This window comes from Miscanthus floridulus, chromosome 2 (assembly GCF_019320115.1).
Source record: "Miscanthus floridulus cultivar M001 chromosome 2, ASM1932011v1, whole genome shotgun sequence".
NCBI lineage: Eukaryota > Viridiplantae > Streptophyta > Magnoliopsida > Poales > Poaceae > Miscanthus > Miscanthus floridulus.
The window spans coordinates 24,903,218-24,974,682 of record NC_089581.1 but is presented as its reverse complement, the minus strand read 5'-3'; the positions used below and the strand labels follow the sequence as shown (position 1 = coordinate 24,974,682).

The 71,465-nt window shown below is 44.4% G+C and overlaps 3 protein-coding genes and 3 pseudogenes across 7 annotated transcripts; 2 read left to right on the top strand and 4 right to left on the bottom strand.

Moving 5' to 3' along the window:
• Window positions 1-20,758: 20,758 nt before the first annotated feature.
• LOC136520213 (putative disease resistance protein RGA3) lies at window positions 20,759-26,050 on the bottom strand (annotated as a pseudogene).
• A 611-nt stretch (window positions 26,051-26,661) lies between these two features.
• Window positions 26,662-34,304, bottom strand: LOC136520196 (uncharacterized). Of its 2 annotated transcripts, XM_066513654.1 has the most exons (7): window positions 31,079-34,304; window positions 30,645-30,982; window positions 30,213-30,311; window positions 29,828-30,115; window positions 28,520-29,233; window positions 27,886-27,991; window positions 26,662-27,051 (listed from the first exon to the last, which is right to left on the bottom strand). In XM_066513654.1, exons 1-7 carry the CDS (start codon window positions 34,200-34,202, stop codon window positions 27,023-27,025), a joined length of 4,698 nt encoding a protein of 1,565 aa, XP_066369751.1. In that variant the 5' UTR covers window positions 34,203-34,304; the 3' UTR covers window positions 26,662-27,022. The 2 variants fall into 2 exon arrangements, with proteins under 2 accessions (XP_066369751.1, XP_066369746.1); XM_066513649.1 differs by having other exon boundaries at window positions 30,645-34,304.
• Window positions 34,305-36,917: 2,613 nt separating this feature from the next.
• Window positions 36,918-40,851, top strand: LOC136538250 (succinate dehydrogenase subunit 5, mitochondrial-like). The gene is made up of 4 exons (XM_066530238.1): window positions 36,918-37,204; window positions 38,573-38,877; window positions 38,958-39,143; window positions 40,497-40,851. Exons 1-4 carry the CDS (start codon window positions 37,063-37,065, stop codon window positions 40,650-40,652), a joined length of 789 nt encoding a protein of 262 aa, XP_066386335.1. The 5' UTR covers window positions 36,918-37,062; the 3' UTR covers window positions 40,653-40,851.
• Window positions 40,852-42,189: 1,338 nt separating this feature from the next.
• On the bottom strand, window positions 42,190-49,503 carry LOC136520173 (probable acylpyruvase FAHD2, mitochondrial). 4 transcript variants are annotated; one of them, XM_066513620.1, is made up of 8 exons: window positions 49,304-49,503; window positions 48,915-49,089; window positions 48,134-48,186; window positions 47,629-47,691; window positions 47,327-47,377; window positions 43,230-43,347; window positions 43,018-43,149; window positions 42,190-42,555 (listed from the first exon to the last, which is right to left on the bottom strand). In XM_066513620.1, exons 1-7 carry the CDS (start codon window positions 49,412-49,414, stop codon window positions 43,034-43,036), a joined length of 687 nt encoding a protein of 228 aa, XP_066369717.1. In that variant the 5' UTR covers window positions 49,415-49,503; the 3' UTR covers window positions 42,190-42,555; window positions 43,018-43,033. The 4 variants fall into 4 exon arrangements, with proteins under 4 accessions (XP_066369717.1, XP_066369724.1, XP_066369710.1 ...); XM_066513627.1 differs by having other exon boundaries at window positions 43,099-43,149; XM_066513613.1 differs by having other exon boundaries at window positions 43,012-43,149; window positions 49,304-49,502.
• Window positions 49,504-54,971: 5,468 nt separating this feature from the next.
• LOC136520166 (polygalacturonate 4-alpha-galacturonosyltransferase-like) lies at window positions 54,972-59,838 on the top strand (annotated as a pseudogene).
• Window positions 59,839-61,556: 1,718 nt separating this feature from the next.
• On the bottom strand, window positions 61,557-62,589 carry LOC136536229 (nicotianamine synthase 9-like; annotated as a pseudogene).
• Window positions 62,590-71,465: the final 8,876 nt, after the last annotated feature.

Here is a 71,465-nt window from a genome sequence, read left to right as displayed (position 1 = left end):
CTTGTGGCTCACGTCTACCTGGCCTGGTTCTTCATTCTGATGAGTGCGAAGGAAGATAAGTGCCTACAATACTGTTGATGTCTCCGTAGAATGTCAGATTGATTACAGAATGTTGCCCTGCGTAGGATATGGGCTATAATACAGTGGTTTTGACTTATTAGCCTCTCCCAGCCTTGCTCCTCATGCCTTATGGTTTCTATGAGTCTTCATCGGAGGGACGAGGGGTCAGGGTCTAGAGTAACGCCGTGGTTAAGGCCTTCTAACTTGGCGGACCTGAGGGGTCGGGAAGCGGGCGTCGCTCCCTCGGGTCCATAGCATGGTGACGGAATATCCGTCGTTCGTGGAGATAGCAAATCCTTTTCTGGAGCATAGCGGTTGTCGTATATCTTCGTTGGGTTCCGTGTCCCAGGGCTGAAGGCGGCGCCTACAACTCTACAGGGCGAGGAACACGCACCTGTACAACCTTTTGGGCTCTGCGGTGCTCGAAAGGGTCTAAAGCACCTGTCCCGTCATCCCCTGGCAGTACATTTCCTGCCAGGGCGCAGGGTATGGTCCTTGGAGCCATGGTTGACCCGAACGTCTTGTCTTGCCCTATACCTACTATCTTGAGGGAACGGGGAGAAATCGTCAGGTAAGATGAATCCAGTCTTTAGATATGGAGCAGGGTGAGGCTCGTTCCTTGCCGTTGGGCAAAATGGATTCCAATCCCTATCTCCTGGGCGAGACCGACCCTACCCCTCCAGGGTCGAGCGAGGCAGAATCTATCCCTCAGCCCTCGGGCGAGACCAAGCCCGCCCTAAAGGCGTCGGGTGAGACGGAGACTAGCCCTCGGCCCTCAGGCGAGGCGGAACCAAACTCTTGTCATTCGAACAAGGGATGAAACGGCGCTCTTATGCGTCTAGAAGTTTTTAGCGTTCGGTGGTTATTGGTTCCACCTTCTGGGGTATCCCGGTATTAGGACCCCGACAATCAGCATCTATAAAAATAAATAAATAGACATGGATAAACATTATTTTTTGCTGCGGACATGACTATGGCCATTACCTATTTTGTTGCAGACATGAAGACTATAGCTGTAATTTCTTAGTGGACTTAGACATTCCACTTGAACTGAAAGCTGAGATGAAAGCTAATACAAGACGGAGACCTAGTCCTAAGAAGAAAACCCAGTGCTCCTTCTGTTGTTCCTAAAATTAAAAATTCCAAACCCATGAGAATCTAGTCTACGTATTCCAGAAAAAAGGGCTAATATGAGCCAACAAAGTCTAACAACTCCAAAATGAATCAATTTGCACATCTCCTGATTTCTAAAGCCTGGTTGTCAATGGTTAATTGGAAAAGAAAAACAAGAATTGGCAATTGCACAAAACAGCTAGTTACATATATAAATGACATGCATGTTAATGGGTTAAGCCTGCTTCTCGAGCAGTTTTTAGTCAGCGCCGATTCTACAAGGAATTGAAGTTACTTGAATACACTTCATGCAGCCACGTTTATAACCTCAGGAAATATACATAAGTTGCTATTTGATGTATCCGCACATGCTTGTATCTGTATGGCAACTATGAAAGAGAGGGTCCATGAGTTATGATCCCAACAAAGATGCTCTTATGAAAAAAATAAGGACCTATTCAGAATGATAAGCACTTAAAAACATGAGCACCATAGTTATTATTAATTATAGGAGAAGTTGTAGGAGCATCAGAAATTTAGAATGGGGAGCAGAGGTGGAACTGAATGCTGGACAAAATGTCAAGATGCAAATACACTATAGCAGCAAGAATAAAAGAGGCATTAATCTACCTTTCAAGCAGAACCCCTCCTCCTTTGTGTGCACGTTTCACTATTGTAGCCTCCTGCACTGCTATCAAAACTAAGCATAAGCACTGGGATGCACCAAAACAACAAACATAACCAAAGAGGAATGGACTACACTGTAATGGCTTGGTGGGTGAGGCAACGAAGCAAACACATGGCATGCACAGCGTCACGATACGTGCGGCCGCACAAATGGCATTAGGAGGACCCCAAATCGAATGGCTACATGCTCATGGACACTCATATGTGGCTCAGAGACAATCTCAGATAAAAAAAGAGCAAGGGATACATCAATCGAAGAAGAAAGCATGGACTGAGGTCTGAGACTGCCACCCACATCGCCCTCACCTCAAGGGGGTGACATGGGCGAACGGGCCAACGAGTCACACCCACCACTGGCCCCCTCGCGCCCCTCTCCCCTACCTCATTGACGCCGGAGAAGGCCATCGGACATTCGTGCAGTTGCCAGTTAGGCAGTGGCAGGGCCTTCTCCTCTGGGTAGATAGAGGTTCGGCTGGATCTGGCACAGGAAGCCACGCATGAAGCTCTGGTAGCGGTGACATGTTGGTGAGGGAGGCACCGCTAGATCTGGTGTAGGCAGCCGCACAGGCGAGCTCCGCTCAGGGTATGGCCCTAGCAAGCATCCCTAGCAGCGGATGGTGTGGGGGTAGTGCTTTGGCGCGGCGGACGGTGGGGACAGCGGTGTCGGGAGCAGCGGGAGCTTGGGGCAGCAGGCATGTTTTTTTTCTTCTTTTTGGGATTTGATTGAGGGGCATTGAAGAGGAATCGGGCGGGTGGGAAGGTTTTTAGGTAGCGACGTTTTTAGCGCGTGACTCAGATATTTCATTCCTGATCATGTCTTCTTTAGGGCGAGATGATATTTTCAGACGCACATTGTACTCTTGGCGAACACTATGCTGACACTTATTAAGTCTACAAAAGTTTCGCCGATAGTTTTTATGTTAGCAGGGAAACGCCGACCGATAACTTGTTGTCCTATAGTCCTTTTACCGACAGATGAATTGACGTTAAAAACTCATAGAATTGCCAACACATAAAGTGTAGCCGAAACCCTCCTTTTGCCAACAGATAAGTGTAGGCAAATGTGTGTCATGGTGTAGTGTAGGCGGGAACCATCGTTTCCTTCCGCTAAAGGTTTCGTCGAATGGAGATACCGATGGGCGAAACACGGGCCGAAAGCGACAAGGCGCCTCTGCGCAAGATGGGCAGAAACCGACGTTTCCTTCCGCCAAGGGTTTCGTCGAACGGAGGTAATGTAGGGCGAAACACAGGCCGAAAGTGATAGGGCGCCTCTACGCAAGATGGGCAGAAACCGACGTTTCCTTCTGCCAAGGGTTTCGCCGAACAGAGGTACTGTTGGGCGAAACACAGGCCGAAAGTGACAGGGCGCCTCTACGCAAGATGGGAGAAAACCGACGTTTCCTTTCGCCAAGGGTTTCGCCGAACGGAGATACCGTCGGGCGAAACATAGGCCGAAAGTGACAGGGCGCCTCTGCGCAAGATGAATGGAAACCGACATTTCCTTCCGCCAAGGGTTTCGCCGAACAAAGGTATCGCCGGACAGAACACGGGCCGAAAGCGACAGGGCGCCTCTGCGCAAGATGGGCAAAAACCGACGTTTCCTTCCGCCAAGGGTTTCGCCGAACGGAGGTACCGCCGGACGGAACATGGGCCGAAAGCGACTTTACGCATCTGGGGGCCCAAGCCATGTGCTATCCCCCAACAACTCAGAACTACGATGATGACTCTGGACCTAGTCTCAGTAGCACCATTCATCACTTGGAAACCACAGAGCCAATGCAAGTATTCGGCAAAGCACAATCTCTTCTTGGGCAACACAGCGATTTTCCACACACTCACAAAATCGATCAGACCGCTGAGGAAACCAAACATCCTGCTCAAAAAATCAGCGTACTGATCCGTTCTGAAGAGCGGAGAGATCTCCCGTGCTCCATGCAATCTGCTATGCTACTTTTTGGTACAAATTAGTAACAGGTTGGGCCGGGGATCACATCACAACATGAAGCGCTACAAAATAAGACTGCAAAGAAGTGGTAAAAATGGTAAAATCCAACCACGAAACATGTGGCTTCTTCAGTCTTGAACACCAATGGACAAGTGTTAGCATCTTCGTCAGCCCGCAACTTCTGGCTCTAGGCTTCTGGCTTTGTTGTGATGCACGAAAGTATGGTCGGTGTCCTCTGTGCGGCAGCTGCCTCGCTTGGCACCAGTTTTGTTGGGACACGGTTGTAAGTCGCGGAGGCCAAGGTTCGCAATAGCAATAAGAACTAATAGTTAACGAATTTTATGAGCAACATGCAGGGAAAGAAGATGGAAGCCTCCGCCCGGTCGGCCGCTCTGGGCGAAGACCCGGAGATGGCGGCGAAGGCATCCGAACGTGGTCGAAGGCGAAGGCTCTTACGACATAAGCGGAGGCCACGGTCTTGGCGACGACGCGATGGTCCTGGCGAAAGGCACCCCGGGCAAAGGAGCACCCGCGGGGTGGAGGTGCTGGGCCGTGGGCCGTTGACGGGCTCACAGTAACAGCCCAACAAGCAGAGGCGGTTGAAGAAGAAGATACCCAAACTATCCCGGGCAACTTGTATTAGCATAGGAATATACTACGGTTGTCAGTGGGTAAAGTTGTAATATGGAGCGATAGCAAACAATGCCCTATAAAGGGGAGCCAAATCCTATAAAGAGGAGGTTGGTGAGAGCATTTATGAAACCCTAACTGAGCCTCGGTCCACCTTCCACTCTTCTTACCTTCGCCCACTCGACCGGGCGAAGATTTCATTGGGTTCCGTCTGCTAGAAACCCCCCGATTTCCAACACGTTTCATCAGTCTGGTGCTGCCTCTCGCAACTTTGGCGCCTGCATCATGCCCCTTTTGCTCGCCTTGCCCCTGACGAACTGGGGCGCCTCATCTGGCCTCTAGTATCTTGCGCGCGACTAGCGGTAGCCCGGAGCAGTGCGTGCCACCAGGAAGCTCCGCTCCGGTGCCTGCCACAAGTCGCATCCGGATCTGGCGCTCCACGCGAGCATTTCTTTCCTGAGATAAATATTTGTACTATTGCTTTGTTAAACAATGTTGACATCAGCTGTAGGACAACACTACTATTGAACATTAGCTGCTGATCAGGGAGAGAAAAAAACAAAAATAACTTACAAATTCGGTCGAGAGCGCGAGTGTATGACAACACTACTAGTCCACCACTACCCGATTTCTTCTCCTCGGATTTCAGGCACCAATGCAACCTGCTTAACGAAAACATGTTTTCTCTGCTCCTACATTTTGACAATATACAAGTGCTTTCAGTGTCAGAATAGCAGATCACTCGTCATCAAGAGAGCAAGGAAATAGTTACTATCAAATTGGCATGTAGGTATATAATACCATTGACGTTCACACATTTCATACCTACCATAACCAAAAGCCACGTTGTTGGGTCGAATGGAGTCTGAACCTTCCTATACCCTTTGCATTATTTTTGTGTTGTTCCTCACCTCTATTCTTCTTCACTCAACTCATTCTCTTCTTCTTCGTCTGAATCTTGTGAGCAAGTAAAGGGCAAATTGAAGATAAACAAGTTTAGATTTGGTAAACAAAATCATTTCATGTTGCCTACTAGTTTAAATTAAAATTATAAAACGATTGAGTAAGTAGAAGATGATCAAAACCGAACCTGTGGACTTGCCCAAGTCGACATCGAAGGAACACGGCTCCTTGTTGTAGTAGATGTGTCGGTCGACCTTATCTTCTGATGATGTCTTTCCATATGCCTTTAGTTGCTGAACGTGCTTGATCTTACCCCACTCGGAGGACTCATCTTGTAATGCTATCAGTTTGAGCAAGCTTGGGCTACAGTCGACGTGCAACTTATTTAGCTTCGTCTCTCTTAAGTATTGTGGGAGTGCTTCAGCACCAAAATCCCACCACCCGAGGCTTTGGAGGGATGGCAAACCATTCAATTCTTTTAGTGCAGGGCAACTGCTAATGTCAATCCATTGCAGGCTTGGGTTGTTGTTGATCCTCTCTATTATTGGGTTGTTGTATGGCCAAAGTTTGACTACTGAAGGTTGTTAGATTGATCTCTAATCCCAAACTGGGCCCAACGGCCTAGTTCGGCCTTTGATCCGTGTCATGATTAGAGGCGTCCAGCCCACTATGGCTGTAGGGCCCCTGTCACACTACGCAATAAATAGAGGTGGGGGCCGACGGCTCAAGTCACGAGGTTCGCCTAAGCCGAGCTCCTCACCAAAATCCCTAATCCGATCTAAAGGACGCGCGGCCAGCGACGGAAAGCCACCAGCTGCGCCGCCTCTGCATCTACACCGAAGGACTACTACGACGACGGACTGTACTGCGCCGCCACTGGTCTTCACCGCCGGTCGGCACCGCTCATCACCGTCACCATCCTCTTCCCCGACCGTCATTGCCCTAGCGCAGACACTGACTCCATGGCGGACGCGAGCGAATCCTCCTCTGTAGTGTCAGGTTCGACACGTTCTTCTATTCCACCCCTCTCTGTATCTCTCATTGCACTAGTAGATGTTTTAGGGCTCATGATTCTATTCAACAGTAAGTAGACATGCTAGTTCTATGCCTAGAGATCCTGTTCTAGGTTTAACAATGGTATCAAAGCCTAACTAGGTATAGATCTAGCCTATTAAATTAGATCTGTTCGGATCTGAGAAAAGAACAGAGGGTTCGATCCGTTTTTTGGATTGAAACCCTAACCCTAATCGGGAAACGAACCCTAACCCGTCGGGGAAGAAGAACAGTGACTCGATCGTACTCTAACCCGTCGGGAAAGATGAACAGTAACCCTAACTCTAACCCTAACCAAACCCTAATCTCGATCCTAACCCCATTCCCAACCCTAAATCGGATAGATCCGAGAAGAGAAGAAAGGAAAATCAAAGAAAAGAAAAAGGGAAGGGGAAGAGGCCTACCTCACCGCCGTACCATGCTGCCACCTCGTCGGCGCGCGAGCGGGTGCTCGGGAAATGGGCGCCGCGACCAGGCCACTCGACGACGGCGCGCTCACCCGTTGGGGAGCGCGTGCGCGTCGGCGAGAATGCCGGCGACGGCGCTGTCATCGTCTCCGAGACAGAGAAGGGGGAGATGAAGGTCGGGTCAGATCTAGGGTTTTGGAGGGGATCAGGGCACCACCGCCTAGACCGCTCAACGGCGGTGTGCTCACCCGCTAGGGAGCGCGCACGCCAGTGAGGGGACCGGTGACGGCGCCATCACCGCTCGCTCTTGCTTCCGCTTGGTTGTTGTTGTTGCTGCGTTGAGGAGAGAAAGGAGAGCGGCGAAGAGAGAGAGAGAGCAAAGAAGAGAATGCCTAGGGTTTCAGGGGCACCCATGGCCGTGGGGTGGTTTTGATCCAGCGACATCGTCGCTCGATTGTCGGATCAACGTGGACGCTCCAGATTCATTGGACCACCGGCCAGCCCAGGCGGGCGCGCGACTTTGCCGACCCAGGCCCCAGGTTGCGGCCTAGGTGCGGGCAGCGCGCGTGCAAGGAAGGCAGGCCGGGCCAATTTCTTGGTTGGGCCAAAGGAATAGTACAGATTTGAGTCATTTTTTGTTTTTTTTTCCAGTAAAAGTTTTATTTCCTGGAAAATAGATAAATGGCTTAAAGAAAATAGAAAAGAGAATTTTCCTGTGGGTAAAATTCACTAAATGGAGATTAATTTTCCACTGTGTATTTAAAGTTGTTATTTTTATTATTAAATTCGAACCAGCGGGAGAATTTAATTTTGAAAAATGGATATGTTTTAGTTGATTATAATATTGTTATTATTCTGACCAACATTGATTAATGGCAATATTGTGATGTTATTTTTGAGTTTTGTCATGCATTAATTCTATTTTTGCCCAACGATGATGTAGAATTAGTGTATAGAACGATTGTATGTTTTAATTTTGACCAACGTTGAAACTAAGGCATGCAATTGTTATTGTTATTATTTATGTTCTCACTCTATATGAATTGTGTTTTCAACCAGATACAACTTAATGGGTTGTATCAAAGAGATCTCCACTTTCAAAGATGATAACTACACGGAGTAGAAGAAAAAGATTGAACTGGTCTTCATCTTGGCTGAGGTGGACTGGGTAGTCACCTCACCTTGTCTCACTGAGCCTGTGGCATCGGTGAGGGACATAAATGAGGCTGATGCTGCTTGGACAACTAGAGAGAGGAATTTTGCATTTCAAAGGATGTCATATGACCTTGAGCATAGAAAGTGGGTCACTGCCAACAAAAAATATATGGTTGTGATAAAGAACACGATTAAACCTGTAATTGTGGGCTCAATCCCAGAGTGTGACACCATCACCGATAGAATAAAGAGTCAGTTCACTGGCTCTTCAAAAATATATGCTACCCGGCTGATAAAGTAGCTGGTGACAGAGAGGTACTCTGGAAATAGTGCCATAAGAGAGCACATACTAAGAATGAGCAATTTGGCATCCAATCTAAAACCAATAGATCTGGCTCTCAAGGATAAGTTCCTTATCCATCTGGTTTTTGCTTCCTTGCCAAAAGAGTTTGACACTTTTGTTGTCAACTATAACATGTAGCACGAGAAATGAGATATATTCTCAATAGAGTACCAAGTAAGTCGGTGTCCAAAACACCGTATGAGTTATGGACAGGAAGAGTACCCTCACTTAACCACTTGCGTGTGTGGGGGAGCCCTGCTGAGGCTAAAGTATTTAACCCGAACATTGAGAAGCTAGAACCAAAAACAGTGAGTTGCCATTTCATTGGCTACCCAGAAAAGTTAAAAGGTTTTTGTTTCTACTGTCCAGATAAATATACAAAGTTTGTGAAAACGAGACACGCTGTCTTCCTAGAGGATGAAATGATGAGGGAGAGCATGGTAGCTCGAGAAATTGACCTTAAAGAGAAGCGGGTGTATGCGCCCACTCCGATAATTCATGAGCCATTTTTCTCACTATCTGCTATCGCTGCACCGATAGTGCAAGATACTGTGGTGCCAGCACCTGTTGTTATCCCGCCTGTGGCAATAATGAATAATGATGAGGGACCTGTTCTTCAGGACCCTATAGAACCAATTGTCACAAATGAGGAGGAGCAACAACAGCCTCAAACAGAAGATGTGCCAAATATAGAGGCCTCTAGAAGGTCTCAAAGAGTTAGAAAATCAGCTATTCCTGCTGATTATGAAGTGTACAACACTGAGGAATTTCAAATGGAGGATGATCCCATCTCATTTGAAGAAGCCATGAGAAGTGATCATTCATCAAAGTGGCTTGAGGCCATGGAAGATAAAATGAAATTTATGAATGCCAATAAAGTTTAGAATTTGGAGATAATTCCTAAAGGAGGCAAAATAGTAGGCTGTAAATGGGTATATAAAACAAAACTTGACTCTCAAGGAAATATAGAGAGATATAAAGTCTGACTTGTGGCAAAAGGCTTTACGCAAAGAGAAGGGATTGATTACAATAAGATATTTTCTCCAGTCTCATGTAAGGATTTCTTCAGAATCATAATGGCATTAGTGGCACATTACGATCTAGAATTACATCAGATGGATGTAAAGACGGTATTTCTCAACAGAGACTTGGAGGAAAATATTTATATGGCACAACCGAAAGGTTTTATCATAAAAGGAAAAGAACGAATGGGATGTCGCCTAAAGAAATTCATTTATGGATTAAAACAAGCTTCAAGACAGTGGTATTTGAAGTTTAATCAGACCATAAAGAATTTTGGATTTAAAGAGAATATAGAGGACAATTGTGTCTATACAAAGTTTAAGAATGGGAAGTTTATCTTCCTTGTCCTGTATGTGGATGATATCTTACTTGCTAGTGGTGATGTCAGTGTACTACTGGAGACAAAGAAGTTTTTATCCTCAAAGTTTGATATGAAAGATCTTGGTGAAGCTTCGTTCGTTCTAGGGATCGAGATTCACCGAGATAGAAGTAAAGGGGTATTAGAACTATCACAAAAGACATACATTGAAAAGATCTTAAAGAAATTCAGTATGCACAAATATAGTTCCTCACCTGCTCCTATAGTCAAGGGCGACATATATGGGGATTTTCAATGCTACAGGAACCAATATGAGATCGATCAAATGAAAGTGGTTCCATATGCTTCAGCTGTCGGAAGCTTGCAATATGCTCAAGTATGCACGCGCCCTGACTTGACATTTGTTACCGGGTTACTTGGCATATTCCAGAGCAATCCTTGAATAGAACACTGGAAATTAGCAAAGAAAGTCTTGCGTTATTTGCAAGGAACAAAAGGCCTCATGATGACGTATAGAAGATCTGATTCACTCCGTATAGTGGGGTATTCAGATTCTGATTATACAGGAGATAATAGAAAATCCATGTCTAGATATGTATTCACTCTCGCAGGAGGAGCTAATTCATGGAAAAGCTCAAAGTAAACTGTCACTACATCGTCCACAATGTATGCCGAGTTTGTAGCGTGTTATGAGGCAACGGGGCAGGTGAACTGGCTAAAGAAGTTCATATCCGGTTTGAAGGTGGTTGACGATATTTATAGACCACTAAAGTTATACTGCGATAATAATCTGGCAGTACAGTATGCTCACAACAATAAGTCAAGTAGTGCTGCCAAACACATTGACATAAATATTATGTTGTGAAAGATAAAGTCCGGGATCAAGTCATAAGTCTTGAGCATATAAGTACAATAAAGATGCTCGTGGATCCACTTACAAAAGGCTTACCACCCAACGTGTTCAGAGAACATGTAGCCGGCATGGGTTTAAGAGAAAGCCTATAATTTCTGGACAAAAGAAGGCCCAAAGATAAGTATCTATTTCAGAACAGAGTAGTGTGTTGTAACTGTTAAATCTATCGGCAATGGACCGTGACGATGAGACATATTTTATGCGCTACTCTGTAATGGAATGAACAAAAGTAAAGAATATGAAAGTGAAAGATGTAAAGAGATCAAGGGGGAGATTGTTAGATTGATCTCTAACCTAACTGGACCCAACGGCCCAGTTGGGCCTTTGATTTGCGCCCTGATCGGGGGCGCCCAGCCCACCATGGCTGGAGGGCCCCTGTCACCCTGCGATATAAAAAGAGGTGGGGGCCGGCGGCTATAATCACGAGGTTGACCTAAGCCGACCTCCCCACCAACAAACCCTAAACCTGATCTTAGTGAGGGGCATAGCCAGTGACGGGGAGTGCATCCACCACTGCACTACGCCGCCGTCAATCTTCACCGCCGGCACCGCATTTCTTTTTATAGCGCAGGGTGACAGGGGCTCTCGAGCCATGGTGGGCTGGGTGCCCCCGATCAGGACGCAAATCAAAGGCCCAACTAAGCCGTTAGGTCCAGTTAAATTAGAGATCAGTCTAACACTTCCGTGCTCCATGCAATCTGTTATGCTACTTGCTAGTACAAATTAGTCACATCACAACATGAAGCGCTGCAAAATAAGACAACAAAGAGGTGGTAAAAATGGTAAAATCCAACCACGAAACGTGTGGCTTCTTCAGTCTTGAACACCAATGGACAAGTGTCAGCATCTCCGGTTCCGGGCTTCCGGCTTCGTTGTGATGCGCGAAAGTACGGTCCGTGTCCTCTGTGCGGCCGCTGCCTCGCTCGGCGCCCGTTTCATCAGTCGGGTGCCGCCTCTCTCGCAGCTTTGGCGCCTGCCTCGTGCCCCTTTTGCTCGCCTTGCCCCTGACGAACTGGGGCGCCTCATCCGGCCTCCAGTAGCCCGCGCGTGACTAGCGGCAGCCCGGTGCAGCGCGCGCCGCCAGAAGGTCCGCTCCGGTGCCTGCCACAAGTCGCATCCGGATCCGCCGCTCCGCGCGAGCATTCCTTTCCTGAGATAAATATTTGTACTGTTGCTTTGTTAAACAATGTTGACATCAGCTGCATGGCAACAACTATTGAACATTAGCTGCTGATCACGGAGAGCAAAAACAAAAAATAACTTAAAATTTGTATGACAACACTACTTGTCCACCACCACCCGACTTCTTCCCCTTCTCGGATTTCAGACCCCAATGCAACCTGCTTAACGGAAGCAGGTCTTCTCTGCTCCTGCATTTTAACAATATATACACAAGTGCCTCTAATGTTATGGTAGCAGATCACTCGTCATCAAGAGAACAAGGAAATAGTCACTATCAAATTGGCATGTAGTAGATATATAAAACCATTGACTTTTAGATATTTCATACCTGCCATAACAAGAAGCGACGTTGTTGGATGGAATGGAGTGCTCTGCAGTAGCAGTCTGAAGCTTCCTCTACCCTTTGCATTATTTCTGTGTCATTCCTCGCTTCTATTCTTCCCCCGCCATATTTTCTTCCTCTTCATCTCAATCCTGTGAGCAAGTGAATGGGCAAAATGAAGATAACCAGGTTTAGATTTGGTAAACAAAAGTCATTTCATGTTGCTTACCAATTTAAAATTAAATTATAAAACGACTGAGTAAGTAGAAGATGATCGAAACCGCACCTGTGGACTTGCCCAAGTCGACTTCGAAGGTATATGGCTCCTTGGTGTAGTAGATGTGTCGGTCAACCTTATCATTTGTTGATGTCTTTCCATATACCTTTAGTTGCTGGACGTGCTTGATCTTTCCCCACTCAGAGGAGTCATCTTGTAATGCTATCAATTTGAGCAAGCTTGGGCTGCAGTCCACACGCAACTTATTTAGCTTTATCTCTCGCAAGTATTGTGGGAGTGCTTCAGCACCCAAATCCCACCACTCAAGGCTTTGGAGAGATGGCAAACTGTTCAATTCCTTTAGTGTTGGGCATTTGCTAATGTCAATTCATTGCAAGCTTGGATTGTTGCTGATCCTCTTTATTCTTCAGTTGTTGTATGACCAAAGCTTGACTAGAGAAGGGAAGCTCTCTACGGAAACCATGTGTAGTATATTTCTCAGGTCCAACTCTCTCAATCGGCATGCATGGTGAGCAAGTCCTGTAGGAAGACATCGCAGTTTACAGTGGTCAATCAGTAGCGCCTCTAAAGCAGGCATCGCTGGAACATGCTGCTCCCACTCCCACTCTGTCCATCCCAACATGCCAATAAAACCAAGTTTTCTGAGCTTAGGAAATGCAGGACCGATACCACCTTTTCTTCTGTTCTCTTGTCAGCTCTGATGTCTCGTCCTTGCCATCGCGAATTTTATTTTAATTTATCGGGGCGCGTCGCCCATGCACGGGAAGATGCACATATCAAGCCAGCAGGCAACCGACCAGGCCACTGGCCTATACTACTAACTAGCAGGGAACCCCGCGCTATGCGCGGGCAATAGTGGAGAAAAAAGATCTGTATTGAGGCTTATAAAAAAAAAAGGAAATAGGTTGGTGCTGTTCATCGACGGGTTAGACACTGTTCATAGTAACCCGTTGCTGTTCGTAAAATCTGGTAAAGCCGTGTTCATAAACCGGTTACTGTTTACTTTAGACCGACGGAACCGTTACTGTTCATCTGCAGTTGACTGTGCCGGTAACAGTGGTTTGTGAGAGAGATCGGAGATCTGAGGTTGCACGCTCTTTATACTATAGTATAGATACTCTAGAGCTTCGCAGTTCATACAGTTTCACAGCTGGCCAAGCATAAATGTACATCTATGGGACGTAATTACCGACCAGGCCGCTCTGCTTTGCTACCGAAAGCGCTGTCAGGAGGGCAGCGCCTAGCCCTAGCCTGGTACTGCTACCACTGCTGCAATGGCTATGCTGCAGAAGCTGAATGCAGCATGCGGGTGCTGCGCCAGCTTGTCAAACCATTGCTGTTTTTTTTAGCCTGGACCATTGCTGATTTGCTATGCCGAACTTGGTAAATGTGGTGGTTGCAACTGCAACGGTTACCACTTTTTTTTTTTACTCTACTTAAAAGAACAAAAAATAACCTAGTAGTATTTTCTATGCATCTAAATATTAGTAGTTTTTATACACTCCCTCCACAAATAAATGCAATTATAACATACTACCAAGTTAAAGTATCCTAAGTTTGACTAACTATATATAAAAAATAAAAATATTTATGATATCAAATAAGTATCATTAGATTTGACATTAGATATATTTTTATAATATACTTATTTGACTTCATAAATATTAATACTTTTATCTATATATTTGGTCAAGCATTCGACACTTTAACTAAGAATGCACATAGAACTGCGTTCTTTTCTAGATAGAGATAGATGTAGTATTTAATTAAATTTAAGATTGTTTGACTCCTAAGAAATATTAGTTTTAGCTATTTTACAACGCAGCGAGTAGAAAAGAGCATCGGTATGTGGTTCATTTTTTTTAAAATTGACTAGGTTGGTAAAAAAATATTAGTAATATCTGTATCTCTAAATAAGTCTATATACAATAAGTTTAACTATTTAACTTATGTATATGTGGGGCCTGTTCGCTTGAACTTATCAGTCGGCTTATCAGCTAGAATCTATAGTATTTTTCTCTCACAACTAATCAGCTTCAGCCGGCTTTAATACCAGTCGAATAGGCCCGTGGTCAAAGTTGAAAATATTTAACTTTTGAATAGCCAATAAGGGAGTGCTCGCTTCCACCATCGTCACTATGAAGTATATAAAAGCACTTTATTTTGGTTGCCTTTGAGTTTTTTTTCGTCACATGCTTTTCAACCGTATGAATTTTATCCGGATACGCGTACGGTCACCTGTCTTGTCGCACCACCTAGATTTATCAAAGTGGCGTCTGATTCTCGAGAAAACATTACGACTATCCATAAACTCGAGGATTGAAAATTTTGGAACACACACTGCAAGTCTCACGCTAATCAGTAATTGCGTCCCATAGATGTGCATTTATGCTTGGCCAGCTGTGGAACTGTGCGAAGTGCGAAGCTCTAGAGTACTAGTAGTATAGGAGTACTATCACTAGCCTGATCGGTTGCCTACCGGCTACTGGCATGATATGTCAGGGGCATCTTCCCGTGCATGGGCGACGCGCCCCGGTCCACATCCCGCATGCTGATTTAGCTTCTGCAGCATAGCCAGTGCAGCAGTGGTAGCAGTACCAGGCTAGGGCTAGGCGCTGCCCTCCTGACAGCGCTTTCGGCAGCAAAGCAGAGCGGCCTGGCTCTGTGGCGCGGCAGACGCTGCCACGTCAGCGGTCAGCGATTCCGGTCGTCGCCACGTCAGACCGCTACCGCGCCACCATGCATGGCGCGGCACAAGCATTTGGCCGCGCTAAGGCCATAGGCGCGGCCTAAAGTGTTAGTTTAAAAAAACTGTCAGTGTTAGATTTAAAATTAAATTCAAAAAAGTGTTAAAATTAAAAAAAAAAATCTGCCATCGCCGTCATCACCAAGGAGGGGAGGAGGAGGAGTCCATGCCCAATACATTGGATGGACGGAGCACGGTGGATCCAAAAGTAATCTAGAAAGGGGAGCTGCCCCAATCCATTAGCTACTTGCGTGCAGCGTGTGTAGTCCTCTAGCACCAACCGCCTTAAATTCCCAAAGGCTGCCATTGTTCTCATCCACTGCGGTAGCCCACGTGCAAAGTAGCCTTTGATATCAAGTTCTTCTATGCAAGTTAGAGGGCAGAGATTAGCCAGCACCTCCCCTGTTCCCTCATGCTCCTCCTCGCTGATGTCGTGTTTAACCTTCTCATTTTTTTGAGCCTGCTGGTCAATATCAATTCTAAGTCTACCAAGTGATGTTTATTGCTAAGCATTGCTTTAGCGGCCATAGAACCAGAAGGTGCCTTCTCCAGACCTCTTATCTCAAGAATTTTGAGCTTCAATAGAGACCCTAGTTCTTCTAAGCTGCACCAGCCATCTGTGCTTTCATTTGAATGTGTTGGAAAACTCACCATGATGACTAAATCTTCCAGCTTTTCGAATCCACGAGGAATTGAAGTGATGCCCGTGCTGCTTAAGTTGAGGAACCTTTTTGTAGCTTTGTAGTGCTATTAGGAAGCTGAGAAACATTTGTACACCCTACAAGGTTAAGTGCTTAAAGAAATTTTAGGTCTCCAATGTCTCGAGGGATTGTGGATATCCTTGTGCCGGAAAGACGCAAGTGCCTTAAATGTTTGAGGTGGCATATAGAGTCTGGCAATGCAACTAGATTTACATTATACAGATATAGTACTCTTAGGCAAGAAAGGTCGTTCAATAAATGTTCTAAGTGAAGCTTGTTTTTGCAAAGTGTCTATTATCGTTACTGTCTTGTTTGAGATACATAGGTGACGAAGCTTTGGAGTGCTATCAAGAGTTTTAGTGACATCCTCTCTCTCACTAATAAGTACTCCTTCGTCTTTTATTATATACTGAGCACAGGAACGAATGACATCATGCATGATGCATGCTGTTTGACCATAGGCTGTTTTGTTTGGTTCTAGAAGATTTCTTGAAAGTAATTCGTTGTAGTATTCTTCCCCCAGATCTTCTAGTGCTTTTGAGCTCATTTTGTTATGTATGTAACCAAGTGCGATCCAAAGTTGGACTATACTTCCCATTCTTATCAATTTATCTTCAGGGAAAAGTGAACAATACACAAAGCACTGCTTCAAGTGTGAAGGCAAGTCTTCATAACTCAAATAGACTGCTCTGTTAATATCTCCGTCTATTCCTTCTGCCGACCAGGAGTAGTTGTTACAAATATCCATCCAAGCGTCTCTTGTTCTGCTTTTGCGGCGTAAGACTCCTCCAAGGACCTTAACTGCTAACGGCAAGCAATCATAACTTTTCACAATTTTTATCCCTATGCCCTTTAATCCATCCACATCGGCTTCGTCACTTTCATTTACAACTACCTATTGGGAGGAAGAAATTCAGCACATGTGTGAGAGAGAGAAAGTAGGTGCCAGAACCGAAATGTTGTCGTGTACTTGTGAGCTAGCTATATGTTCTATTAACTAGAGCAGAGGTTGTAGTGAGGAAAAAAGATAAAATGGGTACATAAGAGCAACCAAATAAAAATTCCTTTGTCGAGTGGATGCTCTATTAAAATAAGCCCATGAGATACGTTATGGTCCGCCAGCTGCTGCTGCTCTGCGCGTGGCTAACAGAGAAGGGGAGGGAGGAAGAGGAAGTGGCGGGGTGGCCGGATCTGCTCCGGCGGGTACCCTGCTCCGGTGGGTGCCCTTCCTTCTTGCCGGTGGTGGCCGGTCGCCATGGGCACCGCCACTGCTGTGCCACTGAGAGAGGCGAGAAGATTGTTACCTTCTTATTCATATTCATAGTAATAGGAATACATGTACACAGTGAAGTAGGGGTACATGTTCTTGAATCCCAGTAATCAAAGATCCTAATACACGATCTACAAAGAGGCAGAGAGAAGGGGAGTGAGAGGTTGCAGACCATCGAAGGCCGTAGTGGTCCAAGCAGTCGGAGTGGTGGAAGCGCCGGTCGGGATCTCGTTCGCTGATGCCATCTGCGCGCCGGCAGCGACGTTCGGTGGAGAGAGGAGTCGGTGCAGTGAAGTGGTGGCGCAGTGGAGACGGTGGCAGATTCCCGTCACTGGCTGCGCCCCTCTCGGATCAGGATGGGGAATATCGGTGGGGAGTGGCGACTCAGGTGAACCTCGTATCAAGAGTCTGCCGGCCCCCACCTTTATTTATAGCGCAGTGTGACGGGGGCCCACCAACCATGTAGGGTTGGGCGCCCCCGATCAGGGCGCGAGAACAAGACCCAAAAGGCCGTTGGGCCTAACTGGTGGGAGATCAAACCTAACATTCTCCCCCTTGATCTCTCATCTTTTCTTCGTTCTTTAATTTCATACTCAAAACTTTCAATTCATATTTTTTTTGCTTCTATCCTATTCCTTTACAGATTAGTGCATAGAGTTGTCTCATCGTCACAGCAATCAGTGCCGTTAGACTAACAGCCACAACACGCCTCTCCGTATTGGAATGAAATTCTCTCTTGGGCCCTTCATATGTTTGGGAATCACAGGCTTTCCCTTAAACCCATATCGGCTACGTGTTCTCTGAACACGTTGGGTGGTAAGCCCTTTGTGAGTGGATCCGCGAGCATTTTGTCTGTATTTATATGCTCAAGATTTATTATATGATCCCAAACTTTATCTTTCACAACATAGTACTTTATGTCAATGTGTTTGGCAGCACCACTTGACCTATTGTTGTGAGCATAATGTACCGCTGGGTTGTTATCACAATACAACCTCATAGGTTCATTTATGTCATCAATCACTTTCAATCCGGGTATAAATTTTTTCAGCCAATTCACTTGCCCCGTTGCCTTATAGCATGCTACAAACTCGGCATACATTGTCGAGAATGTAGTTATGGTTTGTTTGGAGCTTTTCCACGATATAGCCCCTCCTGCGAGAGTAAATACATATCTTGACGTGGATTTTCTTTCATCTCTCGCATAATCAGAATCTAAATACCCCTCTATTTGCAGGGAATTAGATCTTCTATACGTAAGCATGAGGCCTTTCGTACCCTGCAAATAATGCAGGACTTTCTTCACTAATTTCCAATGTTCAATTCCTGGATTCTTTTGATATCTGTCAAGTAATCCGGTAACAAAAGCTAAGTCAGGGCGTGTACACACTTGAGCATATTGTAAACTTCCAACAGCTGAAGCATACGGTACCGCTTTCATTCGGTCAATTTTATATTGGTTCTTGGGACACTGATGTTTCCCAAATCTATCACCCTTGACTATAGGTGCAGGTAAAGGACTACACGCATGCATACTAAATTTCTTCAGGACCTTTTATATGTATGCCTTTTGCGATAATCCTAGAACCCCCTTTCTTCTGTCTCGGTGAATCTCTATTCCCAAAACGAACGAGGCCTCACCGAGATCTTTCATATCAAACTTTGAGGACAAGAATTTCTTCGTTTCCATTAGTAGATTGATATCACTACTAGCAAGCAAGATATCATCCACATACAAAATTAGGAATATGTACTTTCCATTCTTGAACTTTGCATAAACGCAATTGTCTTCAATATTTTCCTTAAACCCAAAACCTTTTATCGTTCTATCAAACTTCAAATATCACTGTCTTGAAGCTTGCTTCAATCCGTAGATTGATTTCTTTAGGCGGCATCCCATATTTCCTTTTTCTTTTACGACAAAACCTTTCGGTTGTGCCATATAAACATTTTCTTCCAAATCTCCGTTAAGGAAAGCCGTCCTTACATTCATTTGATGTAACTCCAAATCATAGTGGGCTACAAGTGCCATTATAATTCTGAAGGAATCTTTACATGAGATTAGAGAAAACATCTCATTGTAATCAATCCCTTCTCTTTGCGTAAAGCCCTTCGCCACAAGTCGCGCTTTAAATCTTTCTACATTCCCTTGGGAGTCATATTTTGTTTTGTAGATCCATTTACAACCTACTGTTTTGGCTCCTTTAGGAATAATTTCTAAGTCCCAAACTTTATTGGTACTCATTGACTTCATTTCATCTTCCATGGCCTTAAGCCACTCTGATGAGTGGTCGCTTCTCATGGCTTCTTCAAATGAGGTGGGATCATCCCCCATCTAAAATTCTTCTGTCTCATAAACTTCGTAGTCATCAATAATAGTTGATCTTCTTATTCTTTGAGACCTTCTAGGTGCCTCTGGCACTTGTTCTACGTTAGGCTGTTGCTGTTCTTCCTCATGTGTGACATTTGGTTCTATAGATTCCTCAAGGATAGGTTCCTCAAGGACAGGGTTCTCATGTTCATTCATTGTCGCCACGGGAGAACTTGCAACAGGTGTTGGCACTATAGTGTCCTGCACTGTCGGTGCAACAGCAGCAGGTAGCGTGAAGAATGGTTCTTCAACCATTGGAGTGGGTACATGTACCCGCTTTTCCTGTAGGCTGATTTCTCGTGCTACCATGCTCCCCCTGGTCATGTTATCCTCTAAGAACACAGCGTGTCTTGTTTCTACAATCTTCGTATGTCTGTTAGGACAATAGAAGTGATATCCTTTCGATCTTTCTGGATAGCCAATAAAATGGCAGCTGACTGTCTTGGAGTCTAACTTTCCTATGTTTAGGTTAAACACTTTTGCCTTAGCCGGATAGCCCCACACACGCAAATGGTTAAGTGAGGGTTCCCTTCCTGTCCATAATTCATACGGTGTTTTAGGCACCGATTTACTTGGTACTCGATTAAGTATGTGAATGGCGGTTTTCAGTGCCTCCATCCATAAACTAATCGGTAATATGGAGTAACTCATCATGCTTCTTACCATATCCATTAAGGTACGGTTACGTCTTTCAGCCACTCCATTCTGCTGAGGCTCCCCCGGTGTGGAGTACTGAGCGACTATACCATTTTCCTGTAGAAACTTTGCAAACGGTCCAGGAATTTGGCCATATGGGGTATGTCGCCTATAGTACTCTCCACCTCGGTCTGATCGTACTATCTTGATTTTCTTATTGTGCTGATTTTCAACTTTAGCTTTAAATATTCTGAATTTATCCAATACTTCCGATCTTTATTTAATTGGATAAATATTGCCATAACGAGAGTAGTCGTCTGTGAATGTTATAAACGAATCATAACCATCCATACTTTTCACAGGAAAAGGACCACATATGTCTGTGTGGATTATTTCTAAAATTCATGTGCTTCGTTTGGCATCTTTCTTAATTTTCTTGACATACTTTCCTTTGATACAATCAATACATTATTCTAAATCTAAAAATTCTAAGTGCGGGAGAATTGATTCCTTAACCAATCGTTCTATTCTCCCTCTCAAAATATGGCCCAAGCGACAATGCCATAATTTCGAAGAGACATGATCAATTCTCTTCGTCTTCTTAGTTACATTCGCAGATGGGGAATCATTCACATTCTCATCGCATACATTGTTCGCATTCTCAGTAAGAGATAATAAATAAAGCTTGTCTTGTCGGAAGGCAAGACCAACACATTTATTATCAATCAGTATCTTACACTTGCCACCACCAAAATAGAAATCAATTCCATCATCATCAAGTTTCGAAACGCTTATCAAATTTCTACGCAAAGAGGGAACATAAAGTACTTCTTTAAGTCTAAGTACAAAACCATTATTCAATTCTAAAGAAAAAACTCCAATGGCTTCAACATTGGCTTGTACTCCATTTGCAACTTTAATCGTTCTTTCTCCTCTTTGCAAGGTTCTTGTCCCACTAAACCCTTGTAAGGAATTTGCAACATGAGTAGTTGCTCCTGAATCAACCCACCAAGTGAATTTATTATAACATAAATACAGGGATTCATCTACAAATGTAATAAATTCATCATCTTTCTTTAGCAGAGATTTCAAGAAGTCTGAACAATCCCTCTTGTAGTGTCCCTTCTTGAAGCAGTGCTTGCACTGATCTTTTTCAGCTCCACCATATTGTTGATTCTCAGAATCCTAGGGCTTCTTTCCCTATGAATTGGAGGAAGAGGCCTTATCCCACTTGGGTTTCCCTTGTGGTTTAGAATTCTTGCCATTAAAATTCTTTCTTTTGTTATCCTTCACAAAATGAGCGGATTCACCCTGTGAGGACTTTATCCTCTCCTCTTCTTGAGCACACATTGAGATGAGTCTTTCTATGCCCCATCTTTCAGGCTGCATATTGTAATTCACAATAAAGGTGTCATATTCTTTTGGCAAAGAAGCAAAAATCAAATGAATCAGGAAATCCTCCTCCTTTAAATTCATTTCCTTTAGCTTAGATGCCGTAGTGTTCATCTTCAAAATGTGCTCCCTTATGCTACCACCAGTGAATTTCTCATTCACAAGCTTCTTAATCAGTGAACTTGCTATGGCCTTGATAGACCCAGTAAACTGACTCTTGATTTTCTTAAGATATTCTATGGCAGTAGCACATTTAGGGATTGAGCCCCTTATCTATTCTTCTATGGTGGCCTTGGCCACCAACAGGCACTTGCGGTTGGAGAGAGTCCATTGCCTATGTTTAAGGTCATATTTTATTCTTATTTCAGCATGATCACGCTTTCGAGCAGCAAAATCAGCGTCAGATTCATTTTCACCTCTCACTGGGTCCTCTGGCTCAGTAGGACACGGTGAGGTGATGGTAAAATCAACCTCTCCCAACGCAAGTTCCAGTTCATACTTCTCCCGCTACACATGGTGATTGCTTCCATTGAGTGTCGGGATGTTTGCAATGTTCATAATGCATTTGCCTCCTGAAATCATACCAGAGTAAGTAAGAAACATTTATACATAAAATTTCATGCTTTAACTCAACGTTGGTCAAATTAAAACTTATAATTCATCCATGCAAACATTTTACATCACCGTTGAACAGAAGTAAAATTAATGTATAATTTCTTATGAATCAAAATTATAATATTGTTATTAACAACATTAGTCAGAAAATAACAACATCATAATCTCATAAAAAATTATCAGAAATTCATCACTTCTCTTAAAATTAAATTATCCTGTTGGTTCAAATTTAATCAAAGAGAACAATAATTATCATGCACAGCGGAAACTTAATAATCTTTCATATTGTTATTTTCCAGAAGCACTAAAAAATTCACTGTTTTCTGAGCAAAATATCATTGGATAAAATTATGTCAAAAACTGCTTCTGGAAAAAACAAAAAAAAATCATCTTCTTCTTCAATTTTGGCCCGAAGGCCCATCTCGCGCCGCGGCCCACGCTCGCTCGCGCGCGCTGCGCAGGCTCCCCGCGCACCAGGCCCTAACCTGGGCCTGGGCAGGTATTTGGCGCGCCCGCCTGGGCCATATTGAGCCCAGCAGCCGCGAGCACATGTGGTCCGTTCATCCCGATCGGACGGTTGTCCGTTTCCATCGGACGGCTGAGACATTTCCAAAACTCTAAGTCATTTTCTTTCCTCCCCCTCGCCTCTCTCAGTGGCACAGTAGTGGCGGTGCCCATGGCGACCGGCCACCACCGGCAAGAAGGAAGGGCACCCACCGGAGCAGGGTACCCGCCGGAGCAGATTCGGCCACCCCGCCACTTCTTCTTCCTCCCTCCCCTTCTCTGTTAGCCACGCGCAGAGCAGCAACAGCTGGCGGCCACCCATGGCGGCCGGAGAAGAGGAAACGGCGGTGCCGCCGCAGAGCTTCTCGCCGGCGCGCGCGTTCGCCCAAGGCTGAACGCGCCGTCGTCGAGTTGGCCTGCGTCGGTGCCCCGACCGGTGGCCGCGTTAGTCGGTCCGGGTTCCAGTCCCGCACGTCGGCGAGGGCTGACGGCTCGTTCTTTGTCCCGCGCGGTGGCGATGCCGCCGGCGGGATGAGGGCCCAGGTAGGACCCCATTCATTCATTCATGTTAGGGTTAGGGTTAGGGTTCGTTCCTGCTCTTTCCGATCTAAAATTGGTTCATTCGTTCGATCTTTCTTTTCAATAAAACCGGCTCCGGTACCATTGTTACCTTCTTATTCATATTCATCAGATCGGAATACATAGTAATAGGAATACATGTACACAGTGAAGTAGGGGTACATGTTCTTGAATCCCAGTAATCAAAGATCCTAATACACGATCTACAAAGAGGCAGAGAGAATGTGAGTGAGAGGTTGCAGACCATCGAAGGCCGTAGTGGTCGAAGCAGTCGGAGTGGTGGAAGCGCCGGTCGGGATCTCGTTCGCTGATTGTCATCTGCGCGCCGGCAGCGACGTTCGGTGGAGAGAGGAGTCAATACAGTGAAGTGGTGGCGCAGTGGAGACGGTGGCGGCTTCCCGTCACTGGCTGCGCCCCTCTCGGATCGGGATAGGGAATATCGGTGGGGAGTGGCGGCTCAGGTGAACCTCGTATCAAGAGCCTGCCGTCCCTCACCTTTATTTATAGCGCAGTGTGACGGGGGCCCACCAACCATGTAGGGTTGGGCGCCCCCCATCAGGGCACGAGAACAAGGCCCAAAAGGCCGTTGGGCCTAACTGGTGGGAGATCAAACCTAACAAATTTAACTGCCAACCCAGATACCGGGTGCCGTGTTGTTGCTAATTTGCTTTTTCTAGTGGCCTTTGCCAATTATAGGGTGTTTGGATTTGAGAATCTACTTCATCGTCAGCTTGATGCAAAGCAATGGAAGAGATGGGCAAGAGCGCGATGCCTATGTGTGCAAGATTTATTGATTAGGAAATGTTGAAACATTTTAGGAGAGATATCCGCGTGCTATTGGGCCCAGGCGCGGTGGCTTTTGTGGTGCTAGCGGCAGTATTTTACATTGACGGAGGATAGGAGAGAGAAATCAGAAGAATGGATTTTCATGCGCGTGCTGCAGTACAGAACCGGTAAAGGACCGAGACAAGAGGAAATGCTGAAAAGGAGGCTCATATGTTCATACTAGTTTTTAAGTCGGCTACTCAAAGCCCACTTAATCACATGGTTCCTCTGAAATAATGCGCATAGTACTGGGAGCTTTGTTCATAGCACTCATGATGTTCTCAAGGAAGGACCAAAACATCCCCTCTTCTTAGACAACTTGACGTATTTTACGTAGTAGGGTTCCATTATATGCCTTTTTTTGCCGCTGTTTTCTAAGACTTTTGGATATTTTGCTCACAATAAATATACAAAAAAATAAAAGTCAAATATTTGTAACAAGATAAAATATAACATATATTTACCAGCTAGTATTATACGTGGCGTTATTAAATTATACTTCCTTAGATCACAAACATAACTAGGATTTTACCAAGTCAAAATTTTAAAATTTTGACTAATAATACCTATAAAATATGTTATCTTAAATAAAAATAATATCCTTCATAATGAATATAAGCATGCGAATGTTGTGTCTAGTTAGTCTATGCAAAGTTTTAGATATTAATGGTGAAAGTTAAGAAATCTTTATTAAGGTCAAATCTAGATGGAGTTCTATTTGTAGTTGAGGACATATATCACAAGTATTTGTTTTCTTTATTACACTATTACTAATGCGCAAATAAATAATGTGATTAAAAAAATTACTAACCTGATTTTTTAGTAAAATCCAAGCATCTTCTGTTTGCAGCTTGTCAACTTGATGGAGATGTTGGGAATTCATTCCACGACCAACTCCATCGTTTCTTGTGGTCACCAACACACGACTGCCAGGAGCACCATAACTGAGTGGCACTCTAAGCAAGTCGTTTCACACCTTCTCGCTCCACACATCATCCATCACCAACAGAAACTTCTTTTGCTGGACCGTGTCCTTCAAAGCACGCTCAAGCAGATCCTTGTTTCCCGCAAAAGCTTTCATGGTTGGTGCCAAAAGAAGCTAGAACACTTCGTAGGGCATTGATGTCATCGACCTCCTTGTTAACGCTCAACCATATCCTTTGATCGAAGCTCTCCTCCACCTTGCTATCATTGAAAACCATCCTAGCAAGGGTGGTTTTTCCTATCCCACCCATGCCAGTGATAGCAACAGCAACAACAACGTTGTTGCCCTTGGATTCAGCCGGACTACCCACCTTCTTGATTAGTAGATCAACGATTTTCTTTGTATCCTCCATGATCTTGTCACCAACAACATCGGACTGGAGAATAAGCGATCCAGTCTTATCAGACAAAGAATTCGGAGCTTTATTGATGGAATAACCTGAGGAGTTGATTTCTTGCGTGATGAATCCGAAGCGGGAGCTCCTCTTCTCAAGGTCGATCCAGTCGCTGGTTGAGGGCTTGGATCTTCCTTCCAATTTCATGCGCGACAACAGGGTTGCGGAAGCAATAGAACGTCTTGGAGATGTTCCAGCATCCTGAAGTGCTTTTCGGAGCGGAAACTGATGACGAGGGATCTTCTTCTTCTCCACCCTCCATGATCTGGCAGAGATCAAGGATGTCATCGGCGTCGTACATGACATCCTTGAGCTCCCTCACCCACCGCTCCACAGCAGAGTCGCGGATGCGGCTCCTCTCGGCGTCAGCCAGGATGCTGCTCAGGTCACCGAGCGTCGCCTCGAGCTTGGTGATCTCGCCCGGCACGCCTAGGAGCATCTCCACCTCGTCCTTGGCCATGCCCGTCAGGATGTCCACCAGCTTCGACGCAAACGTGTCCAGCACCGCCGCCATCAGCAAGGAATTGGGTGGCTAAAGTAAACGAACAGGAAGCGGTTCCAAAATGTGTGTGTGCTTCTGCTCCATGCTGCTCGTGGGATGCTTGTTGGCTTGGTGAAAAATTGCAAATATATTCGACCAACGCGTGTCACAGTTTTATTCGTAACTTGAATTAGTGGAAGCAGGAAGAATAATTCCGCCATAGCCGCTTGCAAGGAATATTTTGTTAGTGGAAGTCGGAACAATATGGTGCCCATTTCATAGAATAAAGAGGGTTCTAAGCTTTACTTTACCGAGTGGCCTGGACCGAAGCCCTACCAAAAACTGCACAGCAAGCTTTAGAGAGAGGCAGGCCCCAAGTTTATCGCGTTTTTAGGGTATTTTTAGGAGCAGCTCTCACCTTTTCTTTTTCGATTTCGAATCACAGTGGGTCTGTGGTGTTGATTTGCGAGATCGGAAGCATCTTTTTCAAGACACAGAATCCACTGTAGCCTATTCGATATTCTTTCATCCTGAACCAGGAACACAAAAGAAGCATCTTTACTTTGCCTCTTATGCGTATTGTGGACTACGACAACGCGATGACGTTAACCTCCATGACATGCGAACGGGCACCCGCCGCGGGCACGCTCAGGTCGATCTTGCTGCTTGCTGGGGCTATGGTGCCTAGCACCACTAACGTGGTGAGCGTAATCAGAAGCTTGCATGCAAATGCTGAAATGCCTATAGCGTCGTACAGCCGCCATGACATGCAAACGGAGCAAGAACATCAAGGCCGAACGCCCGAATGCGAGGCTAAACCCAGGAGACAACCGACACACATATGGTCACCGCACACAAACAAAACAATAGAGGCTGAACCCAGGAGACCTGACGATGTAAAAGTCACAAGTTACAGAATATGGTCTGATCTGGCCATTATCCCAATCTTCAGCAACTGCAGGGATCTGAGCTGCATGCTAACTCACTGTAATCCGCAAACTCAAGTTAACACCACATCAAGGTCACAGCAATGTTAGATGGTATATCAGTGGCTGGGATCGCATCTGGTACTAGAACTCTAACGACACAGGGCAGAAATTCGACATAGACATGAGTCAGAATCGATCTCTCCAAAAAGGAAGACTAGGGGTTCCTACAAGCATTTATGTTCCATCATCAGAACTTGCTCCACTCATCAGCCACAGCCAGTCATATCCCCACCAGAGTCAGTCAAGGAAGTCGTTTGTAGGGAAACGGTCCTGCAAACAAGGCAACCAAAACACCAGAGGAACAAGTCAGATGGGGGGACAAAACAAGCGAAAGCTGCCATGTGCTGTAACGGGTTAGTTTCAGCGTGTCAATTGCAGCAGCCTGTGCACTGCACAAACATCAGCTAGGTGATTCAGATTGCAACACAAAACAGTGATCAGTTGCAGCAGCTTGTGTGATGTGTGCAAACGTCAGCTACCCTCAGGTGATTCAGTTGGAACACAAAACAGTGGTCAAGTTAGGGCCCGTTTGGCGTGGCTTCCAGGTGCTCCGGCTCCGGCTCCTCCAAATGGGGCCTTAATTTTGGATCATATTGCCCAAAAGAGAAGGGTCCAAACCCACAATAGTAAAACGTATGCAGACCTGTTGTGCCATTCTTGTGTGCATGGTAAATAGCATATGCAGTAACAAGAAAAGGACACTATAAGAGAGCTAGTTTCAGCATGTCAGTTGCAGCAGCTTGTGTGATGTGCAAACGTCAGCTACCCTCAGATCATTCAAAATGCAAAACAAAACGGTGACAGACTTAATGTTGGATCAAATTATATATGTAAAGAAAACTTAGTGTTGGTTCATGTTGCGCCAAAAGAGAGGGGCTCAGAACCAGCAATGGCAATGCGATGCTTAAACAGGAAATGCAGTACCTACTACCAAGAAAAGGACACTATAAGAGAGTAAACTGAATGTAGGTGCCCTTTTTTCTTCCTTTTCCTTAACTGCTAGGCTGTAAGTCATATTTATTTGAACATTTAAACAGAACAAACCCTCAACGATGTAAGGCATATTCATATGAACATTTGATACAAAAATAAACAAGTACATACCTAATTCTTTGGAAGACGATCGCTTGGATGATGAAATTTGATGCTGCAGAACATTCTGTGACTTCGTGGCAAAATCATGTCCATAGTCAGTACCATCAATTACTCCCTGAAACAACACAGCTCCACAGTTCAAATACCAGAAAGGAGAAATAAACCATGTATAGTTGAAATCAGTCAAATCACAATGTGAAAATCTGTGAACACCTAATCCCCCGCTCGAACATGCAGGAGAGCTGCATATCATTTCATTAAGAAGAAAGTATATAATGGAGACAAAGGAGATCTCCCACTCCAAACAGAAACACCTTGAAGCCATTTAGGAATAACATTTCTTTGCATAAACATCAGATCAGGAATAACAAGCACAGATCACAATGCTTAAAAAACAAGCATGCACACTCTTTCTTATCTACATAACAGATAATCAAATCATCATTGTTACTGTAGTTTGAAACCAACTAAAGAATCTTGGAATGCCACAGGTAATTTGAAAAGGTGTGTTCAGTTACTAGCTTGTGCCTTTTCCAGTGATTAAGAAGTAAGGTAGTGAATAGCAACAGGTACTACTAATTAAAGAGAAGACAAGAAAAAGAACTACCACTGAATGAACTAACCATCAATAATAAATACATACCGCTCTGCTTGGGCACCGATCTTTCGGGTGATAAAATTCACAAGCTGATCCAAATTGGCATGTCCCAGTTTTCATGTAGAATGGGCATTCTGCGGGATGCCACCCACTTGAAAGTTCTTTTGGATGATTGAATATACATGCTGATTCAAATTTACATTTCCCAAATTGCATGTAGTACCGGCAATCTGGTTGACCAGGCCTCTCAGGATATTTTTGTTGCTGGTACATCTGATCTTTTAGTGTGGTTCTAGCTGCTGGGTTGTGTTCGTTTGCAGCAACTGACCTTTTTGAACTTGCTGGACCCTGCAAGCTTGGGGTTATATCCTTCGGGTGATGAAACTTACAGTTTGCACCAAATTTACAGGACCCGGTTTTCACATAGAAGGGGCACTCAGGTTCACCAGGTCTGTCAGGATAAACCATCAGTTCTCCTGATAGTGATGGCTCTTTTTTTGGATGGTATCTACTTGATTTTTCTTTTGGATGGTATCTACTTTGGAATTTGTCTTTTGGATGGTAGGTACTTGGAAATTTGTCTTTTGGATGGTAATATTGGCACGATGATCCAAACCTACAATTACCAAATCTCAGAAGGAAAGGGCATACAGGCCTCTCAGGATAGTCCCCATGTTCCTGCTTGCACAAAGGCCCATCTGAGCTATCCGCCGAGCAGCAGCCATCAGAATCATCTGAAGCAGATGCCCAATCAGGATCCTACTTGAAGCAAATGAGAAAAGTTATTAAGAATGCATTACTATGGCCACAGTATGCATAGTACATGTGGAATTCCAAAATTGCAAAAGTGACAAATCTGCTTTACTTGAATGAAAAGGACGCTTGTCTAATAAAATCAAATAGTAGCATGCAAAATTCCCTAACACTTCGGCTCAGCTGCCACAGGCTAGTCATATCAGAATGCCTTTTCACATAAAGGTCCAGGTCTATAGGTTCAACTTAAGCATCTACTAGATTCAACAAATATTGGAAGAAACTAATGCCAAATATTTATTCAATCAACAATATGAAAATACATCTGAGCAGTGTCACATGGTTTTTGAGGTCATATGGCTTGGGTTTGGGTTGATAACATCTGAAAGGAACAAAAAAAGAATAAAAACGAAATTGCAGTCCCAATGAAGATTGGAAAAGCATTCATCCATATACAAGCAGATATGCTACAAGAAAATAAACATAGGGTTTCTTTTCTAAAAAATATGTTGCAGAATTCCAAGATGTGAACAAATGAATATTTACATATACAGTTACATAAATGTACAATATTCAAATAGACAGCATGTATGGATGTACCTTTTTTATCCTCATTTCCTTTTCTTCTGTACAAGGGGGCACATTCTGAGGAGGTAAAAGCATCCGAAGTATGTTTGGAGGAAGGATCTCAGATCCAGACGATATGTCATCCATGGTTCCATGTTCAGGTGACTTCTTTGAGTGTGGTGAAGATTGCAAGTTAGTATCATCCCATCCCGTTGCCGTGTGGAGTTGAACATCAAGCACTTGCTCTGGATGGTTATAACAACATTTCTTTCCATATCCACATGTACCATTACGCATGTAATAGGTACACTTCCTTGCTCCCTGATCAAAGAACGAAATTTGGCTCAGCAACTTTAAATGCGAAGCATAAGTTTATGAACCAGCTTAGATGAATAGAAGGAAACAGGAAAATGCATACTTCTCGAATGGGGAGGCCAACACGGTTCAGTTCCAGAAATTCAACTTCATGATTTCTTTGTTCAGAAGGGAAACTTGAAACTTCCAGTTTTGCTTTGAGCTGTAGTGATGAAAACAAGTTTCAATATGAAATAAGGACGAAAGTTATGCCAGATAATAATAAGATCCACAAATGAAAAATAAAACACTAAACAGGTATACCACAACTTTCTAAAGTGCATATCACACATACTGGAAATACAGCAAGTCAGCACTGAAATCTTTATAGCATGCACTTCAAATTTAGATGGATAAAATGCATTGTGAAGGAAAAGATGCATGCACACATGTAAAACAAATCAAATGGAGTGTGGTTGATTGTATATCATTAACCAGATGAAAGAAGGCTGATACTGAAAAGCCAACAGAGTTAAGAAATTAATGCCAATTTTACCCGTGGATGATTGAAGTGGCATGATGACCCATATGAGCAGCTCCCGGTTGACATGTAAAAACGGCAGTTCTGTTTACCAGGCCTCTGTGGGTATCCTTCAGAGAGACCAATCTTCTCTCTGTGCACCTCTTGATCTTCCACAGCATTATCATCTGTGATTGTTCTCAGTTGATCACTGGTGTGTTGCTCCACTGCCTCATCTTGATCTTGTACAAAAACACCATCTTCAACTTGCTCTGCCACCATGATGTCCTCCTCTCGTGATTCTTCCACAGCAATGCCAACCTTGGCTGCACCCAAGGTGCTACCAACACCTTGCTCCACCACCTCTGGATCAACTGTAGCATTATTATTATCTGTGGTTGTTCTCAGTTGATCACTGGTGCACTGTGGTTCCACATTACCCTCATCTAGTACAGAAAGGCCATCCATACCTTGGTCTGGAACCACCATGTTCTCCTCTTGTGACTCCACACCACTGCCATCCTTAGCTGCACCTTGTTTGTCAATGGCATCTTCTTGATACACCTTTTTATCTTCCACAGAATTCTCACCGTCGGTCGCTCTTAATTCGTCACCTGCAGATTGTTCCATTTCCTTGTCTTGATCTTCAACAGTAATGCCATCTGAGGCCACACCCTTTTCAACAATGGCGCCTTCTTGCTCCACCACCTCTAGCAATTCTGCAGCATTATCTTCCATGGTTGTTCTCAATTGATCACTGGTGCATTGTACCACCACATTACCCTCATCTAGTACAGAAAGGTCATCCACACCTTGATCTGGATCCACAACGTTCTCCTCTTGTGGCTCCACACCACTGTCTTCCTTAGCTGTACCTTGTCTGTTAATGGCATCTTCTTGATCCACCTTCTTGTTATCTTCCACAGCATTCTCACCCTCGGTTATGCTTGATTCGTCACCTGCAGATTGTTCCACTTCCTTGTCTTGATCTTCAACAGTAATGCCACCAGCAGTCATACCCTTTTCAAAAGTGACACCTTCTTGCTCCACCAACTCTTGGAATTCTGCAGCATTATCCTCCATGGTTGCTCTCAGCTGATCATTGGTGCATTGCTCCACCGCATTACCCTCATCTCCTACAGACATGGCATCCCCACCTTGCTCTGCACCCACCACGCCCTCCTCTTGTGCCTCCACACAACTGTCATCATTGATCACACCTTGTATGTTGATCACATCTTCTGGATCCACATTCTCATTATCTTCCAGACCATTCTCATCCTTGGTTGACCTTGATTCATCACCAGCAGATTGCTCTACTTCCTTCTCTTGGTCTTCACTAGCAATACGATCTGTGGTCACAGCCCTTTCAACAATGTCACCTTCTTGCCCCACCGCCTTTTGATTTTCTGCCGCATGGTCATCCAGGGTTGATCTCAGTTGATCACTTGTGTATAGTTCCACAATATTATCCTCATCTGATAGAGAGATGCCATCCTCACCTTGCTCTACAGCCACTACGTTGTTCTCTAGTAACTCCGCACCACTGCCATCCTTGGTCACACCGTATTCGTCTACGACATCTTCTTGGTCCACCACCTTATCCTTAACTTCCACAGAATTTTCATCCCTGGTTGCTCTTGATTCATCACCATCAGATTCCTTCATTTCCTTCTCTTGATCTTCAACAGCAATATCATCTGTTGTTGCGTCCATATCAAAAATGGCACCTTCCTGCTTCACCACCCCTTGACCTTCTGAAGCATTATCATCCATGGTTGTTCTCGGTCGACCACTGGTACATTGCTCCACCACCTTATGTTGATCTTGCACAGAAATGCCATCCTCGCCATGCTCCGCCACCACCACATTCTCCTCTTGTGGTTCCACAGTAATGCAATCTTTAGCTGCATCCAGTACACCAACAGAAACTTCTTGCTCCACCGCCTTCTCCTTTTCTTCCACAACACTGCCATCCTTGGCTGCTGTTGATCCATGATTGGTGCATTGTTCTACAGCTTCCACAGCAGTGTAACACTCAGTTTCCCCTTCTAGCTCCACCACCTCTTGATCTTGTATGGCTGTTCTCAATTGATCACCGGTGGACTGCTCCACTACTTTATGTTGATCTTGTAAAGAAACGACATCCTCATTTTGCTCTGCCACCACCAAATCATCATCCTCTTGTGATTCCACAGGAGCACCATCCTTGGCTGCATCCAGTAGTACACCAACAGCACCTTCTTCCACACCCTTCTCTTCTTCAACAATATCGCCATCCTTCACTGTTTTTGACCCATCATAGCAGCATTGTTCTACAGCTTCCACAGCAGTGTAACACTCAGTTTCCCCTTCTAGCTCTACCACCTCTTGATCTTGTACAGCATTATCATCTGTGGCTGTTCTCAATTGATCACTGGTAGACTGCTCGACTACTTTATGTTGATCTTGTAAAGAAACGATATCCTCATTTTGCTCTGCCACCACCAAATCATCATCCTCTTGTGATTCCACAGGAGCACCATCCTTGGCTGCATCCAGTAGTAGACCAACAGCACCTTCTTCTTCCACACCCTTCTCTTCTTCAACAATATCCCCATCCTTTCCTGCTTTTGACCCATCATCGCTGCATTGTTCTACAGCTTCCAAAGCAGTGTACCACTCAGTTGCCCCTTCTTGCTCCACCACCACCTCTTGATCTTGTGCAGCATTACCATCTGTGGTTGTTGTCAATTTATCACCAGCGCACTGCTCCACCACCTCATGTTGATCTTGTACAGAAATGACATCCACGCCTTGCTCTTCCACCACAGCATTCGCCTCCTCTTGCAATCCTACAGAAACACCATCTTCAGCTGCATCCAGTATGCCACCAGCACACTCTTGCTTGATCACCCTCGCAGCATTGCTAGCCTTGACTGCCCTTGTTTCATCACCAGCACATTGCTCTACTGCAGAGTAGTTACTCTCATCTTCCACCACAGCAGCAAAATCCTCGGTGGCCCCTTGTTGCTCCACCACCACCTCCTGATCTTGGGCCACGGCTGCCCCCAACTCATCACCAGGGCACTGCTCCCCCTCCTCCACCTGACCACGCGTCGGGAAACAATTTCTGTTCGCAGAGCGCCCATCAACAGCAAGACCTTCCTTCTCCCGACAGTCTTCAGCTGTATTCCACCCTTCCTCGGCCGGTACCAACCCTAGCTCCTCCTCCTCCACACCTGCGCCACGCCCAGCAACCTGATCGTCCCCGTGCTGCCGCTGGAGTGCAGCCAGCGAGGGCATGTGGAGGCTGCTGCCGCCCGAGGCCGCGTCGGAGGCAGGGGGGCCGTCGGCGGAGGGAGCGGGCCCCGCCCCCGCGTCGAGTAGGAGCCCGAGGCCCACATTGGAAGCCGGCGGCTTGGGACTGGAGAAGCGGCCGATGGCGGCGGAGAGGGTGGCGGGGAGAGGAATGGAAGCGAACAGCCTCCTCCCGAGGCCACCGCCGGTAGCGGGCTTGGACTTGGAGTTGGAGGTGGGCTTCGGCGAGCAAGGTGGCGGATCGGCGGCCGCCAGGGCGTCCTTGAACTCGTCCTCGTCTTCCACCCCAGCCATGGCGGCGGTGGCGGTGGCGCGGGGTGGAGGAGGGGAAGGAGGAGAAACCCTAAACCCTCGATCAGTCTGGATGCTCCTCCCAACCACTCCGCTCACCTCGTCCTTCTGTCACCCACTCACGCTTTCGCTTCGCCTGTCCTCGTGCTTGGTTGGTTGGAGACCTGTGCATCGCAGTCGTGGCCTCGCGGGAGACTGGGAGGATGGGCCCCGTGGGCCGTGGTTGTTTCTGTTCCAGGGATTTGTGTACACGTCCATTGGTATGGAATAGAATGTTGATTACTACGAGATAGGAGTATTGGCTTTGGAAACGCATGCATGCATCACAGCATCAGCTGGGAATCCGGGTCATTTTGTTTTGTTGTTGTTGTTTAATGCACCGGGATTTGGTAGTACCTGGGGTATGCAGTGCCAGGATAGAAAGTCCTGGTTTGTTTTGGGCGCTTGGCCTAGAAAGTAGCAGCGGCTGCTGTTTCCCCTGCCAATCTCCTCACATATTACTGTACCACCAGCAGATCAAGCACAGCTGAACTTGACTTGCACGTTGGTTTGATACTAAATACTCCTTCCACCCCGAAAAAAATGTCATTATGGAATTTATGTTGGTCAAACTTTTTTAAGTTTGACTATTTATAAAAAAAATAATAGCAACATTTGTACATCTAAATAAGTTTATTATAAAAATAAATTTAATGATTTATGTAATTATACTAATTGTACCATAAATTTTAATATTTTTGTATATACGTTTGGTCAAAGTTGAAAATGTTTCTTCGTCTCGTGAAGTGAGAATGACATTGTTTATGGGACATAGGGAGTACTCTGGCACACTCCTAGTAAGGGCAGTCTCAATGAAAGAAACTAGGAGTTTCTATAACATAGGATACCGCACCAAAAAAGTACTACTTTTCAACCCATGGTTTCTATGAGTAATAATTATTTTCTCTTTCTATCTCCCAACTCTATCTTCTTTCTCCAATGGGAGTGCAACACGAGCTCCCTAGAAACTGGTGGTTTCTCCCCAATGGCGATTTCATGGTTTCTTGGTGCATTGGGTCAAGAGTAGACCTGATTTCTTCATGAAGAAACCATTTCTATGATTTTTGCTCTCTTTCTTTATTAATTACGTTGCCATGTCAGCGTTTTGCCTACGTGGCAAGTCGTTTAATGAGGATAGAAACCATCATCAATGCACCATTGGGACTGCCCTAAGACATTTCAATCCTAAACGGTGGAAGAAAGTTCATTATACTACTTCACTAGGGAATTCAACTTAAATTGAGATGAGATGCTGTCGGATGCTTCCACGACCATTGGAATCACAAAGTCTTGTAGAGATGCAAGCAGGCTCGCGGGCAAATCCAGCCTCTTGCATAGTCTCGGATGGAACCTTGTTGCATTGGTTATCCCTTGGAAAGAGTCAAAGAATGGGTTACTTATATTGGTGGATGGTTTGCCATATAATATCTAACTACATTATAGGATGATATATATGTAAAAGACTAAAACTCTTGTGGTGCATGACCTAGGATGACACCAATCCCGGATAGTGGCCTCAAGGAAGGGATAAAGGAGATCTCGCCTATCGACAGAGCTAGATGAAATTGGAGATATGGGACATTCAAGTGAAGGTACAAGTACAACCTAAGCAAAGATTATCGACAAATAGAATAGAAAGTAGAGAAGAAATTGGCAATCATATCAAGTTGCTTGAAGAGTTTTACCGTCAGCCCTAGCATAAATTAGAAAAAGAAGTGCAAATTTATAGCAACAAGGCAAGAAGGATGACATGACATCTAAGAAAGGAGAAGAGATCTTGCAGATAACAGAGTAATGATCAAACAATGGAGAAACTAGGTGTTTGTTTTGAGAAACGAACCTATCCGTCTTCTTTTCTCACGTTTTGAATTTGTTACATAGATGGGATGAGTCGACCTATCATCTTTGACATGCACATAATTAGTGTAAGTATAAGGAGGCGAACAAGTTAACAAAGCGCGAATGGGGTGATGAGACTATATGAGTAGAGAATCATGGAAGATGTCTTTAGAATAACGCGACTGCTTTGTTAACTTTTTGCGAATGGGGTGTAGTAGTTTTTTTTGTTGTTGTTGAAAGGTTCGTATAGCTTATTAGCTGCAAGTACATTCGCAAAAAGGTTCAAAACTAGTTTAGGAGTCATGGGCCCGGTTCGCTTTGTAGAAAAGTTAGGCTGATAAGTACTGTTCGCTAATTTGTTGTGAGAGAAAAATACTCTACCATGGCTGACGACCATGGCTAATAAGTTGAAGCGAACAGGACCATGATTGCATATGCAATCTTTTTACAGTTAGCTTGAAAGAAATAGTGGATCAAGTAAATTACCGAAAAAGGACCGTGGTGGAGTCCGAGAAAATTTTAGGATCAGATTCAACATTCTTATAAGCTTTGTAAGTATAATGTACCGAATAATCCGTGATGCCCACTTGATACAAAAAGTGTATGGGGATGTCCGGAGGGGGGGGGGGGGGGGGGGGGTATTATCTTGATGACGTACACAAATTGTTATTCTGGCGGATCAAAGTCTTCGAGAAATCATGTGCGGGCACACCCGTATGCGACGCGAGCAAGGAGCAAGAGCGGTACACCGCGCTGACCGCACGACACGCCTCGGCGCACCGCGTCGCATCGAACCCGGCACGGCTCGCCCTACCCCCACGTCCGGCTCGGGCGCTCGGCCGTTCCATTCCCCTCCCATTCTTCTCCTACGCTCGCTCCCCACACCACCGAAACTGCCCCGCCTCCGCCGTCGCCGCCCGAGCCCGCTCGTCCTCCCCGCGCCGCCTCGGGGACGCCCCGGTCGGAGATCTCCCTGACCACGGCGATGGCCGCCGCTGCCGCCCTCCGCTCCTCCGCCGCACGCCGGCTCCTGCGCCTCGCCCCGGCAGCCTCGTCGGCCCTGTCCGCTGCTTCCCGGCCCACCGCCGGGGTCGCGCCGCTCTCGCGCCCCATCGCCGCGCTCTCAGGTACTCCTCCCCACGTCTCTTTGACTACCTGTTGATTTTACCGCACGTGGGTGCCTGGATCAGACTGATCTCTTTTATCGGGTGCTTCCGGGTTGATTCCTGGTTAGGATCCTCCTGGTCTAGATATGGTTGCGCTAATTACTAGGGAGATTAGAACTCTAGGTTGATGCTAGTGGGGACATTTATTGCAATGCCAGAAGCTATTACTCCGTAGGCAAGGGTGTTATTATGCGAGAGTTTATGATTGACTGGAAGTTGACATACTCTAGCTCAGAGTATATATCAACATGAAGACAGAGAGTTGCCTGGACGTGAAATGTGTGGTCCTAGAGTGTTTCTTTCTAGGCTAATGTCTAATCAAACTTTTTAATGAACTCACTTTCTTATTTATATATACAACACGAGTGATGTTGCTTGAAAGCTAGAACATCGGTTGCTTGACAGCGAGGCCTTTGCTTCTGAAGCAACTAGACAAAAGGTTGACTGGCCTTTGTTTGAGTACACGGGCTTCAGGACATCAGCAACAAAAAAAAATCATTATTTATGTTTTTTCACGCATGGGTTCAGGGGCGGCATGGGATTGTTACTGTTTAGGGTTGGCCCATCCTATGCTGATGGCTGCAAGGACAGTTGGTTTTGAGAGAAGGTGGATGGGAATAAGGGACATGGTTTTGAGAGAGAAGGTGGATGGGAATAAGGGACATGGTTTTGAGAGAGTATGGAAGGGAATAAGGGGCATCTTGTGTTGTTGCACACCACATTTGGGCGGTGCTTTTATGTAACCCAACTGTTGGGCGTACCCAGTGCAGAGAGCTCCCGCTCTGTGCGGGGTCTGGGGAAGGGTGTTAGTGGCGAGCCTTACCCTCGCCTGTGCAATGCGAGGAGACCGCGACTCGAATCCGGGACCTTCTGGTCACAGGCGGTAAGACTCTACCGCTTGCACCAAGCTCGCCCTTCTGTTCTATTCCAATATATTGTGTTCTTAACCATGAACGTAGGGGTACAGTCATTAACTAAAAGGGGATACAAAAGTTGCCTTTTTCCTGTTTTCCATATTAGTTTGCAAAGAAAATACCTGGTTGGTTAATACTAATCTTTCACTCTAATTTAACATGTGTTGGATTCTGTGAGAGAAATGGTTAAAGGGGATTTAAAGTGATTATACTTTATTTAACGAGATAGAATTATTTTATGTGAAATCCTTGGAGTTGTGAAATTTTTCCTTTGATTTGTGTTTATATATTTGGGAAAAGAAGCTAGAAGAGTCAATGATGCCTTATTTTTTCATTTTGATGTGATTCTGATATTGCAGTTCACTTAAAACTCCTCATTCTTAATTAGATTGTCCATGTTATGTTATAAACTCAGGTGGCAACAATCATATCTCATGGAAACTGAGACGCTTCTTCAGTTCAAATGAAAAGCACTTGCCTGCAATATCTGATCCAGAGATAGAATCTGCATTTAAGGATTTGTTGGCTGCTAGTTGGAATGAACTTCCAGATTCTCTCGTAGCAGAAGCAAAGAAAGCAGTATCTAAAGCCACCGATGATAATGCTGGTCAAGAGGCTTTGAAAAATGTATTTCGTGCAGCTGAGGCGTGTGAAGAATTTAGTGGAACCTTGGTTACCCTAAGAATGGCTCTTGATGATCTTTGTGGCCTGACTGGTGAAGTCAGTACTTGTTATCTCTGTTTCCTCATGTATTTTTTGGGGGTGCTTATATCAGTCTGATCAAGACAAAACTTTTGCAGAATGTGGGTCCCTTGCCTGGTTATATTGAAGATGCTGTTAAAGCTGCATATAATTGCTACATGACATATCTGGAGTCCTTTGGCCCTGAGGAAAATTATCTAAGAAAGAAGGTGGAGACTGAGTTGGGGACAAAAATGATACACCTCAAAATGAGATGCAGTGGCATAGGTTCTGAGTGGGGAAAGGTATTCTTATGAATTTTACTTGTCCGGTTGTCCCTGTGGTACAGTTTTACTTCAGTGTTGTCTTATGCTGGTAGAAAATTAGAAATATGTTCCTTGATACTTTTGTGATTCTTGATGTTTGTAAAAGTTTCTCTGCTTCTAACTGTGCCATAGTTCCTTTTAAGATTATGTTCAGTTTTTGTTCCATATGAAGTGTTAGTGCATTTTTAATATAATGTTATCATGTTTATTGCTTGACTGATTTTTGTATTGTTGATTGAATTTCCCATGCTTGGTCCTTTGCCTATCTGAAGAAAATCTATTAAAAACTTGAATCTGTATTTTCTGCAACCATCCATCCATCCATTATTTTGATATTTTCCATACCAGGTGGACGCCCATGATTTCTATAAACTGGTGTTAATTGTTCAGTTGCCAGTGGGATCCTAAACCATATTGATTGTATTTCACTTGGTACAAAAAAAATTGGGGTAACTTGAAGGGGGTAATATGTACTTCAGGCTTCTCAAATAGTTTCATATCTTCTTTTTTACCATATGATTTTTTTAATTTTAAGCAAATTATGCATAGCAACTGACCATAGCTGGCTGGCTTGCTGTAAGTGTTCATGCACTGAGTGTCATAGCAAGATCTGGCAAGGATTGTTAAATTAGTTTGTCATGTATGTCATAGAACTCATGGTACCGGAATTGCATCCAATTTCACTTTGCGTGAAATCTGAAGTACCAAATATAGCTCCCCTTCTGTCTGTGGCGAGTTGACAGCAACCAGTTGTTTTGTTACCACCACGGACAAGCTCCTCTCTGCGGGTAGGATTTTGAGAAAAAGTGTATCGAACATTTTGGAATTGGTGATATGTGAGTTAGACTTTGCTTTATTGGTTCAGGGTAATTTTGTTATTTTCAAATTGGTAAATGTTTTCCCATTTCTCCTACTTTCACCATAAACTAGCAAAACAAACATGCATTCGGGCTGATTCCTGGCCAATATTGTCTGGTCTTCCTCCATGATCTTTTGCTCACGGCATTACTAGCAGGCAAGCGGCTTTATAAGAATCACATGGTTGTGCTTTTTCAAACACCTCGTGCACATAATGATAGTGTACCATTTATGGGGAAAGGATGTTCTGGTCCCATGTCGTTATTGCTATGAAAATGTACCTTCTCTTTTTTTTTTCATCGGATTATTTTCTGATGATGAAAATGAATTATGTCCTGCTCAACCTCATAGCATGTATGGAATTATGTTCTCAGTTCGATACACATCGAGCCTGCTTGTTGTGTCAGGACTGAAGCTAGTGAAATAGCATATATATTTAGGACTCCTTACTCATAATTACTGTTCTACATGCAGATCTCCCTGATTGGCACCTCAGGGATCTCAGGTTCCTATGTTGAGCTAAGGGATGATGGGAAGTCTGCAGATCAGAACCATGGAAATCATCGATGGGCTGATGAAATCTGTAGACCAGAATTTCTTTCTGCATTTTCCTTTCTCCTTTGTAGCTAGCATGGCAATAACAATGTGATCATCAAATAGCTGTGCATTTGAAGTAACTCCAGATACTCCCGTCTTTGTGTCTGTAATAAGAACGTGTTTCATGTGCGTGAAACCTGTCAATTCTGTTAATTTTTTACATGCACCTGACTTCTTGTTCAACTGGTGGGAATATTTTGTTCATGATCATATGCCTTCGCTTGCAACTCAACTTACTTAAGCATTGCAAAAAATACAGTGACCTTACATTTTTTATGCAAGGGTTTAACAATCTCAATATGTGATTGCTATTCACTAAGTAGTGGATTGTAGCATGTTAAATCATCACTTAAAATACAAAATGTGTTATATATAATTAAAATGGTGTGAAAAAAAGAGATTTAATGTTTACTTATTGTAATAATAATCTGAGTTTCATTTGACCTTTTGTTTAAATCCCAAGATCCACAATAAATGTTAGACGTAATAAAGGATTAACTAAATATTGACTAAATATTTATTCAGCTAAAATAAATCTACTTGTTATGAGGTTGAGAAAGATGAAAAAACAAGCCATATGAAGTTGCAACGTACACGGGCTCGTCAGGTCAGACCATGAAATGTGTGGCGCATATAAGGGAGACAACTATGCTATCCTTCCCTCTGTCCCAAATTATCTGTCACTTTTGGTTTCCGTGCCACAAGTTTAACTCGATTTATAGAAAATACATGCAACATTTGTATCTCCAAGTAAATTTCTTAAAAACTAGATTCAAATATCTTTTCAATAATATCAATTATGTACCATAAATATTAATATTTTTTAATATATATTTTGTCAAAGTTATTTCTCGGGAAGCGAAAACGACATATTTTGGGACGGAGGGAGTAGACAATTAGACAGATTGTTTGCCATATACAAAAAAAATTGCTCATTTTAATACTAGGTTTAGATATAGATTGTACCCCCCCTGCCATGAAATAGTGCGTTATTACTTCTAAGATGCATTTTATGTGGTGCCCATATTCATATTTGGCAAAGTTTATTAAAAAGAAACTATAATTTGATGATAAACTCCTTAATTGGGTTTATTCTATGGGTACATATGTCATTTGAGTGTTCTTCTAAGTTGTCCTAAAATTTCTAGAATGTGTTTTATTACATAAACAAAGGGAGTACTCCCTCCGTTTTTTTTTAAGTGCCACATTTGGTTTGTCCTAAGTCAAACATTGCAATCTTTGACCAACCATTTTTAAAAATCCTTATAGTTTCACAATATATGAATTATATATTATGATAATATTTCTCATAATAAATCTAAAAATACAAATCTTATTGCATGAAACTATATAATTTTTTTAATCAATGGTCAAAGATACACATGTTTGACTTAGGACAAACCAAATGTGACACTCAAAAAAAAGGGAGGGAGTATGTCATAAATATTAGGGAAATTATTTGTTCATCGACAAGGAGCCTTCTCACAGTAAGTGACAAGGCTGGTGGCATATAAAGGGAGAGCTAATAAGTGGCCTGAAATTATTTGCTACGGTTTATAAAACCCTTAAAAAGAAAAGCTCACTGATTTCTATTTTACACAATGTATCACCAGTACAAGCATACAACATTGGCCAGCTGGTATTTTGCTTACAGCCATCTACCTACGTATCTCCTCACAAACATCTACAACATGAGGCCGAAGCAATCCAAGAGGAACGCGTGACACGAGCAGCAATCTTCAAGCGGTTGGCCTGCAATAGCAGCATTTGATTTGATCTGAGCCATCATCTGCCAGCTACATGACCTTCTCTGACTTTGTGACTGATGGGGCTCATGATGTTTGAGGTAATGGCGATGCTGCTCGTGACCACTGCCAGAATGATCATCGTTGCCGCCAATGCCTTGTCCTTGCACTTCGTTATTCCATGAACATCCCTGCAGAAAAACCGAGTGTTAGATTCTAAGCTAACATAGCATTAGTTAACAATAGCATTTTTTTTTCAATCAGGGTAACAATAGTTCATATAGCACAGCTTCTAACTAAGGAGTAGTTCATATACTTCAGGTTTTGATTGCTATGTATCTGTGAGAATGTGGAGTAGGACAACGTAGCTTTGGCACAGTTTTGGCACATTGGCGCTATACCCTATACATATACACCACCTGGCTGTCCACTTGGAGTACATTTTCAAGAATTTCCTCGAACATGAATATGATGCCCTTTCTGATTATATTGACCTTGCTACGGGCAAACAGGGTTGCTTTTACAAAATCAATTGTCTGATACTATTTTTAGTCACACAACAAATAAAAGCATGCTGCCTTACAATCTTATGTATTGTATTAGAAAAATCAGTTCCGGTTCATATGTTTGCAATACTTGTTGATTACCATTACTTTCTTGCTTATTGCATCATGCGGAAAATGACCGATTGCGCCTCTGAACATTAAACTCGACATCAATTAGGTCAGTTATACCAGCTTTGATCTTCTGACCAACTCGGACAGGACCCACACCCTCAGGAGTACCTGTAGAGGAACTAATGAATAACCCACAGAAAGACCTCAGATGCACAAAAACAAGCTGAGCATAGAGAAAATGTCACTACCTGTTAGTATCACATCACCCTCCATTAATGTCATGATGGAACTGATATAGCTGATCAGAAAAGGAATCTTGAATATCATGTCACTTGTGGATCCTTTCTGTCTTAGTTCATCATCTACCTGGATACAGTTGGTAGTCTGTAACAACCCAAAAATCTATACACCAAAAATACCAACTACAAAATTTTTCTCAAAACTCCCATATGATGATGATGAGTGACACTGTAGGAGCCAACCCTAGGTGTTGCATTAGAAGTAACCCAATTAGACAATTTCATGAGCATGGCATGTCATTTGTTATCATGTGTATTTAATTATTAACAAATGAAACATGGCATATATTGTCAACTCACATGGTGATTTGGATTTTCAGTTGCTTTAATGTAATGCTTGAAAACTCCTTTAAGGAAACACTCCATAAAGAAATTATTATTCAAACCTAAGGATAAATGATTAAAAAGGAAAGAAGAAGGCCTCGCAGGCCGACACGGCCTGCTCAGCCCGCAAGCCAGCCCTGCAACGCGCGCAGGCCAACTCACGCGACCGTGCGACCGGCCCATGAGCAGCCCAGCGCGTCGCCCACGCCCGCGCCCCTGTCCGCCTCGCTCGCAGCCACTGCCCGCTGGACCCCGTCTGTCAGCCACCCCGCCTACAGTGTCGTCTTCCTCACCCACGCCTCAACCGCCTATGCGACCGGAAGCCGACCAGCGTGGCAGGTGTGGGCCAGGGGGTCACGCAAGGAGCATGGCCCTGTCTCCCCTTGCGCCGCGCCTACGCTACCGCTCGATAGCCGTCGGATGCGCCGCACGCATCACTAGCCATCCGCCATTGGAGCCTGGAGTTTCGCCTATAAAAGGAGGAGCCCCGAACCCTAGCACCTCACCACACCCCACCGCCGCCGTGCGGTTCGCACTAGTACACTAAGCCGAGGGACGAGAGGAGAAGGAGTGGCGCGAAGAAGGAAGCCACTGCGGAGAGGACCTTGCCGGAGCCAGGAGCCCCGCCCCGATCAGCTACAGCGACGTAGCTGCTCGGCACGGCACTGCAACACCTCATCACGGCCTCGCCTCGCCACCGCACCGCCATCCTACCGCCACAAACCCTACGGTGAGCCATCTTCGCTGAGACCACCTCCCTAGCCAAATGGAACGTATACCGCCACGATCGAGACCTTGCTGGAGCTTTGAGCACCGGCCTAGCCCAACTGGTTAGTTAGGGAGACCGCCAAAACCACGCTTGCCGAGACCCTGGACGCGCCGTGCGCGCTGCCATCAGCCAAAAGGAGGACCCCCAGCCATGACGATGTACATCAGAGCAGGAGCGCACATGCACGGGCACGCTCACCATGGCCGAGAGCACAACCATGGCGAGACCACCGCGTCTTCTACGTCGCGGTAATGGCGAAGTTGACACCTCGTCTGGCTCCGCCGTGACAAGAGACGCACCGCGCACACCCTAGCCAAGCAAGAAGCCCACCGGAGCCTGCATTGCCGCACAACGTCAAAAGCTCCCGAACGGACAAGAGCCCGGCTGTGTTCCTCACCCAAGCAACAGGGATCTTTGTTCCGCCTCGCCCGATGCCTGAGAGCGACCAGCGGCTCCGCTTCGCCCGAGGGCGAAAAGGATTCGACTCCGCCTCGCCCGACCCCTAGGGTTAGACTCGGCCTCGACCGACGGAGGAGAACTTTGCCGAGGCCGGCGAAGTGGTCGAAAGAGTTGCTGAGGCCGGCGAAGTGATCGGGGATATTTGCCGAGGCCGGTGAAGTGGTCGGAGCAGTTTGCCGAGACCAGTGAAGTGGTCGGAGAGATTTGTCGAGGCCGGCGAAGTGGTCGGAAGAGTTGCAGAGGCCGGCGAAGTGATCGGAGATATTTGCCGAGGCCGGTGAAGTGGTCGGAGCAGTTTGCCGAGACCAGTGAAGTGGTCGGAGCAGTTTGCCGAGACCAGTGAAGTGGTCGGAGAGATTTGCCGAGGCCGGCGAAGTGAACGGAGAGTTTTGCCGAGGCCTGTGGAGTGGTCGGAGAAGTAGGTAAAGTGATCGGAGAGATCGGTGAAGTGGTCGGAGGACTCGCCGGTGACCTCACCGCCGGCAGAAGCCCCGTCGGGGAAGAGAGGGGAATTTTTCCTTGCCGAGCACATGTCCGAGCACATGGTACACGTGAACCGAACCCTGGAAAGTAGTAAATGGACCAAAATTCATCTAGAATCGAGTCCTACGCAATGAACCCATGTTTGAGTGCATTTGGCCCTTTTTGAATTTTCATTGCTTCTTTGTACTATTCTATAGACGTCGCTAACGCGGCTATAATTCGATCGTATGCAGACTCGGAGGAGAATCAGACGAACGAGGACCGAGAGTACCGTGAGGAGCACGGAGACGACTTCACTGAAGGTGCCACATCCCACCCAATCTCGTAGCACCTATTACGCATGGCTAACCTAGAGCTGCTATTGCTTTACTTTACTGTCATAATCACACTATAATAGGACCTGCATGGTAGTATGCTTACTTTGATGACCTTTACCTTGACGCAACCTTACCCCTGCTCACCCTGCTATTAGGCTAGACACACGCTTGCTGATATATTTCGTTGCTTATTACTTCTACTACGCTTATACTACATTGATGCGTGGTGGAAACTGGTGTTACCTGGACTATGGGAAGAGTGCTGCGTGTGTGACTTGGGTGCGTGGAGGGTAAGAGTTGTGTCGACCGAGCTGGAATAACGACGAGCCTGGAGCGAGTCTTGCCTTATGGTGCTACCTGGGCACTTGGATATGGATACCTGTGGCGGGTAAAAATGGTAATTGGAGGTGGCCTTGGGTGTGAACCTCGGGGAGGTGGAGCCCAGGGTGGAGGTGCTGTGGTGGCACGGTAATTGGAAACCCTGATGGAGATATTCTGGCTTGGTCATCCCTAAGGATTTACTAGTACTCAGATTCACCAGGAATCCTTTACATCCCACTCGCCCTATATGGTGCGGGACGGTCGGACTACTTGGTAGAGCGATGCCACTACTGCTAGGCGAATGTGTGCAAGGAGGTACGGGGTGCGCGGTTTTCCCCCCACACCCTACCGAGACTTTAGGAGGCCTTGTAGACTCGGCTCCTGACATCCGGAGGGCCCCGGCTCTGTCTACGACTCATAGTATCAGCCATCCCAGACTAGACTTGGGATGTTCCAGGGCTGAGAGGTAGGGTGGCATCGTTCTAGGCTAGCAAGCGGCCGGAATCTGCCTAGACGGGGCACCGTCGAGGATGGCTATCTTGTGGGTATGAAAAAGCTCTGCAGAGTGTTTGGTTGATCGATCGATACATATGCCGACTTGTCGGTTATGGACCTTTTCTGGGTTTCGCTTAAACTAGATAGAGAGATGGGTCATTCTTTTCTCCCCCTAGAGGTGAGTGTCCGGTCGTAGCCAGGGGCTACGGGCCTTGAGACAGTGCCGAGAGGGAGTTGGCCTGTTGACTGAGTGATGGTATGGTATGGTGATGATGGAGATGGTGGTATGTCGATCCCAGGATCGAAACCTGGCTCTGGAATGGGATTGGGGTGGAATGTGTGTGGGAATGGTGTTAAAAACTTGACTACACTGTTATATACTTGATATACTAAGAATACATAGGAAACCCCAGTCTTATAGGTTCCTTTTGACTATATCCAACTTGCATCCAATTTCCACAAAGCAATGCTCATAGGGTTGGGAGTGGCCAGTACAAATCGTACTGATAAATTTTGGCATACAGGTTCTGCTGAGGAGTATAGCTCCGGAGAGTGTGACGATTGAGGGATTCGTGCCTACGCTCGAGTTTGGCGATCCTATCTCCAAGCTGTTCTGAATGAATGCTACTTTTGATTCCGCCAATGCGGCGATGTAATAATTTATATAATTCCGCACTATTTGTACTCTGATATTATCGTTGTATGGATGTGATATTCGACTGGAATTTGGGTAATATGATCTACCACGGTCTTATTACACTTCAACTCTGTGGATTTCCCATCGTGGAAATCGAGGTTGTTTCATAGTCAATTGTACACCATATGCTCTATCACTTCAGGCAACATTAAAGAAATTCAGTACATATTTGCAGAAATACCTTTAGCCAGAGCTCGAGATCGTCGGGATTAGTGACAGACGATTTTGGAACCTGATTGGTGGAGAAATTATCATTAGCTGAAGTCAAAACATGGTGTGTCATACTAATGGGATTACACATTTCATGTCTCTTATCTAACAACCCTTCTGCAATCTGCACAGACTAATATTTGTGCGCTAACTAACTTCAATATGGCATTGATTCATTGAGGTGTAATTATAACAAGCGAACACAAATAAATAAAATATACTGTCCTGAGCCACCTAACAACTCCAAGCGCATGAAGAAACATCATTGCTTACTACTGCACTAATTGGAGTGAAGGTGTCTTGCCCTTTAGCCAAAGTCCATGGAAGGCCTGCAGACTGCAAAGTCCATGAAAAGCATCAAGAGGTTGAGTCTACTTAAGGTCTTGGCAGCCAATTGATGCTACCAGATTTGTACAACAAAATATATTTAAAAAAAACATTATGTGAAACGAAATAGATTGGATGGATGAAGACAGTAACTAGCTCGACTAAAAGCATCTGAATCTTTGCTGTTCATCAATAGATATGATCATGGAGACGATCCACTACAACAACAACATAGCCTTTCAGTCCCAAGCAAGTTGTGGTAGGCTATGGAGAAGATCCACTAATGAGACTAAATTGCAAAGTTAGTTACTGAATTTACTTATGTAAATTGAATGTTTTTATGATCATACCTAAGATTCAACAACCACTAGGGATGACAGATGACACTACTACATCAGTAATTGAACAAGTAGTACTGAGGCTCAGAAAAACTACAGAAGGTAGAACTCACCTTAGCAACAGATTGAAGGTCCCTTGCTGTCATGTCCAAAGCAAGTGCATAACCTGGAAAATTCAATGACGCAAGCAGCTATCACATATTTAGTTTTTCACCAACAAATGCTTTAAACTGCTCAATTCAGAAAGCATAAAAAGAATGAGGTAAGCACAAAGGAGACTACATATTGTAAGCTTTTAACTCAAGTTCACTAATGATGAAGAGAACAGAATACACATAGTTACCAATCAGGCCAAAAAACAACAAATCCACAATTGTACAAGAAAACATAGTTGAATTCACGAGTTTTGTATTTCTATATTCCATGAAACATACTTTTGTATTCCTGCCTATGCAATAACCATCATCAAATGAGCACGAGCTTGCCTTGGAAACTCTAGCTTTTAAATTGCTCGCTTGCACTTTCCACCAAGCTTGTCAAGAAGCTAGAATTGCTAAAATCCATCTGTTTCTAGCTTCCATCACACCGTCACTCCTCGTGACAATAAAGCAGTAAGGCCAAAATAACTCTCAATGATCCTAAATAGTTTCCAGAAAATGAACATATCCTAGAATCCTAATGGACATTTCTGAAAAATGAAACCATAGGATTTTTTTAGTACACTTTGGCACTTTGCAAACACACGAACTTTTCTCTATAAACGAGAATACAAAGCCTTACTATCTCACGAAGGGTTCGTCGTTAATTATCTCAGGTCGTAACATTTCAATGAGAACACAGAGCATGAACATATCTCAGGAAGGCTCCATCGTTGTGACGCAATTCTCAAATTACCTCCGACGAAGTCCATGGCGGACGCCTCAGGAATGTCGCGCCCGCGCCGGGAGATGACGACGGCGAGCTCAACCTCGTGGTGTAGCGACTCGAGCGGCTCCGGGATCTCGACAGCGGCGGTGTCCACGCCAGCGTGGAGGAACGACGAGGTCGGCTTCAGGAACAGGACGGGCTCCTGCAACACACCCAAAGTCCCAAACACACGCGAGATCAATCCAGACTCACACCCAAACACACGCGAGATCAGAGATCAATCCAGACTAACACCCAAACACACGTGAGATCAATCCAGACTCCAGAGGCAGCGCGGGAAGGAGGGGGGAGGGAAGTTGGAAGCGCGGCAGCCGGCAGCTTTTTGGGATCGAGGATGGGAGGCGCGCGGAACTCACCTTGGGGACCGGGTTGTTGAGCTCCTTGGCGTGGGCGATGTAGTTGCGCCCAACCCCGATGATCTTCGTGCTCGCCCCGAGCAGACTCTGCGCCGCCGCAGCCGAAGCCATGGCCGGCAGGGTTGGTGGACCGGAGGTGTCGAGGAGAGAGTGAAGGTGCTTCTGAGTTCTGACTTCTGAATAACGACTCGCACTATTGACTTCGGCCTTTCAGCTTTAAATGGGCCCTTTTTATTTCTAGATAAAAATGGGCTTTTTATTACTCAGTGGCCTCATCAGAGTCCTTGGCCTCATCAGTGGCAGTATTACCAGCCTTGTCAAGTTGTCATCGTCCGCATCATCCTCATCCTCCTGTCAGGCACAAGCAATTGCCATTTGGCGTTGACAAAAGATTGGCATAGACGCATAGTATATAGGCAGGAACTTAAGTACAAACAAATCAACCCAAAGCTTACATCTGCATCATTGTCGTCGTCGTCATTAGTGCTTGCAGATTCCTGGCAAAGAGGAACATTGCAAGTTAATACTAAACTACATTTGATTTTGTTTCGAAAGAGAGGGCTCTGCTACGCTACGCATGAGTACACTAAACACTGTCTCTAAAAAGAACAGGAAATGGCATTGCACAAGAGAGAGTGTGTAATTCTGTATACCTCCTCAAGCCTCTTTTTCTCAGCCTCGTCAAAGGCAGGCATTCTCAGCCTGAAACAGATCATTATTTTAGCTGTTGCAATTAGGAGTGTAGAGTACAAAACAGTAATCCTATATAGACAAGTCGCCATACTTTGTGCTTGCCCCAGGTCTCCTCTGCAAACTTCTTGGCGTACTCAGGTCTCAGGGTCGTCAGAATACAGAACGTTGTCAAACAAAGTTCCTGATTGAACCTAGTTTTGTTTGGTTGGCTAGCAGGCTAGCCCCATGCTACTTTTTCACCAATGAAGTCAAAATTCAGTAGTGATAGCAAAAGTTATCAGCCGGACAGTGGACAGTGCGTTGTATCACAGAGACACTGACTGACCACAGATTACCGAGTTCCCGAATCAGTGGAGACTTAATTGTTGACAGAGACCTGAGAGGCTGAGGCATGCAGGATGAATCAGTGTAGACTGTAGAGTAGTTTCACAAAGATCTGCAGGAAGCTTAGTGGCAAAGACATCACAGCATAAACTGTATTCGCTACACGATCACTTATTCACTTGTCTAGTTATCTATCTGCCATGATGGAGATGCCAACTCAATTGGTCGGCGTACTTTTTTATCCCCTAAATGGTGAAGATTGAAGTGCACTCCCAATCACTTAGAAAGTACACAATGATGCTAACTTGACCACTTTTTTTTCCCGAGTTCATGCACACATACATGATGCTATTGACCATTTCTTTTCTGTATCATGTACTAAAAGAAAACTGAAGAAACATGATTGCTTTTGTTTCATGATTACAGTGACATTTTTATATCCTTTAGCCAACTGACACTGATAGTGAACGTAGTCTATTAAACTGAACATTCTTCTAGAGGTTGTAGTCTAAACTCGGCGTACACAACAGCTCTGTTTTTTCTTTTAAAAGATGTCTTGTGGAATTCTTGCCAGCAGCATTAGTGGCTTAGAGCCAAAAATAGGAATGTCGAAGAGAGGAAGTAACAGAAGTATTGAGGTTCCCTTGTACCTTTGGCTTGCAGTTGCAGAGGTGAGTAATCGAAACCCTCCGCTCCGGACATGGCGTCTTCTGACTCATCGGGGCTCCGCCGCAGAGCCGCCGGCCACGGCTCTGGACAGGGTGCTGGTGTGGGCGCCGCCTTGGGCCGGAGAAACCCAAAAAAAAAGGGCAGTTTGGATGGGCCGAATTCCGACCCAATTGATACTTTATTTTTTTTAACTAATTATAAGATGTTTTGGTTTTTTTAGATACATAACTTTTGATATGCACTTAGATATACACTATAGAAAAACTAAAACATATTATAATTTGTAATCGAGGAAGTAACAATATGGTAAATATAAAAAAAACATCATGAGCCTTTGAACCTTAAACCCTTCCCTAAGAAACAAAGAGCCTATTTGCTGATCCAATAAATTATTGATGGAATTCTAATTAGGAATAAAACTTGCCACATAGAACATGCCTCGGTCGATGATCCAACTAATAAAACCATTATTCGATGTCTTAAGTAGCTTGTTGTCTAGTCCAGTCGAGATAAATATGATTGTAATGTACTCATGCATTAGTGCAATCCCCAATGAGGGTCCTCGTGTGGAAAATGAAAAGATATCTCCATCATAGTCATCAACTAGCAGAGCATTTCCGGATGCGCTGGCAACTAACCACTCCCTCACTTGGATAAGATATTAGAATTACATATTTCTATGTGTTTTCAAAGAAAGTCACAAAACTTAATTTTTAATTGTAGCTAATTAAAGTTGTAATGTACTTACGAGGATTTGTTCATAGTTTGCCATAGGAAAAAACCTCAAGGTTGCATTTAAAATTGATACATAATAATAGGAGATTGTTAATATTAACACAGATTATGGATGTCACAATCATCTTTAAAATAATGCATATAGAATATTCACTAATAATTTGTAGCTCTTAAATTTCGTTGGGAAATATAAATAGATAAAGAACATTCTATGTCCCGTTTCTTATAAATATTTGATAGTTTTTTCTCTCATCACAACGCACGTATATATTAGCTAAATTCCTAGTAATATTTATTTTATTATTTGATAACCAGCTATTCACATAATATGGACAAAAAAACCCTTTTGGATCGACTAGGGAAAACAAACTGGCACCGTACAAGGTGAAGGATCAGTCTCATTTATTTCAATCTAATTTACAGTTCTGGTCTAAAGAATTTAAAAAAGATTACTATGTAGAATTCACTTTAAATTTGTGTTGCTGTGGAGAAAGGGTCTAACTCTGCATTACGCAAAGCCGTTATATTATTTATTCAGTTTTTTTCCTTTTTCTTGTGAGATAATATCATTGATTAAAAGTGTCATTTTTTGGGTATTTTAGGGAACTTCTATTGATTTTAGTAGCCATTTTCAACTCTCCGAACATATAATAACTTCTTGTGGTTTATCCAAGTTTATTATCAATATAAAAATGATAATTTCCTAGCAAAGTAATACCTTGGCATAAGCGCACTTTATTATTAATATGGTTTGGGAGAGGTCTGTCTTTAGTAAAAAAAAAAAGGAGAATAATGCTGAGGTACTCATATTTCTATCTCGTTCTCATTCGTCCTCTGTTCTCTTTTTAATTTTCAATTGCCAAGGAGAAAAAAACTTGAGACTACGCTTTTATTAATACTAGGCTAGTGTATCCGTGCATTGCTACAGGACAACTAAATCTTTTGTACTAAAAACACACGGATCGCACGATAAGATAATAATATTATTAAATTAAATACTGACGTCAAAGTGATATTTAATTCAAAAAGCAAAGTTAGTGAAATTAACACAGTCATGGAGAGCACGACATCGCGGACTCACAAACTCTACTCTATAGACTTTTTCGTGATACGGCTAAGATAATATTATATATCGGCAGAAAGAATTCTACGATATCCATTTTTTTATACGCATAAATCCATAAATAAGATTCACTGCATCTCCATTTAATCATGCACATACAGGTTCGAGTATATATGTAAATAGGTTCGTACCCATACATTGCTACGGGACAACTAAACTTTTATACTAAAAACACACGGATCGCACGATAAGATAACAATACTATAAAAATATGACCGACGTTAAAGTGACATTTAATCCAAAAAGCTAGTTCATGAAAATTTACACAGTCACAGAGAGCATAGGCGTCGTAGGCTCACAAACTCTACTGTGTAGATCTTTCCGTGATGCGGCTAAGATCATTTTTTATACCGGCAGGAAGAGATTTTCGATATCCATTTCTTTCATGCGCCAACAAATTCACGATTAAGTTCCACCATATCTCCATACCATCCTGTACACGGCGCTGGCAAGCGAATTAGCCACAACTTATGTAATTAGTTTTATAATTAGCTCATATTTAGCCCTCCTAATTGATATCTAAAAATTCAATGTGATAGGGATTAAAGTTGAGTCCTAGGATCCAAACACCCTCCTAACTATCGACTCCTGTTAGCTGCTCACTTGCACCACCATATCTATGTGTCTGCACGTATATACTCTAATGCCAAAACGTCTAAGATGGTCTTTAAGGCTGTAATTTATGTATGCTGTAGGATTGGGATGCTTTGCACTGATCCATGAGGGTGTTCATGAGAGTCGAAATTTTTGATGCTATTATGATGTCTAAGCTTACTAATCAGATAGAGACGAACTTGATTGTTAAAATATTTTCAATACTATTTTCATATACTCACTCTGTCCTAAAATATAATTCATTCTCGCTTCTTGAGAAGTCAACTTTTTTTTAACTTCGACCAATTATAATATAGGTATTTTTTTACATGCATGTGGCCTCAGGAGTCGACCAATTAATTGTTAAATGTTGCATGGAATTTTTTTACAAATCTAGTTAAAGTTGAGAAAGTTTGATCTGCACACATCTCATAACGACTTATATTTGGGGGATAGAGGAAAGTATATGCTAATAGGGAGTAGTCAACTGGAAGTCGTGATGAACACAATAATACTTTCATATTATATGCTAATTGAAGCACAAAGAAACGCACAGGGAATGGACCTATATATGAATGGTGGGAATATTCATTTAGGAAATTATAGAAGGTTCACCAGTCTCACCATGTATAACATACACATCTTTTATTTGGACACCACTGATGTTCTCAAGGAAGCAGCCACTTTTTAATTTCAGGTCTGCATGCTAGGAAACACTAAAATTAAGGGCCAACCTCATTGAGTCGTCTTGCTTGATCTTTGTCAATTATTTCCTTCCATGTATAATTATTGTTTACTTCCACGCATGTGGCCTCAGGTGATCGATTTATTTCCTTCAAAGCAGGCGGGGATCGCAAGGAATGACAGTTTCTTTTTCTATCGCGCGGGGTATCGCATGGCCGGAAAGGAGGAGTCTTGCTTGATCTTTGCCAATTATTTTCTTCCATGCATGATTATTGTTTTCTTCCTTGCGATCGATTTGTTTCCTTTAAAGCAGGCATGGATCACAGGGATGATAGTTTTTTTTTCTATCGCGCGGAGTATCGCATGGCCGGAAAGGAGGAGCGACAAAAAAAGTCGCAAAAAAAATAGTCTTACTTTTAGTCTTTTTTAGTTGTAGGAGATTTTTCCACCTAAAGGATTAGTACAATCAATCTATCTACAGCATCGGTAAACACGAAACACACCATCACATTTTTTTTAACGAAAGATATTTAAATTCGAAACTCATTCCGTGAAAGGAAAAAGAATTCAAGAAAAACTTTTAGGTTAGTCTAAAATTCGGATGCTAGAGGAAGGAGAAAAATAGCGAGCATAATACACACTCTCTGAATTCGAAATTGTTCATTGGGAAACCTGTCAAACCTTGCACACGTACGACGGGTACGGCTAACGGCACCGACAATAATAGGTGTGAATGGACCTTGTCAGTGACAGAAGCGCGGAGCAGTGCCAGTGCCGAGTGTACTGGCCGCCACCAGTCGCCGCTCGCCGCTCGGCCCCCGCCCCCCCCCCCCCCCCCCCAAAGCCGGCACGAGCCCTCCCTCCCTTCCCTTCCCTTCCTCCAACCTGTTCCGATCCGCCCCGAGCCGGCCGGCCATGGCGATTAGGGCTGGCCGCTCGGCCCTCCACCTCCTCGCGCTCGCCTTCCTCATCCTCGCCGCCTCCCCCTGCCTCCAAGGTAATGCCGCTCACGACCCGGCCCCATCTCCCCTTCTCTCTCTCTTCCTCGTCCCCTCCCCGCCGCGCGTCCGGGGATTCTGTTGGTCCGCGCGAGTCTCGAGAATGCCACGGCGGCGGCGCTAGATCTGTGTGATTTTTCCCTGTTCGCAGCCAGGGAACGGCGCCGATCGTGCGGTGTTGGGCTGTACCGGAGCGGATTGGGATTTTGGGGGAGAGTTTGTGTTGATTACTTGATTTGATTATGAGGTTGGACGGATGTTGGGAGTGGGTTATAGATGCGACGGCATGTGTAATCTGTGGGTTCGCATGTCGGGAAGCAATGAATCATCAACTCGACAGATTAGCAGTTACTGAAATGGTTCCAGTTAAATGATGTTTTGCGGTTAGTGTTGAGCTGTTGATACATTCTTTTTAGAAAGGTTGGTGTTGATACCTAGGTGCAACAAATCCTCACTGTATTTTTTAGAGCAGTAGAATTCAGGAATGATGGTATTTATAAATGGTTCAAATACTATCAGGAAATATGGATTTCATTGCTAATGTTTCTGGGAAATTTTCGTTCTTGTTAGTATAACTTTCCTGTTGCAACTTGTGAGCCCTATTATCGATATCTTTTCAGTTTTCTGTGATGCAACGTGGGTGGGCCAGATGGCCTTCTGCACTTCAGACCATAGTCATGTATATCTAAGGATAAATATTTTCCCCTCTCTGATACTGTGTGGCTATCCTCTTCCTCTAGTTTCCATGCTGGCAAAACCACTATAGTTAATGGTTCTAAGAGTTTCATTCTTTGTTTCTATCTTTGAGTACAAAATGTCAAGCATCTGAATTGTTAACTGATCAACACTGGTGCACCATACCCCATGCCTACAGTTAGGGCAAATAAATGCTTCCATGCAGCCTAGTATAAGGTGTAGTAGACTTCGGTTTATGATGACGCTACCTGGATTATTAGGGATCAGGGTTGTGAATTCTGATAATACCAACTTAGAACTTAGAGTGAAATATGTTGCATAGATTATACATTCTATTCCTTCAAAGCAATTGCATCACATTTCTTCTAGTTTTAGGATTTTTGTTTGCTTATGTTGCCTGGAGTGTCGTTCAGCAACCAAGTCCACCCATCGTTTCTGTTAAGCACACGTGGTTACAAAAAAGGGTGGGGGTGGGGTGGGGTGGGGGACATATACTGTCTTTGAATGGCTTCGAATCACGTCTAGCATTTCATTGGAAAATTTGAATTGTATTTCATATTGGAATGATATCCTTACCCATTTAGAAGATAGCATCCCTTCTCCAAGCTACTCAATTCATGTCCTAAAGTTTTGCTCTCTTTCAAATTTGCTGTAATAGCAATGTGATCCTGTTCTCTTGTAGCCCTATGTTACAGTTTGCTCTTATCTTCGTAGGAACCATTATTTCTGCTGGAACCATTTTGTTGTTTGATAGATATTTTGTCTTCCTCATACAATTAGAAGAAACTACATGCTTTTAGACATTTTTTTCATGATTGTAGAATATATTTTGAGGGGTCATGCTAATGCCATTGTTTCTGCTTTGTGCAGCTCGAGTGGACCATCGCAAACAGGTTAGTAAAATATTCTCCTGCCTTGTTTCTTTCTTCTGTGTGAAAAAAATGTGTGATTATAGTGGCAGTGTTCTGTGATGTTAGATATCTGACTGGAGTAGGCAACCCAACTTTGAATTGCAGAATATCTCCTTGAGTCGAAAGGGTGGGTAACTGAGTATTAATACCATATATTTCTTATACGTGACTGCATCACACTCATTTGACTTGGGAACTTTAATTGTTAATGTAGATGGCCCTCATCTCCTGGGCAGATCCGACGAAATAACACACAGGGTAAACCCCCCCCCCCCCCCCCCCCCCCCCCCCCCCCCCCCGCTGTCTTAAGTACTTATCCTTGTAAACTGCAGTATATATATGTAGGGATGATTTAAACTGCGCTTGTTTCATTCCCAAAGTGCTTAACATTCTGCTTATGTCATTTTTTTTTCCATGGCTTACAGCTGTTCTAAAATGTAATCTTGTTTCACCTTATCCTGACCATTTTGATATTTCCTAATTGTAGAAATTAAGGGGGAGAATTGGTGTAAGGAAGAAAATGGAGGTAGTGCAGCAGGATGATGAAGCATTAGTTAAACTTGAGAACGCAGGCATCGAACGCTCAAAAGCTGTTGATTCTGCTGTGCTGGGAAAATACAGCATCTGGAGACGTGAAAATGAAAATGAGAAGGCAGATTCAAGGGTTCGGCTTGATGCGAGATCAAATGATCATGGCCAGAATATATTCTGTTCTTGCCAAATCGAGAGACAAGCTTGATCTCTATCAGGAGCTGCTTGCAAGGCTCAAGGAAAGTCAGCGCTCCCTTGGGGAAGCTACTGCTGATGCCGAACTTCCCAAGAGGTGGTGCCTGCTCGAACTGTTTTTGGGCCTAATTTTCAGTGATACTATTTTCTCTTTCTCTACTGATTTATCTCTTCTCTAATTTACAGTGCTTCGGATAGAATCAAAGCAATGGGCCAAGTTTTATCAAAAGCAAGGGATCTATTGTACGATTGCAAGGAAATTACCGTGCGTTTGAGAGCAATGCTTCAGTCAGCAGATGAGCAGGTCCGGAGCTTGAAGAAGCAGAGCACCTTCCTTAGCCAGCTGGCAGCTAAGACAATCCCAAATGGCATCCATTGTCTTTCCATGCGCTTAACGATTGATTATTACCTTCTCTCTCCAGAGAAAAGAAAGTTCCCCAATAGTGAGAACTTGGAAAATCCTGATCTTTACCATTATGCTCTTTTCTCAGACAATGTTTTGGCAGCATCAGTTGTGGTCAACTCAACCATCATGAATGCGAAGGTTAGTGTAATACTATCTTCAAGCTGGAAGTGTAATCTCTTCATTGTGTGTACCATTGAATGACCAATTATATAGCACTCTTGATTTTCTTGCTATAAATTTGCAGGAGCCTGAAAAACATGTATTTCATCTTGTTACTGACAAACTGAACTTTGGGGCCATGAACATGTGGTTTTTGCTGAATCCACCTGGGGATGCAACAATCCATGTGGAAAATGTTGATGACTTCAAATGGTTAAACTCTTCTTACTGCCCTGTTCTGAAGCAGCTTTTGTCTGCAGCCATGAGAGAATACTATTTCAAGGCTGATCGTCCGAAAACACTCTCTTCTGGCTCTTCTAATCTGAAGTATCGAAACCCAAAATATTTGTCCATGCTTAATCATTTAAGATTTTACCTCCCCCAAGTCTATCCCAAGCTGAATAAAATTCTTTTCCTGGATGATGACATAGTTGTCCAGAGGGACCTAACTGGACTCTGGGAGGTTGACCTTAATGGAAATGTAAATGGAGCGGTGGAAACATGTGGAGAGAGTTTTCATCGATTTGACAAGTACCTCAATTTTTCAAACCCAAATATTTCGGAGAATTTTGATCCTAATGCATGTGGTTGGGCTTATGGAATGAACATGTTTGATCTGGAAGAATGGAAGAAGAAAGACATTACTGGGATTTACCACAAATGGCAGAACATGGTGAGATGGAAATAAGATTTTACATTACTTGCATCCTGACACCTGCTTTTCTTTAGAATATTGCATTTTGTGTTCCTACCCAAGTCCCAACCATCTGATATGTATTCTGGTGCTTCAGACTTTTCAGATATTGTGATTTTGTTCATTTGTATGCATATATGACTATACCGTATACAGTATAGATGTAGCAAATGCTAAATAATTATCTTTTAGTATGATTGCATTGGAGTCCTTAATTAATGTTCATAATACCAATTTTTGGTTATCACAACTCTCTTAATTAGTTAATTTAAACTATGTTTGATCATTAAAAAGAGTTAAGTGCTAGTTGAAACATAAATGCACTGCCTGAGATGTATTCTCTCTGTTCCAAATTATAAGTCGCTTTGACTTTTTTGGTACATCCATTTTGCTATGCATCTAGATATAATATTATGTCTAGATACATAGCAAAATGAATGAACCAAAAAAGTCAAAACGACTCATAATTTGGAACGGAGGGAGTACTTATCAGTGCATACATTTGCTAAACTCCAATTTCACACTGTTTTCTGTTCTCTTTGTACAGAACGAGAACAGGCTGCTCTGGAAATTGGGGACATTGCCACCAGGGCTTCTAACTTTCTACAAGCTGACACACCCTCTAGACAAATCATGGCATGTGCTTGGCTTAGGGTACAATCCAACCATTGAGCGCTCAGAAATAGACAATGCTGCGGTCATCCACTACAATGGTAACATGAAGCCGTGGCTGGAAATCGCAATGACAAAGTATCGGCCTTACTGGACAAAGTATATCAATTATGAGCACCCGTACATTCATGGATGCAAGATCAGCCAATAGAAACCAGCTAAAGTATTCTTCTGTGATGAACATTGAAGTTAGACGGGACTCAAAATGAAAGTCCTCTGTTAGTAGTATAACTATCACATGTTCTTTATTCGTGCTATATTAGATTTGTTAGCTATCATGTGTATGTGGTTTCATTTCCCTTTTGTGGTGCTTTCTCCCCTGGCCGTTGTTGGTTTTTGTCTCTTTTTGTCATGAAAAGAACGATGAGCTCTATGATTCTCATCAGCTGATAAATGTAATGTTTGGATTTCTGTTGGTGATAAATTAATGATGTCATTCCAACTGTATTAACTGGTCCATTGAACATTCATGGCAGCATTTAATGGCCAGTTGAGAGTTACGCTAGAATTATAACAAAATTTAGGACTTGTTTTTTTTTTAGTTCGAGGGCCAAAACGCCCCGGCCTTCCAACTAATAGCCAAAAGACCAAATATCAGTTTACAGCGCAGGTAAAAGCTGTTCCAAACTCACACCAGCCGGTGGAGCAAAACCACAGTTCCAGAAGGCGCTACAAAAAAGCGAGAGGACTAGATACATCACTTAAAGCGGCAACACATAGACCGCAGTCTTCGAGCTTCTTTTTTCAGACATCACCTCCCATCGAGGATGCTAGGCCTCCAAGAGACCAGGAATCCGAACTCGTAGATCTCTCATCAACAGAGAATGGACGAGCAATCATCTTGGTTAAGTTCTTCTGGGAATCTTCAGGCACCGGCTTCCGGTAGACAGAAAGTCATCTTGGGAATCTTCACAATAAGCTTCAGCAAGTCGTCCTTCTCCAAAGGGCAGAGAATCTCCCAGCTTTGTAAGAGACCAGCTATCTTGTAGAGAAGTATGTCCAGCCAATATTCTGGAAAAGAATCTCATTCCTGAGTTTCCAAAGACTCCAGAACATAGCAGAAGTAACAATATTCAAAATACAGTGCCTTTTATTACTAAGCCAGTATTGACCTATGGTAGCTAAATCAAAGCCTACTGTAGTGCCAATAGCGTCAGAAATGACCTTCCAACACTGGGCAGCAACAACACAATCAGAAAACAGATGCTGTACAGACTCAGGTTCTGAACAGAAAAGGCAACTAGGATCCTCCACCTTCCTTCTCTTAGCTAGATTATCTCTAGTCAAAACTTTATTATTAATCAATTGCCAAAGAAAAAAGTGTACTCTGGGTGGAATCTTAATATGCCAAAGAGCAGGAACATGCACTGTTTTTATGCCTCTAAAGTTAATGACTTTATAGAGGGACTGTGAAGAGTAAACCCCAGAAGAGTTAAAAAGCCAAACCATCTCATCTTCATCATCAATCAACCTGATAGTAGAAACTAGTTCTACTACATCCAACGACACTTGATAAAGCTCTTCACTAACATTTCTTCTAAAAGTGCATTTCAATTCTTGGCTATCCCAAAGCTCAGCAATGGATCTATTCTTTTCATTCAAGATCCTGTAAAGGGGCCAGAATTGGATTGCTAAGCTGGAGGGGCCAGAATTTAGGACTTGTTTGGAACTGCTTTCTCTTTTTTTAGCTACGCTCCTAGAAGCACTTAATGGGTACTATAAAAACTCTTAAGTTTTATTTTTTTTATGAGCTACTCCACTGTAGAATTAATAACAGTACCAAAAAGACCTATGAGCATCCGTACACTCATGGTTGAATTTTTTTTTTGAAACTCTCATGGTTGAGATTGTTGACGTGAGATGATCCAATGGGTGCAGCTGGGTTTTTATATCAGCTATAATTACTTTGGATTTATGGGTCAGGCCACGAGTAAAAAATTACGGACTGAACTCGACCTACTGGACTACTGGTGGATCAGGTTGGATTGAGTTTTTTCCTGACAGAATCGGGTCCGGTTGGTTGGGTGGCCTACGAACATGTCTAGCCCATAGCATCCAAACACCTCGCGGCTCGGCCCCTCAGGCCCGCAGCCCCTGACGCCTCATCCGCGGCTCCGCCTCCACGATTTTTTTTAGAGACAATTCCTTATTTGACACCAGACAAATGACTCATTTCTTCTTTGGCCCTCGAAATTTTTTCTTCCTTATTTGACACTGACTCCGACTTTCGTTCCCAAATTGACACTCTGTTCGATTTTCCATCCAACCACCGTTAAGTTCCCTGCGAAAAGACGATTTTGCCCATGCTCCACACCCTTCTCCCTCCTCTCCTCTCCTTCTCCCTCTCCCAGTGACGGCGTGCGCGTCGACGGCGGGGACAAGCTTGCGCGCGATGATGACGGAGTTGATCACCTCCCCCTCCGGGTGGTGCACGGCGAGCACGTCGAAGCCACCCCGGCGGATCTCCTTGGGGTCCACGACGGGGTACAGGAACCCGCGCGCGCCGTGCGCGCTCCGCACCACCAACGCGGCGCCGGGGGCCATGTGCTTCCCGAGGTGCTCCACCACGCGGGCCTTCTCCTTGGCGGCCATGCCCACAAGCGCCGCCAGGAAGACGACGTCGTATCCGGCCAGGTCCCTAGTGACGTCGGCCACGTCGGAGGTGCGGAACGCCATACGCGCAGCGAGCGCGGCGTCGGCGCTCACGAGGCGGCGCGTCCGGTCGTTGGCATCCCCGCAGATGTCGTAGTTGTCGAAGGCGGCGGCGGGGAGGTGGCACGCCGCGAGCACGAGGGAGCTGAGCGGTAGCGGGCCGGAGCCGACGAAGGCGACGCGGGCCCAGGACGTGGTGCGCCAGCAGGCCGTGCTCCAGCTGTCTCAGCAGCAGGTAGTTGCTAAAGTAGGGGAAGAGCGTCAGGTGGTCCAGCGGGTTGTCGAAGGTCGCCAGCGGGTCGGAGTAGTGCGCCTCCAGCAGGGCCTCGGCGTCGGCGCAGAGGCGGATGAACGACGCGCGCATGCGCTGCAGCTCCGGGGCTAGGTGCTCCACGTCCACCGTGCTGCGCGGGATGCAGGCCGTCACGAGGTCGGTGAAGAGCGTGTTCACCTCCAGCGACAGGCTCAGCGACGGCAGCTTCGCGATGGCGGCGGCCAGGCCGGAGATCTTGTGCACCAGCGCCGCCTCGGTCTCCTCCGACGAGTCCATGCCACCGGGCTTGCCTTGTCCTTCCCGGCGAGTCACCTCCGTGCGCCAGGCCCATGCGCGTCCAGGCACCGATGATGCTCGCCCGAGCGTCGTCGGCAGGCGCAGACCACTGAGGAGTCGCAGGGAGGCGCGGCCGCCTAGGAGGGAAGCTCCGGCGTGGCTGCAGGGGGAGGCTCCAGTGTGGAGGAGAGGAGGGAGAAGGGGAGGAAAGAAGGGAGAAGGGTGGTGGGACCCACATGGACAACATTGTCTTTTCGCGGGGCATTTGACGGTTCCATGACGGGAATTCCAACGGAATGTTAATTTGGGAACGAAAGTTGAAGTCAGTGTCAAATAAGGAAGAAAAAAATTTCGAGGGCCAAGGAAGGAATATGTCATTTGTCTGGTGTCAAATAAGAAATTATCTCTTTTTTTTTATTTTTAACACTTTTTGTAAACTAATTTTAAATTTAACGTTATTTAATTTTTTTTTTCAAAATTAACATTTTTGGCCGTGCTAATTGCCATGGCGCGACGAAAAGCCTATGCTGCGTCATGCATGGTGGCGCGGTGAGAGGGGTGATGTGGCGACGACCGGAGCGCTGACCGGTGAGAAAAATTTTTAACACTTTTTGTAAACTAATTTTAAATCTAACACTATTTTTTTTAAAACTAACACTTTTGGTCGCGTCTATTGCCATGGAGCGGCGAAAAGCCTGTGCCGCACCATGCATGGTGGCGCGGCGAGAGGGGTGACGTGGCGACGACCGGGGCACTGACCGGTGACGTGGCAGGGTCTGCCGCGCCACCGGTCTTGGCGCGGCACTAACGCCCCATAGCCCACAGCGTAGCAGGACCTAGACGCAGACAGAAGACCCGCCTCAATTGCAATGAACGACGCGTCACAGCTGAACGACACCTGCAGCTCCGACCCCAACGCCTTCGTCTTCCTCGACCACTCGTCGGTAGGCTTCTACAACGCCTTCTACCATGTGCTCTACTCCGACATGAGGTCGCGCAACACGATCAACTACTACGCGTCCAACCAGGGTGCCTTCTTCGGCGATTTTGTGGCGGCGATGACCAAGCTCGGGAGGATCGGGGTCAACACGCCGGCCACCGGTGGCGAGATACGCCGGGACTGTCGGGTCCCAATTAGTTGCTAGTTAATCTCGCCGACAGTGCTACCGCGACGCATTGAAACGAATATGAAGCAAATAAATGGAGTCCGTGCGCAAGTTGACAAGTTTCGCACATAAGTTCGACATTTGTTCGACATAACCAACTAAGTTTCGGACGACATAAGTTTCGGACATAACATTTGTTCGACATAAGTTTCAGACGACAATATTTATTCGACATAAGTTCGACATAACCAACTAAGTCCCAGGAGTGTAAGGATCCCTCGGACGCCTCTGTCTCTTCGGATTTGTAGGCAACACATTGGGAGTATAGCCAACGTCGGTGTGGTCACGTTGCCGGTGCGTACGGCTTGTACCCTGCAAGTATATGATATGCACGATTACTTATAATCTTTATGATCGTTAATTCATGGAGCCTACGTATTTAAAGAAACGACCTTTGTTACTACCTGTGAGGCTCCTTGGGTACCAAGCAGGGCACCACCTAGCTAACACATGCCGATCTCGTCCTACGGCTAATCGTCCCACTGGTGGTGCTGTCTGCGGAAGCCCGGGGGGTCGTCGTCGTCGTCGCCATCGTTGTCCTCGTCGTCCTCGGTTGCAGGGTCCATCCCAGCGCTATAATGTGGTGGTGTACTCACTGCGGAAGTGGCACCTGTCACCAGCTGAGAAGAGCCGGCTGGTGTCCTCAAAGAGCTAGAAGACGTGCCACCCGACCGCGCCGGGACTACCGGTTCCACCCAAGGAGTGTCCATGCAGCTCAGCTTCTGTGCTAGCTTCCTGCAGCTCCGCTTCACCTTCTGCATAAATAGACGTTAAAGTTAGTGCATTTCCCAAATGCATATACACTAAAGAAATATTTTTGAAATAGAAAAGTTTATGTTTATCTCCACAAAAGCCTCGAGAACGCCTGGCCCTAGCCCTCTAGACTCATGAAGCCGAAACGCTGCTTCGTTGGACAACCTTGACAATTGTGTCGCCTGGGTACAGAAACACGGTTGAACAATTTTAGTATACATACTTAATACCAAATGGATAACAAATTATAACATTCGAGTATCTTACCACGTATCTTTGAAGCGGGGCTCTCTGTAGTTGTGTGTCGTCCCTAGTGGCAACGTCGTACACATCTTCAATCACATCTTCCTCGTCGTCCTCGTCAATCGCCTCCTCAGTGTACGAGGGCTTGATATGTGTCATCGTAGACCTGTGAAGCCACCGTAGGTACTCGTCAAAGGTGTGCTGGTCGTGTGGGGGACCCGCATCGACCGGCTGCCGGTCCCTGTTCTGCCACAATTGGATGTACACGTTGTGTGTCACGCGCCAATCCTTGGTCTTGTACCTCTTCCTACGGTCATACCTGCAACAAAACGTTTGTTAGTTGTATCATAAACACCTCTGAATTATAGCTTTGTTATTAATCGATAATGCACCCGTGTAAATCTTGGTTGGTGGAGTAAAGTGGTGGTGGGTAGCCAGTCATTCTTTCAAACTGCCAGCAAACCCGGATGGGCAAGTGAATCTCGACCACATGGAAGAAAATAAGAGGGACATTGCAGCGATGCTCGTCTAACTCATCCCTAGTGATAGGACTCAGATAGTACTCGAGCTCCGGAGCATCCCAAAGACACCAATGCACCTGAATATTTCATAATTGAGTTAGGTTGTGATATAGTGTACATCGAACAAGACACATGTATGATAGTAAAGAGAGCGTAACTGGTGCTGTGTCAAGACGTCGAGACTGTTCGTGTACTCCCTGTACTTACGCCTCGCATTCCCTCTAACTAACTCTGCTTGCGTCTAGATATATAGCGTTGTAGGGAGTGTATCCTGCCCATTCCAATGCTGCATTGACCACGATAATGAATTAGCCATTAATAATTTAATCATATGTAACTGCCTCGAAGAATATAGTGAACCAAAGTACTTACCGGTAAACCAGTAGCAAGGGGCCTCCCAACGGGCCATCGTTTCTAACACCAAACCTGGAGTAGGTAGGAGAAACCCCTAAGGTGCGCATACCCTGAGATGCGATGGCAGGCAACACATAGCTGTCGATGCGTCCATACCAGGACTGTGCTGCCCCAGCTGTACGCCGCTATGTTATCCCATGGCTGGCGTAGTATATCAAGGAAGATCTAGCTGATGGTGTTGCCCGAGACGTCTGGGAAGAAAAAAGCACCAAGGAAGTGCCAGAGCCACACTCTAACGAACATGTCGATCTAAGCCTCATCAGCCTATGGGTCCAAGTAATCAAAGCGCTCTGTGATCCCCGATGACAAAACACTGAAACTTTTCCTGAAATTCACCAAAGAAAATTAGACCCGATGGCTGCAGGAAAGCAATGCAAGTATTAAATAGGCTTGAATTGCTCATTTATTTTTCTTTAAAACATCGTCGTCCCATGTAAGAAAGCTAGTGAACTGAGCCACCAGCTCCCTCCAGTGATCGTTGTCAACTATACCTGTCACTAGAAGTCCTCCCAAACGAAGGCCAAAGATAGCCTTCACGTCCTACATGGTCAAGGTCATCTCGTCGCAAGGTAGGTGGAACGTGTGGGTCTCAGGCCTCCACCTGTTATAAGAATAGAACGACTGTTAGTTGCCTCAAATTTGTTATAAGAATGTTTACGTACAATGAAGGCACTCGCGCTTGTCTACAACTGCAGTAGGTAGTGCTGGATGAAGGGGCGGAAGACCATAGTTGACAACACGAACAGGCTCGAGGAAGCCAACACGCCGTATGTACGGTGTGTAACGCTCGTCCCACTGGTGCGCCCTGATGTGCGTGCGGGGCCTCAAAGGAGGTAAGGGCACCTCTGCGTCGGTGTCATTCAAGATGTGTGCTCGGTGCGGCTCGTCGTACTCCACCTCAAGAAGGAGGTACAACGGGTACTGCGTGGGAGGGACCATCCTGTTACAAATTGATAAACAAAAGGTTAGAGTATTCAAATTAACAATATTCAAATTAACATTACGTAGCATTGCAAAATTTGAACTACTTGTTATGTAATAGGAACATAATATGAAAGCACATGTATATATTCAAAGTAACATTAACAGACATATTAAACAGCTTCACTAGGAAAATAAGCAACTTATATGTATGGACCTGTTGTCCACCAGTGTTTCTTATTAAATTATTACAATAGCTTGTCTACATCTGCTAGAGCAGTTTATTATAATTTTAACCTAGGGATGAGTAGCCCAATATAAGATGAATTGATTGAGAACTATCATGTGTGCCATACTTAGTCTTATACTCTATACTAATATGTCTAAAAATACAAGCTGTCTACTTTTTTCGCACAATGCTATGATGGACTCATAGCAGTACGATATCGACGATGTTGTGCATGATTTTGGAGGTTCTAGTGCTTTCAATATATGATTGAGTAAAATGATCATTTGGACTAATATTTCCATGTAAGAAAACAAGCATATAATAATTTAAATCATAAAAACTCAACCAACCAAATTTGTCGCTATATATATGTATTTCTAGTGCACAAAAACACATAAATAGATTTATATTTCACGTGTCTTTTAATTAGACATTTGTTTTCGCTATAATTAATAATACATTGTAAGAAAATTAACATTTAAAGTATATAAATAATAATACAATGTAAGATAAATTAACGGCTAAAGTATATTTTAAAAGAATCTCTCAATCTAATGGCTAACGATTAATATAAAGGGGTAGTGAAGATATGAAGGTTTTGATTATGAAGAAATAGGCACCAAATTTCACCTCAACGAGGGTTGAACTGTAGTGAGGGCGTCCGTGTCACGCCGGCGTGCGTGGCGTGGCAGGCACTGTGGCGGCGGCGCTGCAGGCAGGAGGGTAGGCAGGAGGGAGGGCAGGCGACTCGTGGGCAGGTGGGAGGGAGGGCGTCTCGCGGGCGTTATTTATCTAGTCCTGCCGTGCCATGGGCTATGGCGCGTCTCTGCTGCGCCAAGATCGGTGGCGCGTCAGACCCTACCACGTCACCGGTGATTTTTAACACTTTTTATAAACTAATTTTAAATCTAACACTGTTTATTTTTTTTTCAAAACTAACACTTTTGGCCACGCCTATTGCCATGGCATGGCGAAAAGCCTGTGTCGCGCCATGCATGGTGGCACGGTGAGAGGGGTGACGTGGCGAGAACCGGGGTGCTGACCGGTGATGTGATCGGGGCGCTGATCGATGACGTGCGAGTGCCTTCATTGTACATAAACATTCTTATAACAAACTTGAGGCAACTAACAGTCGTTCTATTCTTATAACAGGTGGAGGCCTGAGACCCACACGTTCCACCTACCTTGCGGCGAGATGACTTTGACCATGCAGGACGTAAAGGCTATCTTTGGCCTTTGGTTGGGGGTACTTCTAGTGATAGATATAGTTGACAACGATCACTGAAGGGAGTTGGTGGCTCAGTTCACTGGCTTTCTTCCACTGGACGACGATGCTTCAAAGAAAAATAAGTGAGCAATTCAAGCCTATTTAATACTTGCATTGCTTTCCTGCAGCCATCGGGTCTCATTTTCTTTGGTAAATTTCAGGAAAGTTCTGGTGTTTTGTCATCATAGACCACATAGCGCTTTGATTACTTGGACCCACAGGCTGATGAGGCTCAGATCGACAGGTTCACTAGAGTGTGGCTCTGGTTCTTCCTAGCTGCTTTCCTCTTCCTAGATGCCTCGGGCAACACCATTAGCTGGATCTTCCTTAACATACTACGCTAGCCGTGGGATAACATAGCGGCGTACAGCTAGGGCAGCATAGTCCTAGCATGGATGTATCGATAGCTATGCATTGCCTATCGTCGCACCTTAGGGTATGCGAACCTTGGGGATTGCTCCTACCTACTCTAGGTTTGGTGTTGGGAATGATGGCCTGTTGGGAGGCCCCTTGCTACTGGTTTACCAGTAAGTACTTCGGTTCACTATATTCTTTGAGGCAGTTAGATATGATTAAATTATTAATGGCTAATCCATTATCGTGTTCAATGCAGCATTAGAACGGGTAGGATACACTCCCTACAGCTCTGTATATCTAGACACAAGTAGAGTTTGTTAGAGGGAATGCGAGGCGTAAGTATAGGGAGTACACGGATGCTCTCGATGTCCTGATGTAGCACCAAGTTACACTCTCTTTACTATCATACATGTGTCTTGTTCGATGTACACTATATTACAACCTAACTCAATTACGAAATGTTCAGGTGCATTGGTGTCCTTGGGATGCTTCGAAGTTTGAGTACTATCTGAGTCCTGTCACTAGGGATGAGTCAGACGAGCATCGCTACAACGTCCCTCTTATTTTCTTCCACATGGTTGAGATTCACTTGCCCATCAGGGTTTGCAGGCAGTTTGGAAGATTGACAGGCTACCCACCACCGTTTTACTCCACCAACTAAGAATTGCATGGGTGCGTTATCGATTAATAACAAAGCTACAATTCAGAGGTGTGTATAGTACAACTAGCAATCATTTTGTTGCAGGTATGACCGCAGAAAGAGGTACAAGACTAAGGATTGGCACGTGACACACAACGCGTACATCTAGTTGTGGCAGAACAGGGACCGACAGTCGGTCGATGCGGGTCCCCCACATGACTAGCATACCTTCGACGAGTACCTGCAGTAGCTTCACAGGTCTATGAGGACACATATCAAGATCCTGTACATTGATGAGGTGATTGACGACGACGATGAGGAAGATGTGATCGAAGATGTGTACGACGTTGCTACTAGGGACGACACACAATTACAGAGAGCCACACTTTAAAGATACGTGGTAAGATACTCGAATGGTACAATTTGTTATTCATTTAGTATTAAGTATGTGTACTAAAACTGTCCAACCACGTTTTTGTACCCAGGCGACACAATTGTCAAGGCTGTCCAACGAAGCTGCCAAATCAAATTCGAATATGGTTTAAAATACACTTTTCAATTCAAATAAAAATAAGAAATTTTGGTAAGTTTTCTAAAAATAAATTTTAGAACTTTTTAAATTCTTTTATTTTCTAATTTTCTTTTCTTTTACTTCAAAGCTATTTTCAAATTTATTTTCAAAAGCATTTTGATTTATTTTTGAATTTTGGATTCTACCACTCAATCAACAAATCAAATGCACCGGCATGTATGCACAACTGTGTTGCTACTCCTATAGTGAATTTTATTTTAATGAAAAAAATTTATTTCCTACATTTTCATAAGCACATAAAATACCAAAATAAATCATTTTAACTCTATTTCCAAAGAAGCAAATTTTAGGGTGTTACAATTCTACCCCCCTTAAGATGAATCTCGTCCCCGAGATTCGGAAGACGTCGACTAGGAGATAGAGATACTCTGTCTTTGGATTTTTTTACTTACTCGTGCAGTTCCATTGTCTTGATAAGGATCACACTTTACTTTGCATACCTGCTAACCTTACTCTAGGTAACTTGCCAAACCGATCCCATGATCCTGACAGATACTCCAAACAATACTCAGGTAACTCCAATCACTAGGCCACATTTCCTTTTTAGTCCATACTTATCAGACCTCTTTCTTAAAATTTCCACCTTCCAACGAAGCCTGACGAATCTCTTAGTCAGAAGGAAATTCTATTACCAATCTTCAAAACATTAATGATTCCAGGTAAGTTGCTCAAACTTGGAATACAATTCTTAGTCCTTGGTGTCACTCGAACCTTCTTAGCATAATTTTCCATTGCTAAGGGCATCGACCATAACTTTGCTCCTCGAAGTGATAGCACTTTTCCGAGTCATAATCAATTTCATTCCAACGATGATGTCATGCTCAAAACCAACTTTGTGAAGATGTTCCTTAGATTCTTATGATCCTCCTATATGTTACTTTTACTTCCAAAAAGACAATACTTCCATGCTTCACAATGGACAACCCCAGGTAACATGTTAGGTAGTTCAACTCACGCTTTCTTAGTTGACTTAATGAACAAGCCACTACTTTTCTTCTGGTTTAAGGACACACCCCACACCTTGACAAGGTGCATCATTGTAGATATAAAGCTCTTGTCCTGATCTGATAAAGCTAATACATAGGTTTTACTTCAACCTCTTCTTGGACTCCTTCAAACACTTACCTAAGGTTTCTTAATCCAAACAAACTTAAAACCTTCTTTAGTATCTCTACCAGTAATTGATGATCTTGGATAAACCTTCCTTGAACCTCTAACCAAACCTCATTATTAAAAACTCTGAGTTTCTCTCACATCTTTGATTGGGTTCCTATCACATCATTAACTTTCTTCAATCCAAACCTTCTTGTCATGCTTAGTATATCATTGGAATTTCCTGAGACTCCATAGAACCATCTATAGTTATCAAATATCTCATTCCTATATCATCAACGCCTACTTGTCCTAGGTATGTTGAAGATTGGACTCCTAGCCAAGGATAGCTCGAATTGTAGAGCCATATTGACGAATGCATCCATTCCTCATAGATGATCCAATAACTTATCAACCGAGCAAAGGATACTTACTCTGGATGATGAAACCCTTAAGTGATATACATCCTCTGGGCACCACCTTTCTTACCAGATTAACTGATTCTTCCAAGTGAGACTAGAGAGCAGAACTAAACTTCATATGGCACCTTGAGCATTCGAACCCTTCTTAGTTAAATAGTTGGCACAAGCATGATTGTCTATCTTATTGATCTCCTCCAAAGGTTTCAATCCTAGAACATGTGGGTTATGGGCCCACCATGCTTCCGCCGCGCAAACTAGA

Excerpts from the sequence above, each read along its gene's own strand:
- LOC136520196 (XM_066513649.1), bottom strand. The coding sequence starts at position 34,202 with ATGGCTGGGGTGGAAGACGAGGACGAGTTCAAGGACGCCCTGGCGGCC. Across the intron at positions 30,312-30,644 it reads GCCACTTCAATCATCCACGG|CTCAAAGCAAAACTGGAAGT; the intron begins GTAAAATTGGCA and ends TCATCACTACAG. Across the intron at positions 27,052-27,885 it reads ATCGTCTTCCAAAGAATTAG|GACCGTTTCCCTACAAACGA; the intron begins GTATGTACTTGT and ends CCTTGTTTGCAG.
- LOC136520173 (XM_066513620.1), bottom strand. The coding sequence starts at position 49,414 with ATGGCTTCGGCTGCGGCGGCGCAGAGTCTGCTCGGGGCGAGCACGAAG. Across the intron at positions 49,090-49,303 it reads TCAACAACCCGGTCCCCAAG|GAGCCCGTCCTGTTCCTGAA; the intron begins GTGAGTTCCGCG and ends GGTGTGTTGCAG. Across the intron at positions 48,187-48,914 it reads CGCCATGGACTTCGTCGGAG|GTTATGCACTTGCTTTGGAC; the intron begins GTAATTTGAGAA and ends TGAATTTTCCAG.
- LOC136538250 (XM_066530238.1), top strand. The coding sequence starts at position 37,063 with ATGGCCGCCGCTGCCGCCCTCCGCTCCTCCGCCGCACGCCGGCTCCTG. Across the intron at positions 37,205-38,572 it reads CCCCATCGCCGCGCTCTCAG|GTGGCAACAATCATATCTCA; the intron begins GTACTCCTCCCC and ends TTATAAACTCAG. Across the intron at positions 38,878-38,957 it reads TTTGTGGCCTGACTGGTGAA|AATGTGGGTCCCTTGCCTGG; the intron begins GTCAGTACTTGT and ends AAACTTTTGCAG.